The sequence below is a fragment of the Centroberyx affinis genome, unplaced genomic scaffold, assembly GCF_046629955.1.
Source record: "Centroberyx affinis isolate AG114_WGS23_722 - 3 ecotype Tasmania unplaced genomic scaffold, CSIRO-AGI_Caff_v1 ptg002854l_1, whole genome shotgun sequence".
Taxonomy (NCBI): Eukaryota; Metazoa; Chordata; class Actinopteri; order Beryciformes; family Berycidae; genus Centroberyx; species Centroberyx affinis.
The window spans coordinates 63,765-135,853 of NW_027280990.1; the positions used below are offsets into that span (position 1 = coordinate 63,765).

General features: G+C 39.1%; 1 protein-coding gene across 1 annotated transcript; it reads left to right on the forward strand.

The window, feature by feature from the left end:
* Nucleotides 1–27,367: 27,367 nt before the first annotated feature.
* On the forward strand, nt 27,368–31,935 carry s100b (S100 calcium binding protein, beta (neural)). The gene is made up of 3 exons (XM_071536317.1): nt 27,368–27,399; nt 28,309–28,464; nt 29,134–31,935. The coding sequence occupies exons 2-3, from the start codon at nt 28,321–28,323 to the stop codon at nt 29,278–29,280; spliced, it is 291 nt and encodes a 96-aa protein (XP_071392418.1). The 5' UTR covers nt 27,368–27,399; nt 28,309–28,320; the 3' UTR covers nt 29,281–31,935.
* The last annotated feature ends 40,154 nt before the right edge of the window (nt 31,936–72,089 follow it).

Sequence of the window (72,089 nt, forward strand, 5' to 3'; positions counted from 1 at the left end):
TTTCCATTTATTCCATATGTCGAAAAAGCAGCTGAACTTGAACAGATCGACTCTAAAGTCCTTGCCTTTGCTATCTTAGTCCATTTTCTGCACTTCAACATTGTTCATTCATGAGTCTTATAGGTTTTCTGTATATTCGGTGCAGCAGTTTCACAACATGTTGTTGGCCCACAGTATGTGAGGTAACTAATGTTAAGTAATGCATTTACTAACATGAATAAAACATGAATAACTACATTAACAAAGATTAGTTAATGTTAAATGCGAATGAACAACTGCATTAATTAATGTTGTTGTTCATGTTTCTTAATAATGTTAAGTAAGTGTTTACTAACAGAATTAAGCATGAACAGTGACGTTAACAAAGATGAGTTCATATACACAACAAACAACAAACAACTGCATTAAGTAATGTTCTTATACATGTTTGTTAATGCCAATTTCAGTCTAAATTGAAAGCCAAACTCTTCATGTATTACTTCAACATATCCTGGCATTAACTAAAGAGATTAAATCACAACAAGCATTACTTAACATGAATAACGTGTTATTCATGTAATTTCCAATAATTAAGCGTAAACTCTTGTGACGAAGAGTTTACACTTTACAGCAGGTACACCACATTACATGAATAACACACTATTCACATTAGGTAATGCTAGGTAATAATTCCAACAGTTATCAAAATTTCATTGGATGACATTTTTGGCTCCGCCCCCAAGTTCAGGATGAGTCAGCAACGGAAATGTGCTGTTTACTGGAAAGAGACGCTCTGTTAATTTTGATATATAATATCTAGAAATCAACATTTTAGTGGGTTTTTTTGGCCTGTATTGCTGAATAGGTCCAGCAACATGGGCAAAAAGATCATGGCGTCTTTAAAGGTTTCCCATGCGACTCTACTGTACTGTTATGTTAAAAAAATGTCTTTCTCAGTGAGGAGAACGGAGTAATTTGGCGTAAACAGGCAGGACGCAGCAGTGAATGAGGGAAATGTATTTTTGGCCGTTGCTGCCCCGTAGTTCAGCTCACATTAGAGGCCCAGTCTGGATTTGATGGGTCTATTCAGCTGGACTCAATGGGAACTGTGGGATCTGAAAAGACTCTTCTATACACTTCTTTATCCTCGGTATCAGTCTGGCTCGCTTTGCATTAGAATAACGGTGCGTTCGCCTGTCAAGCGGGTTGGTTATGGGCAGCAACACCAGGCGTTTTTGGCAGTTTGGATGCTGCATGAGGGCAAATTTATTAATTCCTGGCAATTAAGCGGCAGGAATTTGTTCTAAATACTTGAAATATGAAGAGCAAAAGCTGTAGATTATCAGCTGAGGAGGAGGATTTGGCTTGTTCCTAATGAAACAGCTATAGTAAACTTGTAATACATTTTGGAAGGATACTATACAAATATCAGTCCCTATATTAGTGACACTGTAGAATATTAAAAATACCATGAAGTAGCCTATAACATATATGTTAAAGTCACTATAAACTCATTACAGAGTACTACAGACACTCTATAAGTCCCTGTAGCAATACTACAGTGATTTTCCATTGGATTTTCTGGCCTGGATACTTAATGAATGCAAATTTAGAAACTCGTGGCAATTAAGCGTCAGGAATTTGTTCTAAATCCTGGAAATATGTCTGAGAAGGGGAAAGTCTGTAGATTATCAGGTGAAGAAAGGGATTTAGTTTGTTGCTACAGTGAAAGAGAACGATAGTAATTATGTAACACATTCAGACAGATACTATTGAAATATCACAGCACAAAATGAGAACACCTTATAGTAATATTATAGGAATATAATATTGATACCATCGGACATTAACAAAAAAAAAACATAAAGTCTGTAGTTGGTCACTATAGACTCACTGTTGTTTACCATAGACATATATGTAAGTTCCTATAGGAATACTTTAGGAATATTATAGTGATTTTTCCTTAGGGATTGTATGAATGCAAATTTATGAATTCCGGGCAAATACTGTTCCCATTTATTGTTTTAATTAAGCACTTTGAGTTGCATTCTATGTATAAATGGTGCTATAAAAATCAATGTATTATTATTATTATTATATTCGAATTGCCTTTTCCCTAATAAAAGGGAACTATAGTGCTGGACACAGTCAAACAGCAGTAACTACTTTTTCTGTGTTTTAGCTTCCATATCAACAAATATTATACCAATAAATTCTATTAAATAATACATAGTCCACTTGTTGGGGAAGGGGATAAACTTTAATGTAATTCTTCTTAGTTTATATATAATATCGTGAAGGAATATTATGGTGAAACTACAGGAGATAAAAAAAACAACAACATAAAGTGTGACGTCACTATAAACTCATTATTAAGCACCGCACACACACACACACACACACTTTAAGCCCATATACAAATGTTTTAGTGATACCAGGAGATAAAAACGCCATAAAGTACAACAAAGTCACTAAAAACTCACTACTGAGCACCACAGACACACTATAACACAATATAAGACACACTCTTTATAGGAATGTTGCAGTGATTTTCCATTTGGTGTTTGGCTGGTGTTTGGCTTAGTAACTGCACGAATGCACATTTGTGAATTCCTGGCAATTAAGCGTCAGGCATTAATAGTAAATCCTGAAAACGCTGCCCGGGGAGCGTAGAGGCGGCAGGTCTGCAGGTGAAGGGGGGGATTTGCCTCGTACAGCCGGCTTATCCCCGGCCTTTCCCTCCGCTGCAACTGCAAGGGGAAACGATGAATAAGTAATTTTCCTGTGAACAGGTTGTGCCGCCGCTGGTGTGAAGCGTTATTAAGCGGCCAGATGGAGGGGAGAGAGGGGAAACGGTCAGGGGAGAAGAGGAGAAGACGAGGAAGAGGAAGAAGAAGAAAACGCCTGCAGATGAAAGCACCTTGCAAATCTGCGTAACTCCTCATTCCATCATGACAGAGCCGAGAGAAGAGAGAGAGAAACCGACAAGTAATGAAACGGTTCATTAAAGGAGCGATCACAGCTTCAGTTTGTTTACTTTGGTCTGAACCAGAGAGGAAAAGTTGGCTTTGTTGTGTTTTTGTATTTGGTTTGTTTAGGTTCAAACTGTCCAATTACAAGCCAACCAGAGCTTGTAAACAAAAGTCACATGACTCACAAGCAGCTTGTTTATTGGACAGTTTGAACCTGTCACCCTGCAGGTTAGAGACTAGACTTGCTGTAACGTGTATCTCAGCATGATGGACTTGTCTCTCTCTTCTTCTGTGGTGTTCACACCAGTTAAGAACACATGAAGAAGAAATAGCTGAATATGAGCATCAGTCCAGACTTCATTTTGTTCTGCTAGGCTTTCCAAGCATGAGGAACTGCGTCCGTCTCCTTCTACCCAAAATCCCTTGTGTTTGGAATTATTATTATTACTAATATAAATTTACAGTCTTGTATATTTCAGTTTACATGCAAATGAAGGCATGACAGACTGTTTCCATGGTTTTTGCAGAGGGGAAAGCTTTAATTTTTTGCGATTTTCCTGAGTTGAAAGAGTACACAGTAAAGTCTCAGATAATGAAATTCTGTGAATAGACAGAAACTGTAGAGACAGACAGACAGACAGACAGACAGACAGACAGACAGATAGATAGATAGATAGATAGATAGATAGATAGATAGATGTAATTCTGGTGAATCCTCTCTCCTCCACAGTCTCCATCACCTGTCCTTGTTAAAATCATTAACTCTGAACTCTCACTGTCGCCCAGTGCAGTTCAACACCAATTACCCACAAGCCACCAGGTCCGCCGGTTTCCCATGGCAACCCGAGCCATCCAATCAAATCAGTTGTGTGAGTTTAAAAAGGTCAGGGGTGAAACACTCTGCTGCTGCTGTGAAGAGCTGATGAGCTTCTGGGGTTCACAGCTTTTTGCCATTCTGCCATTCTGTTTGTTTGTGATATTGTCAATTAACTTTAATGTGATATTGTCTATTAATCCAGTGGTTCTCAACATGCGGATCAGGACCCCCAAGGGGTCGCGAGATAATTTAAGGGGGGTCGTGAGATGATTTATGGGATAGGAAAAAAACATTTTCCTGCTATACAAATTTAATATGATGTCTATTTTTTCTTATTTTTCTCTCATTTTTGCTTCTTCTGAAATAAATTCTCTGACAATCATTCACAAGTAGACAACGCTGTTTTAAGGAGTCATGAGCTAAAAAGGCTGAGAACCACTGGTTGATTGAAAATTAATCGATTATAATTTTGATAAACCATTAATCATTTTAGTCATTTATCAAGTAAAAATAAACATTCGCTGGTTCCAGCTTCACAAATTCTAAGATTTGCTGCTTTTCTCTGTTTCTTCTCTTTATTAAATGAATCCTTTGTGTTTTTGGCTGCTGGTCAGACTGAGGAGGAAATCTGAAGAATCACTTTGGACTCTGGGAACTTGTCTTTGTATTTGAACTGCATACATTTGGATTTGAATGCGCCGTACAAATTCATTGTTTTGAATTAAATGGTTGAACATGACAAATTCACATTTATGCTATTCAGATACAATCTCTGCTGGGACTTATCTCTTCCCACAAGTTTACTTTAGTTTCATTTCATTTCACTGAAGTGATGAAATAAGATGATAAAAAAACAAAGGAGAAATGCAAATGATTAGATGAGATCAGATCTCCACCATTTAAAAGATTATTATTAATCTTGCTGCAGTGAATCAGCTCCCTGTGGCTGATAGTATTAGACTGTGGTTTTACTGGGAGCCTCCCAGTGTCCATGTGTGGAACTGGGACTGGCTCATTGGTTCATTCCTGTTGTGTTCAGGAAACCTTCACTTAAAGAAAAAGTATTTTCATTTCATTCGGTCTTTAAACAAAACAATGTAAAAAAAGTGGAAAGGTGGAAAACAACAAAGTTCTCCCAAATTGGCCAAAATGCGGAGCAAAACAAAAGGAGGGAAAACACGAGTTTATTCAAGATTAACATCGTGGAAAAAATCACACGGAAAGCTGTAGAACATTTATCACTGACTTACGCACGCTTGGCATCGTGTTTCTGAGGCAGAAATACAAGTTGTTAAGCTTGAATAAATGTTCTTACTTTCTGCATCACAAGTGGTTTCCCTCTTCCCGTTGTTTTGCTTAAACTAAACAGTAAAATACGAATATAAATGAGTGTGTGTTCACTCTGGAGGCTGGGTGAGATAAACCTCTGTGTTGCTGACAGCAGTGAGTAATGTGGTGGAGGAAGGAGAGGTCAAAGGTCAAACCAGCACAGGTACACCGCTGCGTCGGTAAACTGAGCTTAGGTTAGAGAGAGAGAGAGAGAGAGAGAGAGAGAGAGAGAAAGAGAAAGAGAGAGAGAGATAATTTTATCTTCTGTAACGTGTGTAGTTCTGTAGCGATTATAATTTATTTAGTCTCTTTTTTACATTGCAAATGTATGGACTGTGTCAGTGCCAATACAGCAGTTACTGAATTTTATATATATATATAGTATATATATTTATTTTTTTATTTTTAGAATTGTATTTTTATAATACTAAAGTTGCTTTTTCTATACTTTTCTGCACTATTCCTATACTAATACTAATTTTCATAATGGTTCCACTCTTTCATATTGTATATATTGATAATTTAATGTTATACATACTGGTTAGCACATTTCATATTTAGTAATCCATATTTAAAAGTGGTATGTATATCGTTCTTAAACATTAATATCTCATCAGTGCTACCTTGGTATAATTACTGTAAACAAATCTATCTCACTCCAGTAGTATTGTTAGTTCTAGTGTTTCTCCACATTAAGACTACATTTCCCATCAGCCCCGTTGCTTCCTGCCCCCCCTCCCCCTCCCTGAAGAGGATCAACATGTTGGAAGTGATTTCTCCATCTTCCTTTCCCTCCTTCCACCATCTGCTGCCTCTGGAAGAACAGAACCACTTCCTGTTTTGTGCCGTAAAGCGATCCAGCAGATTTCCCTCCAGATCCACCAGGTGAAGGAGAAACAATGGAGGATGCAGAGTAGAGGCTGAGAGAGGCTGACAGATTTCTCAGTGATGGTCTCATTTGTTTACGGTAATTATACTGATGTCTCAAAATTAATGTGCTAATGATTTACTGATGTTAAAACGCTTATCGCAGCACCTTTGCCCTCCCTCAGTCACTTTTATTGGCATTAATCTGACACCTCCTCACTGCGCTCAGCTAAATGTTTCTCGGCCTTCATTTCCCCGAACTCCTCCCCCATTAAAAATAATTATCATCCTTGATTGATGAAGATGGCAAGTACATCCACTTTAGGAGGCCGGTCACTTTCAATTTAACCACCGGAAGTCATCAAACCCCGCTAATTTTACTCTGAGCTCTACCAGGAACAGTGTGTGTGTGAGTGTGTGTGTGTGTGGAGTGTGGAGTGTGTGTGTGTGTGTGTGTGTGTGTGTGTGTGTGTGTGTGTGTGTGCGCTCGGCTGTTAAAACCTGCCTCAGAGTTTCGAGGGCCTCCTAAAGTCGCATAAATCTCATTTAACTGGGAGAGCTGGTGAAGCGTGGAAGCCTCTTGCAAGGCCAAGTGAAAATTAAAACTGTATAAAAAGGTTAAGCGGTGGTTTCACCCCGGTCCAAACGCTCCCCAGTGTGTATTCAGACTGATGAGCAGGGAGGGCGGTGACATGCTGCTGTTTGGACAGACAGGTAATATTAAATCAATGTCAGTGTGATCCTGTGTAGTTCAATGGGAAGAGCAAGGCACTAGCCAGGGTTGGGGGTTTGATTCCCACAGGAGCCACCCATCCTGGTCATATTCACAATCCTATGGTAAAATCCATGAGTTTTTCAAAATTTTCTAAATGTAGCCTACAACGTCTCAACAGAATTGAACAGATGGTTAATTTCTGTCTGTTTGTGACTGAACTGATCTCCATCTGATTGATTTAGTGTTTAGATAATGTCAGCTTGTTAGCTAGCTAACCATAGCATCTGGTCAGCTAACCATCACTGTCTTGTTGTTAACACATCTGATTAGCACACTAGCTAACGTATCTAGCAGCAGCTAGCGTTAGCATGTTCACATTAACATCAGTGCAATCTCTGAACCCATCGTCTATCGGTCTGACGATGATTAGACTCTGGGGGCGACGGCCAATATTTTGGGGTTTCCGGTGTAGCCAGCGGACATCCGGGCCAAGACTTCCTCTTCCGTGCGCCGGTCATTATGTTTACAGTCCGATTAACAACTTGAGACGCGAGAATGGAGTCGGAGTTGAGAGACGACGTCTCATATGCAGATATCTGTTTATAGAGATTAGCCGAAATGTCGTCTGGACCTAAAACACCTACAAGAAGTATCGATGTTTGTGTTTTGTGTGGAGAAACGTTCGACTCAAGTTGCTAGTAAACAGACTGTAAACAATGACCGCCGCACGGAAGAGGAAGTCTTGGCCCGGATGTCCGCTGGCTACACCGGAAACCCCCAAATATTGGCCGTCGCCCCCAGAGTCTAATCATCGTCAGACCGATAGACGATGGATTCAGAGATTAACATCAGTGTGTCTGCTGGCTAGTTAGCTAGCTAACAGTTTGTTCAGGTTAACTGAGCTGACTCTTCTCAAGCTCCAACTCTTCATGTTTTGGAGTAGAGACTAGAGCTAAAGACAAGACAGTTTACTGTGTCACAGTAACCTACATTTGGAAACAAATCCACCTTATCACACTATTCACTTTTACTGAGAACGTTACTGAATGGATCTACAGCCACACCACAACAAGCTGACTCAGCTGCTCTCTGCTTCTAGCTGCTTGGTTGTAGATTATATACAATAATGAAGCACAAAACACAGCAAAAGTGACTTAAATGTAGTATTGAGTCTTTAAATCTTGTTTTTCTCAGAACAACTGAAAAAAAAAACTGTTAATGCGATGAGATAATTTCACTTGTTTCTAATGCAAATGAACAAATCAAAGACAATTTTCCTGAATCTTCTTGATGGATCTGATTTATTCTGCCTGATTTCAAGATACTGACATTTGTTTCATTCTTAAACCAGGTGAAGCTGCATTGGCAGTATTTTTCCATTTGTTTTAAGAAAATAAGGATTTTGAAGACTGAATATGAGACGAAGCGACTTGTTAATTATTATTTGTTTTTTTTGCAGTGTAGATGTACAGCGTTTTGGAACAGATTTCTTCATCTAGTTCTTATCAGTGGACGTTGTTTTTGCAGCAGAGTGTAATTCTCATTTCGCTTTCAGGATTTCAAAGTAGCTTACGGCGGGCTGTGTGACTGACAGACGGGTTAATCAAGCTGTTTTTAATCTCGTTGAAAAGCTCCCCGGCCGATTCCTATTATCATAATGAGCCTCTCGTTTCTGTCTCCGATCCTCGCCGCAGTAGCTGGGCGAGCGCTCGCATCAGAGGTCGGTCCTGTCGCCGAAAGGTCACGGGTTCAATCCCCGGGACGGACGGCGCGTCCCTTCAGCATCCATGTGTCCTTGAGCAAGACGCTGAATCCCTCTCCCTGCTCACTCCAGTCGCTCAGGATGAGAGTTTCAGATAAATGATGTAAAATGTGAAATATATTTCATACAGTTCCCATCCACTGGCAACTAATTCAATTTTTATTTTTCCCCATTTTCTCTGAATCTGCCTCGCTACTCTGTAATTATTAAAGCTCCAATCAGCTCTGACAGTGTTTAAGGGTGATATGGAGTTAAGTTTGTAGACTGATATGTTTAGTATTTCTACACTTTCCTATTTCATGTTGAGTCCATGTTACTAGTCATGTCAGTATTTACTAATTACTACGCAAGTTTAGAAAAAGATCGAGGCTAGTATTCTAGTATTAAGTCCTTAAAATCAGATTTTTACCTCCGCCAGTGAAGTTGTTTTCACCTTCTGTTTGTTCGCAAGATTTCTCAAGAAGTTACAAGCTGATTTGACTGAAATCCGGTGGACAGATCGCTTTCGGCCCGAGGATCAGCTGATGGGATTTTGGTGGTGATGGAAACACACGTTTCACGGTCAAGCTCTGCTCAAACCCACACAACTTTATTTTAAATTCTAGTCCAGATCCCAAGGTTTCCAAAGATACCAAACATGAATTACAGGTAAACGTGTAGAAAATGAAGCACAACGCATCTAGATTTTGTTTCCCTTTTGATGTAATTGAGTTTAAATATTTCACTCAGTATCAGCAGCTGGAGCTTCAGTGAAGAGTTGCAACAGCAGATACAGAATATGAATGTGACGTTTATGTACAGGATGGAAAAACCAGTGGTGGAAAGTAACTAAGTACATTTACTCAAGTACTGTACTTCAGTACAATTGAGGTACTTGTACTTTACTTGAGTATTTCCATTTTATGCTACTTTGTACTTATACTCCACTACATTTTAGAGGGAAATATTTTAATTTTTACTCCATTACATTTATTTCACAGCTATAGTTACTAGTTACTTTTCAGATCAATATTTTATATTTAAAACATTTGATCATCTTTATAAAATAACTATAAAATAGCATTGTTATAGATTAGACTACCCAAAAGTAAAGCTAAATTGTTAAGATTAGCTTCAGGTTGACAACTTTAAAATGCTGCTTACATGTACATGTATGTCAATAAATCAGTATTAATATTCCAATAATTTATGAAAAATATAACTCTCTAAATGGGGACAGTTTGCATAATGAGTACGTTTACTTTGATACTCTAAGTACATTTTGCTGCCAATACTTATGTACTTTTACTTAAGTAAGATTTTGAATGCAGGACTTTTACTTGTAATGGAGTATCTTTACATTGTTGTATTGCTACTTTTACTGAAGTAAAAGATCTCAATACTTCTTCCACCACTGGGGAAAACAAAAATGTCTAACTTTAAAGCTACTTAAGGGGAATTTTAGCTCATTTTAAATTTTTACTCTGTCAAAGGGGAAGAGAGAATTTGACTTGTGTCCAACCCAGCTCAACTTGTTTTGTTGTATTTTTTAATCATGTGATGTTATCTTGGAACAAGTGGAGTGATTTATTGGACTTTGCTGAGGCCTTGGTCCCAACGCTCCAGCTCTGAGATGAATATTCAGTCAAAAGCATCAATCAAAAGCATGTTAAAGACACAGGGAAACAGAATTTGTCCCGTCACTTGTCAGCTCCGTGGCTTTTACCCTTGACCTCCATCATTTTGGTTGATTTGTAATGTTGTAGATACAGGAACTGAAGCTTTTTCTTTCATAACATCAGCGAAATACCTAAAACGCAAACTACTACTGTAAAATGCTCATTAAATTTGTTGGCAGTTCATTCTTACTGTAAAAGTTAAAAGTTGTTCTGAATGAAAATGTGTTTCTCTGACTGCAGAAAGTCAACATTCATCAGCTAAATGCCCCACATGGCAAAAACTGACAAACTTATTTTCTCTTGTCTCCAGACTCATCAAGCTGATTTCAGGATTTTTTTTAGTGAAATCATCTCACTGCACTGACAGATCATTTCACCGGTTTCAACAAATGTGACTTTTTTTCCCCCCAGGAGAATGTAACTTGTTTCAGGACATTTTCTTGGTAAAAGTGAAATTGTCTTGGAGAAAGTTTCTTGTTTCCAGATTTTCTTCATTGTTTTATGATGATTTCTTGATGGAAGAAGTCATATTGGCATGAATCAAGTGAAATTTACTGAAACCAGCAGATTATCTGCTCAGTGCAGTGAGAGAATTTGACTTAAAAATATCATGAAATAAGCTGATAGGTCTGGAGACAAGAGAAAATAACTGGACAGCTTGTCATTTTTTGCAGTGTACACCATTTTTGGACTTTGAAAAAAATCCAATCATCATTTGCCTCCAAAGCACTACATATATACATTTTGGAAAAACAATCATTACTTGAACTTCATCAGTCAATATCTATGAAATACAAAGTTTCCAGTCTGTAAAAGTAATAATTTTGCCAACCACAGACTATTTCTTTTAATTGTGTGCTGGCGAGCATTTTCCAAGAGTAGGTGTCAGTTGTTTTTTTCATGACACGTTGGACGAAGCCCTAAATATCCGCTCCTCGGTTAACCGGAGTCCGTCTCTCCTCGTCTCGTTCCTCGGCGGCTCGAGTGAAATAATCCCCTCTGCTGCCTTTCAGTGAAGTCAGAGCGCCGATCTGCCAACTTCTCTCAGAGTTTTAAGCTTTGCTGTTATGACCTGACGTGGGCTTAGCTTAGTGGAGTTCACCATATGGTGTTTTGGTTGTCTGGAGGTGTGTGTGTGTGTGTGTGTGTGTGTGTGTATGTGTGGAGGTGGGGGGTGCGGGGGCGTCTTCACCCAGAGAGCTGGCAGATCTCTAAGTCTCGGTGTGGAGATTAGTCCTGTATGATCTAATGGTCGATGTAGCGTATGTTCGAGTCTCTAAAGACTGTCAAACACCTAAAATCTCTGGTGCAAAGTGTTGATTCTTGCTCCTTCTTATAGAAAAAGTTAGAGATAAAAGTGCATTTTATAGGCGAACGTAATGTAAATGTTATGTAAAACGCGAATATAAAGAACGTGAACGTGGCGGCGCTTACATTGAAGTTTTTAAATGTAATCTGAAGTTTTCTGTGTTGGATGTGCAGATGTGACGACAATCACCGGTAAAAAAACAAAAATGGATGACGCCATAGCAACGCAGCTGGAGGAATGGGATGCGTTCAACCAATCAGAGCGCTCGACTCGGCGTAGACATTGATCGGGTCTCGGCGGCCCAGATCGGAATGAAAAAGATCCGATTCCAGGTGGGGTTTTTTTTGGTGTTCACTCTGCTCTGAAAACATCAGATCTGTCTCACATGTAGGCAAAAAAAAAAATCAGATTCGGGACACTTATAACATAGAGGAAGAGAGTAGAACCCACACACTAGAAACTCCATTCATACGTCTTTATTAGACAACGTTTAGCTGATCTACAGTGGGATTGAAATGGGATCTGAAGTCTAATTTGAAGGAGAAAATGGTTGAGGAGACGTTGCTGCTGCTTCTGTGTGTGTAACTATCACCTCTCTACCAATCAGTAATCCCTTAAAACAGCCTTACATTTACATGAATTCACCCCTTAATTCATGCAAAATCCCCTTAAAATGAGCTAAGGGAGTTATTAATGGAGGAGATCCCATCAAAAAAACTCCTTAAACTCCCCTTAATGTTTGACTCCTTACTCTCTCTAATTTAATGTAAAATTAAGGGAGAGAGGAACTTTCCATTAATAACTCATTAATAACCTGTAAACCTGCACAAAAGACATTAAAAAATCCCTTAATTACTAGTGTCTCCTCTGAATCAACCCATGAATAAATCCCTTACAAACCCATGATACTAACCTTACTTTTTTCATGTTTTTATGTTATTTTTAGTGGAGAATTAATGTTTATGTGATGTAGACATTTCAGGGACATTTTGGGGATGAAATTAAGGGGTTTGGTTTGGTTTTGAAGCGTCTGGACAGAGGAATTCTGCAGGTTTCTGTTCCAAGCAGCTGATTTCACTGATGAACACACTTTCAATCAGAGAGGAGGAACTAATTAGTGGAATCAGCTGCTGTCGTGTTTGGTTGGAGCAGAAACCTGCAGACTCTCTGAGGCCGAGTGCAGGCGGGGAAAACCTTCCCAAAACCAATCAGTTCTAAATATTAATTTCCACCTGGTTTCCTCTCTGGCTGCTGCTCAGTTCTCACACCTCGTCTTTAAATATCTCACAGCGTTGCTGACACTTATAGACTTGCTTATATGTGATGTCATCTTTATATCTTAATTTTATCCTATGAAGCTTATTTCATGATATTTTGAGTCAAATTCTCTCACTACACTGGCAGATAATCTGCTGGTTTCAGTAAATTTCACTTGATTCAGGCCAATATGACTTCTTCTTTCAAGAAATCATCATAAAACAATGAAGAAAATCTGGAAACAAGAAACTTTCTCCAAGACAATTTCACTTTTACCAAGAAAATGTCCTGAAAAAGTCTCATTTGTTGAAACCGGTGAAATTATCTGCCGGTGCAGTGAGATGATTTCACTAAAAAAATCCTAAAATAAGATTGATGAGTCTGGATAGTAAAAATATCCCTTTGTAAACTCTGTTTTTAAAAGGTGCTATATAAATAAAGTTGTTATTATCCTTCTATTTTTTTTTTTTAAATCTTCGGTAACACTTTACAATAAGGGTACATTAATTAAGGGTTAGTTAATGCTTAATAAGCATTAACTAACCTAACTAACTAATTAACAGTTAACTAATGTGTCTGGTAATCATTTACTAATGGTGTTCATGTTAACTAAAGTATTAATTTATACATTATTTAATAGTCATCTTTATAAATTATTAAATAATATATAAATGAATACCTTAGTTAACATGAACACCATTAGTAAATTATTACCAGACACATTAGTTAACTGTTAATTAAGGGTTAGTTAATGCTTATTAAGCATTAACTAACCCTTAACTTAGTGACCCTTATTGTAAAGTGTTACCAAATCTTCTCAAAGCCGTTGGTGACGGTCGAGCGCTGACTGGGAAGTCTGTCTCAGATCTCTTGTCTGGGTCAGGTAAATCAGGCTGGAGTCTTGTAGTGTGCAGCGGGCTTTAGTGAACTAGGTGATGCGGGGGAGGGATATTCAGACGCTGTTTTCCTCGTGCCAGGTCGACTGCAAACACGCCGCCTCCTTCCTCGGTGCCAACAAACGTCTGCTGCCTGCGATCCGATTCACTTAATTAATCGACTAATTAGTTAAAAATGGCTTTGATGACGCAGCCAGCGTTTGACGTGCGGCAACGGGAAGTGGAGAAGTTCATCATCAGTTGCCAAAGGACTTTCTCCCCTTGTGGCTTATGAAAAATAAAAGAAAATATGTCTTGATTGTAGAAGATTCATAGTGTGTTACTGATATGAAATCATGTCCATTTGATTAAAAAAGGGAAGAAATCTCTTGAAAAAAGTTTATTTTTCTTGGAAACAACTGAAATTTTCTCACCCCATTGCCAGATTCTTTCATTTGTTTTAAGAAAAATAATATTTTAAGACTAAATGACTTGCTGTGGACCCAACAACTGTTCATTTGTTAATTTACCATTAAAGCTTTATTCAGCACAACAGACAGCAAAACTCTGCAGGTGTTCAGCCTTCAAACCAGTTTGTTGTCTTGTTTGTTTTTCCATCAGTCCAATTAGTCCAAGCTGGAAGTAGGAAGTAGCTATGTAGGGCATCAAGTGTGTGTGTGTGTGTGTGTGTGTGTGTGTGTGTGTCGACGGTCACCAGAGTGTGTGTGCACTTGCATGTTTACGTTTATGTACTGTGTGTTTGAGCTTGCATTTGTGAGGGTTTGTGTGTGTGTGTGTGTGTGTGTGTGTGTGTGTGTGTGTGTGTGCATGCTTACCTGTGTGTGCATACACTGCAAAAAATGACATGCTTTGCAATTTTATCTTGTATCCAGTCTTATGAAGTATATCACCACACTGACTGATTCAGTTGTAATTTAAGATTTTAAAAACGTAATTTAATTTAATGTGACTTTTTTGAGGATAAAGTTGTTTAGATATTTACTTGCTGCAAGTGAAATTCTACCAGTGAAGATCTTTGTTTTGTGATGATTTCTTGCAAGGACTCGTACTGACATTTATATCATGAAAAAAATGGTAGAAAATGGTAGAAAAGCAGTAAAACCAGTGAGATCCCTCACTAAAGTCACATGCGAAGACCCATATGTGAATGTGATGTACTTTTTGGACACATGTTGGTTGTGAACAATTTCCCATTTCCCATTGTGAAACAAATATTGTCAAATGTAATGGCAGGTGAAAATGTGGAAAAACATGTCAGAAATACAACGTGAAAATTTTTTTTACATATGAAAACCAACATGTGTCCAAAAAGCAAATGTGTTTCGAGTTCACATGTAGGTTTTCACATGACTAAAAATGATTAAAAATATTATCCCTTAAAATAAATTTTATTTTCAGTCCTTTGAAGAAATCATCACCAAACTTGAAACTTGTCCTATGACAATTTCAGTTGCAGGAAGTAAATATTGTGAAACAAATTACATCACCCTTAAAAAAAAGTCAAATTTATTGAAACTAGTAAAATGATCTGCCAGTACAGCAAGATAATTTGACTAAAAACATCCTGAAATAACCTTGATAAGTCTGGATACAAGATAAAATCACATGTCAAGCTTGTCATTTTTTGCAGTGTGTGTGTGTGTGTGTGTGTGTGTGTGTGTGTGTGTGTGTGTGTGTGTGCTCTGATCCAGAAGCTTCTAATCCAATCAGGTGGGGGAGGAGGAGGGGTTCCGGGTGAGAGTAGAGGTAGAAGAGGATTATGGGATTACGGAGGGTGAAGATGCAACATGAGATGGCCACTCTGGCTGCAGCCACACCGCCGTCTAGCCCCGGCACGCTCAGGGTCGCCACGACGACGGAGGTTGCCGGTTCATATCCCGAGCAAAGGCTGATGAAACTGAACCGGTTTACTCAGTGTGAGTCGCTCAGGATGAGGACTAGTAAGTGGTTAGAGAGACTGTCCTGTTAAATGAAGGTTGGAGGTTCAAATCCCCTGCAACAGATATGTGTTCTGCTGAAGTGTCCTTGAGCAAGGCACTGAGAACCTACCTGTTCACTCATACGTTGCTCAGCTAAATGATTAAAATGTAAAGTGAATGTTATCCTTTGTTATTCCTTTTTAAAGCTGCAATAAGTGTAATTTTCTGATCACTAGAGGGCGACAGAAACAACAACACCATTGTAAATAACACACAGCAAAGCCAGTGCACTACGGAGGCCTACCAAGGACAAACATTGCAAAGCACCGTGCATAAAGGCTAACAGCTAAGCTAACCGTACCTACTGAGAAGTGTCACCGGTTACCAGTCTCACTTTGACAGATCTTTGTCCTGCTGAAGGTCACATGTCCCACAATGACAAGTGAAGAGGCAGGTAGCAAGTTTACTAGTTTAACACGTTTACTAGTTTAAGAAGTTTACTAGTTTAACATGTTTACTAGTTTAACACGTTTACTAGTTTAAGAAGTTTACTAGTTTAACATGTTTACTAGTTTAAGAAGTTTACTAGTTTAACACATTTACTAGTTTAACATGTTTACTAGTTTAACACGTTTACTAGTTTAAGAAGTTTACTAATTTAACATGTTTACTAGTTTAAGAAGTTTACTAGTTTAACACATTTACTAGTTTAACATGTTTACTAGTTTAAGTGAAGAGGCAGGTAGCAAGTTTACTAGTTTAACACGTTTACTAGTTTAAGAAGTTTACTAGTTTAACATGTTTACTAGTTTAAGAAGTTTACTAGTTTAACACATTTACTAGTTTAACATGTTTACTAGTTTAACACGTTTACTAGTTTAAGAAGTTTACTAGTTTAACAAGTTTATTAGTTTAACATGTTTACTAGTTTAAGAAGTTTACTAGTTTAACACATTTACTAGTTTAACAAGTTTACTAATTTAACATGTTTACTAGTTTAAGAAGTTTACTCGCTCTCTTCATCTGCCAGTATACGAGAATTTGTTTCAGGAATCGGAATAGGAGAGCAACACAGCTGGATATTGGTTTAGAGCATTATGACTTAATGAAATCTCCACATAGCACACATTAGCTTCAAGATTGGTTAGAAGGTCTGATATCACTTATTGCAGGTTTGAGTGAAAGTGAAAACATGAAAATTAGCAAAAATTTGAGTTACAAGGTTTTTACGGGACAACAGCGATAACTTTAAATTCCTAAATCACAAACTTTACAACCGACAGTAAGGACTGCAGTTTCCAGTTTCCTGACTCATGAAATTAACTTTATATCGTCCTAAAAAGTTTGAGTTATTTACATCAAATCTAACTCCAGTATATTTACATCTAATTTGGGGCAACAGAGGCCGATGTGTTGAAACGTGACACAGATGTGATGAATGATGCCTCCCTCCAAAGACTGTGTGTGTGAGAGAGAGAGAGAGAGAGAGAGAGAGAGAGAGAGAGAGAGAGAGAGAAGGGAAATGATCTCCGCTGAGCTCCGGGCGATTATCAGCCGACCTTCACAAATCACTTCAGTCACTTCACTGCAGCCATAACTCACTGGAATTCCCTCCGCAGCGATATTCACAACCGCTTCCTCCACTCTGTTCAGGAGCGGGAACAAGAAACACATTCTAAAATACAAGAAAAACAATAATTTTATAGTATTTGGTGCAAAAACTGACAGTTATTTTTTTGTCTCCAGACTTATCAAGCTTATTGTAGGATTTGTTTTTAGTGAAATCATCTCACTGCACTGGCAGATAATTTCACCGGTTTCAACAAATGTGACTTTTTCCAGGAGAATGTAACTTGTTTCAGGACATTTTCTTGGTAAAAGTGAAATTGTCTTGGTGAAAGTTTCTTGTTTCCAAATGTTCTTCATTGTTTTATGATGATTTCTTGAAAGAAGAAGTCATATTGGCATGAATCAAGTGAAATTTACTGAAAGCAGCAGATTATCTGCCAGTGCAGTGAGAGAATTTGACTGAAAATATCATGAAATAAGCTGATAGGTCTGGAGACAAGAGAAGATCACTGGACAGCTTGTCATTTTTTTGTGTTGTGAAATACAAATAAAAAGTCATCCACAGCACCATATATATACAGTATATATAAATTTTGGAAAAACGATCATTTCCTGAACTTCATCAGTCAATATCTATGAAATATAGAGGTTCCAGTTACAGATCATTTGACTAAAAATATCCTGAAATAATTTTGATAGGTCTTTTTTGCAGTGTCGTCCCAGGGGTTCGAGAACAGTAACAGTTTTATTTAGGCCGTTCATTCATGTCATGTTCAGCCTTGTTTTCAGAAAAGCAGCTTCTTAACTCCCCAGATGATCCCAGTTTTGGGGAATATAGACAGAGAAGTAGACGAGGCAGGCCGAGGGAAAGTGGCTTCACCAGAAAACAGTAAATTACAACACTTCATCTCATCCACACAACATCCCAGACTGATGATAGAGGATTTTCCCCTTTAAAGCAGGTTTCACGGCAGGTTTTACAGACTGTTGAGTAAATGAGGAGTCACAGTTTGGAACGAATTTCCTTATTTGGCAGATTTATTTCCCTCCTTAAATGCATTTAAAGGTCCCATCTGGTGTAAAGCAGGACTCCCCTTGCCTCTGTGATGATAAAGGAGTTGGATGGTCTATCTAAACATGGTGAAAGTATCAAAACTAAATCCACACAATCCATATTAGAAAAGCGAGCCTCTAAACGAGCCGTTTGGACTTCCGTAACTTTGTGACGTCACAAAGGTTCGCTCATTATCATTTATGTAAGAAATAATAGACTAACAAAGTGTTTTTTTCAAAGCGGTTGAGCGGTTGTCATTGTTTATTACCGGAGAGTTTTCCCTACCTGTAGCCGCCGGGCCGCGGTGTCTCACGTTTCACTCTCGAAACGGTCAGCCAATCAGAACAGAAGGGTCGTTAATATTAATGAGCCTTAAAGACACGGAGACAGAAACGGCCTGTTCTTGGTAAGGCTCAGAGAGATGCTGGAAAATGAATGTGGAGAAATGGATTGAGAGTGTTTTTGGTTCATGACACCACACACACAGCTTTGAATGGACAGAAAGACACAAAATAAAACTCTGGGAAGTGGAGAATATGGAACTTTAACAGAAAAATAAAAGAGGTTTTAATTTCAGACAGCAGCTAATGCTCTCAGTTATACATTTGATCGCTTACCATATATCATAGATATTTATATGATTTATCCATATTTGTTGTACCAGTTTACTAAATATTGTTATGTAACTATATTTCAGTCATTGTATTTTCATTATTGTAGCCACTTTAAATGAACTGTCAATGTTTGTTAATTAGTATAACACCTTTGTGAGGTTTTGATGGAAGCTCATCTTGGGCTTTTTACCTGCACATGTACATTTCTTTACCTTTCTTTCTTTGTTCATTCTCTTAATGTATTATTTAATATGTGCAAATAAACTAAACTAAAACTAAATTAGATCCTCTCCTCCATCATTTTACCAGCTGATATCTGATCTTTTTTTTTATTAAAAGGCCGGTATCGGCTCAATATATCAGTCCGACCCTAAATCTGACCCCAGATCTGTCATGATAACAGCATTCCCCCTGACCGGCTGCAGTCGCTTCACTAACGGCTGGTAACTGAACGGTCGTCGCTAACAGCTTGCACTGCAGTGTAAATGGGACTCTACAAGGAATCAATACAGGGAATTGATCGGCGCTGTACCAAAGATTGAACACCGACCCTTCTGACTCGCTACTTCAGTGTTTGTGAAATTCCCTTTTCTGCCGTCATGCGGTCCGGAGCGCTGCGAGGCGTCTGACCATCCAGCACATCCAATATCACACCCAGTTTAGCTTCTTTAGCTTCTTTACATCTTCCCATCAACTTTAGGATTCAATTTAAAGTTCTTGTAATCACATATTAGTCCTGCATGGTCAGGCTCAGGAGCACAGGAGCACAGGACCGGTCCCACCACGCGGCCCCGGCAGCCTCAGGGCTTCACAAAACACAAGAATAGAGCTATAATATAAACGTGTTTCTCATCGATTTAAAAGACATTCCCTTATTGAAAAAAACCCTCTTTTTGTCACAATAATAATGACAAACTGGAACGGTTTGTCAACAGCAGCTGAAGTCTCATCTGTTCAGACTGGCCTTCGTTCAGCGTCTGTGTCTGTAGTTCTGTTTTATGTGTTATTATTTTTATACCTTATTGTTTTTTTTTTTTACTGTTTTCTGGTCTTATTGTGTTTTTTTTTTACTGTTTTCTGGTCTTATTGTGTTTTTTTTTTACTGTTTTCTGGTCTTATTGTTTTTTTGGTTTTTCTGGGTTTTTTTACGGTTTCCTGGTCTTATTCTTATGTTTTTATGTCTTGTTTTTTTTTTGTTTTTTTTACTGTTTCCTGGTCTTATTCTTGTGTTTTTACGTATTTTTGTTTACTGTTTTACTGTTTGCTGGTCTTATTATTGTGTTTTTATGTCTTAATGTTTTTTTGTTTGTTTTTATTTTACTATTTTCTGGTCTTATTTTAACTCTTCAACTCTTGTGAAGCACTTTGTGACTTTGCTCTGTGAAAGGTGCTGCATGAATAAACTTTACTGACTGTGGGAGCAGTGCAGCTGCTGCCTCCTGGTGGTGGAAACACGGAACGACATCAACACTGACAGGAGACAGAAATGGAGGAATTATTAAAATGCCTGTGAGAAATGTAGATGGAAAACTGAGGTAAAAACTGAGGGTTGAGGGTTCAATTCCCTGTGGAGCTCAACTGTATGAGGAAAACTCAACTTGATCTGCATTTACAGGTCAGCATTTTAACAATGTCTTCAGTAAACATCTTTTGATCACATGTGTATATAAATATAATTGTAATTATTGAATTCATGCTGCCCTCTAATGGACAGTCAGCAGAATGACAGGCTGTGAATGGAAACACTGGCAGTGAATTGCAGGATTTTACATTTTAGGCGTTAAGCTGATGCTGTTTTCCAGACTGACAGTGAGATCAATAGTAGAAATGAACTATTAACACCCAAAAATGAGGAGGTCAAAGGTCACAACAATATTCCTGTGACCCTGAAATTATCATGGATGATAGAGAAACTCACAAAAACTAAGTAAAATCAATGGAAATAACCAAAAATAAAAATCACATAAAATGTGAAGACAAAGGCAAAATAGCTGCTGTGAGTACTCAAAAGCAGTGTGTGTGTGTGTGTGTGTGTGTGTGTGTGTGTGTGTGTGTGTGTGTGTGTACACTGTAAAAAATGGCTTGGCAATGTGTATGTGTGTGTGTTTCTTCACCCCTTTATCTCAGAGTAAAGTTCCAAGCCATGTTGTTCTGTGCCAGGTGAAAAGTGTGTGTGTGTGTGTGTGTGTGTGTGTGTGTGTGTGTGTGTGTGTGTGCATGTGTGCGTGTGTGTGTGTGTGCGTGTGCATGTGTGCGTGTGTGTGTGTGTGTCTTAAGCTCAGGATAACGCTGGATGCCAGGTGATGACTCAACGGTCTGGCAAACCTTTTGATCCCAGCAGGAGGCGCTGACCCGTTGCCACGGCGACGGCAAAGTACAAGGAGCTCCGCTGGCTCTGAGGACCCGTTTGAGGACACCCGTCTCCCAGGAGAAGAATGCTGGAGGAGACAAAAGAAGAAGAAGGAGGGGGGGAATCATCAAATGTTGTGCGTTTCATCCTCTGGACTTTAAAATATCCTTTTTATTGCAGGTACTGTTTTATTTTTAGAGGCCACAAGATAAAAATGTCCAAAAAAACAAAAAAACACTAAACTGTCCATTTCCTTTGTTTTTAAAGCTGCGGTATGCAAATTAACTTACTTTACTTACAAATCAGCTACGTTTCTGAGTATAAAACCATCTGTGATTTTGAAATATTCACTCAGCGGTTCTCAACGTGGGGTCTGGGGACCACCAGGGGTCCTTGAGGGGGTTCCAGGAGGTGAAGTGTTAAACTTCAGCATTATTTAATTTACAAGAAATTAACACAATTAGAGAATGTAGAAGAATGACTGTTCTGATCATAGTTTCTCTGTTATCTCTCTACCTACAATACAGACATTCATGGAGTTCTGGACAAAATCATATCTGACAATAAAAATATTCTCAGATTTGGGTTTGAGAGACAAAATCTCATCAAATGGGGGTTCTAATGTGGACTAAATTAGGAGTCCTAGATATGAAAAAGGTTGAGAATCACTGTATTAACAATACAATTTTGGAAGCAGATTTTTCCCAAAATGTATCTATAGCATTTTTTGGCCCATTATGTGCAATCTGCAGTCAATTGTTTCCTAACATTTTAGAACTGAAACCTTCATATAAAACGTTAATGAACTTAAAGCTGCACAGAGCAGCTTTGCACGTTGGCGGCCCCAAGTGGCAGCAAGAGGTACCAGTTTGAATTGTGAGGACTTCATTACCCAGAAACCCTCTGCAGTGAGGTCACTGAAGCGGTCTGTGATGCTTTCTACCAAAGGAACCAAAGGAAACAGACAAAACTTTTTTCCACAAAAAGTAGTAACAGTAGCAGTAATATTTCTATTTTAAAAATGCTCATAAAACTTTTTTTTTGTTTTGTTTTTTTGCATTTTCTGATTTCGATTTGTCACTTCCTGAAGCTCATATGGGAAAAACCAGGAAGTCTCATACATCACTGATTGGTTGATTTTCTCTTGTTCAGCCAAAACACACTACCAAGTTTAAAAATAAGATTTTTTTTTGTCTTAAATATGTTACACAATGGATATTCAATCTTTTTTTTTGTCAATAAAGCTACTTCACTGGTCAGTTTACACAGAACAGACACACACACACACACACACACACACACACACACACACACACACACACACACACACACACACACACACACACACACACCTCCTCACACATGCGTTTGGTCACAGGGGCATGTATGGAGGTAAAATATGAAATACTTGGGACTCGAACCAGCAGCCTCCCAGTCACTGGTCACCATCTCCACTACACTGTCACAGGCTGATGAACTTTGACCCCAAATTATGATTTTTAATTTTGCTTTCCAAGCTATTTTTACTCGATTAATTATTAGAAGAAGCCTCAAGGCTGCAAATATTGAATATTCACCAAGAAAGTCTTTTATCACACAGAGTAATGTACACTACATGCATATATGTATATTCTGTGTATGAATATGTATGTGTACATGCATATTCATGTATATGTGTGTATAAATAGACAGCTAGATAATTGCATTTATGAATATATGAATGCGTGTGTGTGTGTATATATACAAGGAGAAAAGGAGACAGAATGAACAGACTGACAGAGACAGAAAGAGAGAGAGAGAAAGAGAGAGAAAGAGAGAGAAAGAGAGACAGATGATGCTACGGTTTGCAGTATCGTTTGCTCTCTCTCTCTCTCTCTCTCTCTCTCTCTCTCTCTCTCTCTCTCTCTCTCTCTCTCTCTCGGTCCGTTTCACCGCACAGAGTTTCAGTGTTTGAAGCCAACAATGAAACTCTGTTTTCCTCCGCGTGAGAAGTGTATTTTGGATCGAACAAAGACACGTTCATCATGTAATAATCGGCTCTGTTCTCCAAACTCGCTTCCCGAACGGAATGCAAAGAAATAAAGAAAGTGGAGGGAGGTCGGAGGTCGGAGGTCGGAGGGGGCGCAGAGAGAAGTCAGCCGGGGGAATTCAGCGCCTTCTGGAGCTTACTGGCCGATAACATAATGTTGACAAGCTGCGGCTTTGTCATAATGTAAAGGTGATGATACACAGGCAACTTTTAGCTCAAATTTCAGAAATAGTTCTGAAAACAATGTTTCAGTTAGAAATCTAGCCGAGCTTCACTGGCAAGGTTTCAACATCAACCAATCGGAGACAAGAGAATTGGTCATGTGACCTGTCCACAGCCCAAAATATTTTCAAAATGGTTCAACTGCAACTAAATAGTAAACACAGCTAGGAAATACCAGCTGTGATTCTTTTTATATATCATTTAATCTAGCAAGCAGCTAGCTGTTGGATGTCAGAGCCAAACATAAGCCTATAATACACGTTATGAAATTCCAGTGGATAACTTTGATAAAATGATTCATTATTATTTTCAGTAGAAAAGATGAGGCAAAGAAACCAGTGGTGCAGCAGTTTATTTCATCCATTTTCACTCCACTGTCAGATTTATCAGTTTCCATTGCCCTATTTGCCCAGTTGCTCATACTCATTGCCCATTAGCAGCAAATTTTCCCCAAAATTTTCCCTAAAAATTTGCCTGTGTATCATCATCTTAAGATTACAAACCAGTGGATTTCAGCTGCAACCAGTGTTGGCTATGCTAATTTGGCTATCAATATCTTTTTTACAGTGCCAGCTCTTAATGCAGGGAGGATCAGATGTGTTAACAACAAGACAGTGATGGTTAGCTGACCAGATGCTATGGTTAGCTGACATTATCTAAACACTAAATCAATCAGATGGATCAGTGATGAAATGATCAGTTGCATTGATTTTTTTGTCCTTCATAATATAAGATGATGCAGTTATATAATGTGTTTTTTTTTGTATTTCACAGGCATCTACTGTATGATAATCTATCAGGTATCCAGCAGGTTGAGAAGCACTGATCCATTATTAAAATGTCTCAATATTATTTGCTTGAATACAGTCCAATGTCTGAGTGGACTTGAAGGCCTGTGGTCAATTATCTGTATAGTAACGATCATATTTCCAGTACATAATCCTGCTATTGTTGGCAGTGCAGTGGTTTGTTACTGATTGTTTGTTTGTTCCTTTTTTGGTTCCTTTAATTTTGCAGTTTTGTAACTTTTAAAAAGCTGTATGGTTTTTATAATATAGGCTAAACTAGGAATTCCAGATAGATAGCGGTCTCGTTTATACATATTGAGATTTCCATGTCAGCTTTAATTTTAAGTTGTTTTCAAGTTTTCACATTTTGAAGTGCTAGATATTTACATTTTTGAAATAAAACTGACCTTTTTCTCAGATCTTGAATGTATTGCTCAGTTTTACAAAAGGTTTTGTCAGTCAAAAATCACAACTCAAGAGTTTCATTCCAAAATTAGATTTCCACCATTTGAAAAAAGAGACGCCCACTCTTACAAAACGGTTGAAATCACAGAATTAAAACTAAAATGTTGATACTTTTCAAAAGATAGCAAGTACAAAATATGTACGTTGTCAGGGTTAGGGTCCCGTAACAAGAAGGTCTCAGGTTCGATCCCAGCATAAGTGAGTCCTGTTGAAGTGTCCTTGAGCAAGACACTGAACCCCAACCAGCTCACTTGGATGTTCATCAGCTAAATGACTAAAATGTAAAATGACAGCACTCTCACAGACCAGATCCTGTATATTCTAGAAGTCCTCACTGATGACACTGACTGAACTTCACAAAGGGATTTTTTTCAAAGTCCAAAAATGATGAACACTGCAAAAAATGACAAGCGGTCCAGTGATTTTCTCTTGTTTCCAGACCTATCAGCTTCTTTCATGATATTTTTAGTCAAATTCTCTCACTGCACTGGCAGGTAATCTGCTGCTTTCAGTAAATTTCTCTTGATTCATGCCAATATGACTTCTTCTTTCAAGAAATCATCATAAAACAATGAAGAAAATCTGGAAACAAGAAACTTTCTCCAAGACAATTTCACTTTTACCAAGAAAATGTCCTGAAACAAGTTGCATTCTCCTGGAAAAAAGTCACATTTGTTGAAACCGGTGAAATTATCTGTCAGTGCAGTGAGATGATTTCACTTTCTTTCTTTTTTTTCGGCACACACTTTTATGTAAAGTTCGATCTGTTTATAATTGTATCTGTTTGTGTGTTTTTAGTTGTAACTGTTTACCTCATATATTACCTTTTATTCCTATTTTCTATTATATATATCTTTAATTTAGTTTTCTATTTTTCTATCATTCATTGTGGTAGTTTCACATCACTGCTTAATGGGTTTTATTGTATGTAAAGCACTTTGTAAACTTTGTTTTTAGAAAAGTGCTATACAAATAAAGTTATTACTATTAAAGAAAATCCTAAAATAAGCTTGATGAGTCTGGAGACAAGAGAAAATAACTGAACTAGAACCCGTCATTCAGACATTTCAACTTATCCCTATTTGGCAGAGCCAGCTGTGGGCTTTCTGAGCGGTGTTGGGGTTGCGGAGGGAGGGCGCGCGTCTGGCCAACTCCGCCGCTGAAAAGACAGTCTTCATTAACATTCACGGCCATCCGCTTCCTCTGAAACGGGCCTTTGTTGCCCAGCAGATGCCCGAACACAACACCGTGCTGCTGGGAATGGTGGCGAGGCAGAGGGTCCGGACGGATCAAAGGCGAGACGCAGATAAATGGTATACGATCCACCACAGACCGGAGGATGGGAGGGCAGAGAGATGTACAGAGAGAGAGAGAGAGAGAGAGAGAGAGAGGGGCGTTTGACGTTTAAAGGTGTTTTTGTTTATCTCTACTAATGAGTTCAGAGGTCATGCAAATATATCTGAGCTGGACAAGACTATATATAATAGCTGTACCTCCTTTCATACCAAAACATCACTTTAAACGGTTTATTACATTATGTTAATAGAGAATGCAGTGCTTTATGGGTAGAGCAAGGCACTAACACTGCCAGGGTTATGGGGTTCAAGTCCCTTTGGGTGAAAGTGTCTCTTTACGCTCCACTAATCCCTTAAAATAACCTGACATTTTTATTAATTTACTTAAATTCACCCCTTAATTAAAACCTGTAAACCTGCACAAGAGGCATGAAAAATCCCTTAATTTTTAGCATCTCTGTGAATCAACCCATGAATAAATCCCTTATAAACCCATGATACTAACCTTACTTTTTTTAAAGCTGATATTTTTAATGGATAATTAATGTTTATGTAATGAGAAATTAAGGACATTTCAGGGATAAAATTAAGGGGTTTGGCTTCGTAGTGCTACTAAATGACTTGTATGTTATATTCTGGAAGAGTCTCATGAAATTTCCCCAAAAGAGCATGATATCTTCAGATGTAAATATCGAGCTCTGTGCAGGAAAAGTGTTAGAAGTGTGTTTCTCCAGCAGAAAGGAGGAGGTGGAGGAGACAGGACTGGGAACAGGAGGTAGACAGTCTGGTTGTGGAGGTCGAGACCTGAAGCAAACTGTTTTAGCTGCTGAACTGAAGCGCAAGCTAACCTTTTATTATGTGACCAACAGGTGAAAATGTCCAGTCCAATGAACTGATAATAGAATAGTTAGAATAGAATAATCTAATAACAGTCAAAATTCAATTAAGTGTCACCCACTCACACAGTCGGTTGTTATCTATGATGATGCTGCATCTGAAAAAAGGATGAAAATGTATGTAAGAGGTGTTTGGTAACCTTCATATTAATGTAATGAAATCCCATAAGGTTACAATTAATATGTTAGCAGGAAAAAGTTATATTAGTAGTAGGTAACTGTTATTACATTAATGGAAAATATATTCTCCTGTTTTTAAGTCAGTTTAGGATCTTTGCTTACTCTTTTTTTTTATGTTACTTTTATGTTGTTTTTGCCTTGTATTGTTTCATCCATCATTTAGTTTCTCTCTTTTAGTAGTTATTGTTGTCTTTGGACTGACTACATTATCATTAAAGTTTCATGTTAAAAAGTCAGACAGGACATCAGTGCTGGTGAGAGCAGGGCAGCAGTGGAGTGAGGGGAGGTGGACGGAGCCGATTGGTCAGGAATTTGATTGACAGGCTGACCGGCCACAGCGCCGACCCTCCACACCCTGTTCACCGAAACTCTGCTATAAAACCTGCTGTCCATCCTCTGCCTCCAAATACTCTGCAGCCAAAACACACAGCTGTCAGCCCAACTCTCTGCAACCAAGGTAAGACTGGGTTTAAAAGTCAAAAGAGAGATAGATAGACAGATAGATAGATAGATAGATAGACAGATAGATAGATAGATAGATAGATAGATAGATAGATCTTTAGGAAATTAGGTATGTCAAGGTAGGTAGGTAATAGGAGTCAATACAGAGGAGACAAGTAGAGTATTTAACATAAAAAGCAATTTAATAACCAATAAAACAGTTAAAGACTAAATAGAACAATGAGGCAATAAAATATATAAATCTGTATACTGAAATTAAATACAGAAGCTAACAGCTGCACTGTCACTTTTTGACACTTTTTGGCTGGTAAAATGTAGATTGGAAAAAAGATATATTTGTCTAAATCAGTTTTACAATTTAATAAAGCTGATTTGAATTGAGTACTGTATGATGTGGATTCCTTCTCTTAATTTACTTGTATTGTTTTTGTTAATTATACTTAATCCGATCAGTAAAATGACTGCTAGGATGAAGTTTAATCAGAAAGTTACAGTATAATGGAAGGGCTTTGTATGTCTGAAGCTGCTGTGTGAAACCAATACAGATACCAGTGCCGATACTTTGAATTGGACACCGCCTCTAAATCGCTTTTTCAACACCTTCCTTTGCACATTTCATCATGTAAGAGAGTAGACTGATTTCTGTTTAGCATCTGTACACCTGTGCAATCTACTGATTTCCCTGATTCTGTGTGAAATCAGATCACGCTGTATTGATTTCCTCAGCACAAACCGCCCATAGAGAGGAAACCTTGAGTTTGTTTTGTCAGGACAGAAAGTTTTGAAGCTCTTTCTGCATCTTGTAAATGTGTTTCAGTGACTTAAAGGGAACATTGATATTAAAAGTCGGTACAGTAGGAAGCATTACAGTGAGTGAATCCTGCTGCTTCTGCTTTATTTTTAGGTGAAAAAACAGATGACAATGACTGACCTGGAGACTTCGATGGCGACCATCATCGCTGTATTTCATAAGTATTCAGAGAGAGAAGGAGACAAACACAAACTGAAGAAGAACGAACTGAAGGATTTGCTTCATGATGAGCTGCCAGAGCTGATGGGGGTGAGAGAGAGAGAGAATGAGAAAAATCTGTGTGAAAATACATTTGGATTGAACTAAACTGAATTGAATTGAAATTAATCCAGTTGAATGAAACCAAACTGAATTTAACAGAACTGAACTGAACAGAATGAAGTAGAACTGAACTGAACTGGATTCAGTTGGACTGAACAGAAGTGAATTGAATTTAACAGATATGAAGTGAATTAAATTGAATTAAAGTTAACAGAATTACATTAAACTAAACTGAACTGACCTGAATTCAACTGAATTAAGTAAGTAAAACAGTTATACAGCGACTTTTCACAAATACACAGTTTACAAAGTGCTTCACAAAGAGAGAATAAAAAGAAAGAAAAGACATGGGATGACACATGGTAGCAAAACAACTTTAAGAACAGTCAAACCCTTAAAAAAGCCCAAACCCCAATATGATAAAGAGGCAAAACCTATAAAAATTAAGGAACAGAACTGAATTAAACTAAATTGAACTGAAGTGAAATGAACTGAAATCAATTTAAATCAAACTGAGCAGAACGGAAGTGAACCTCAGTGATTTAAATTGAATAAAACGGAGCATTTAACTGGATTACACCGACATGAACTGACCTGCACCAAATTAAACCCATCTATTCTGTCTGAACTGTGTTTCACCTGATCTGAACCCTGCAGCATGTGAAAGACCAGGCCACGCTGGACAGCCTGATGGAGAGCCTGGACACCGACGGCGACGCCGAGTGCGACTTCCAGGAGTTCATGACATTCGTCACCATGGTTACCGTCTGTTGCCACGAGTTCTTCGAGCACGAGGACGAGTAGGGAAGCGGCAGCCGTGGAGACAAAAGGGGGAGCGGTAGTAAATTATAAAGCAGAAGCATAGCAACGCACAACCTGTTGATGCCTTCCACGCTGAGCAGGGTGGGAAATTAAGTCACTGTGGCAGGAACCAACCATTTTTTAGAGGTCGAGCTCTATTCTAAACATCTAAAATACAGAAAGTGGCTGGTAAATGTTTTTTCTACACTACCACCCACTTTAGCGGGCAACCAACTATCATTTGGAGTCCTATTCTGTTCTAAAAACCTAGTTGGCTGGTAAAATTGTGAAAGTGGCTGGTAGATTTTAGGTGTCACGAGTACGTTTGTCTACTTTATTGTCCACTTTGGCACATAACAAGTGAGATTGTGTTCTTAAGTCTAGTGGGCGAGTAAAATTATGAAAGTGGCTGACAAGTCAGCAAATTTGGCAGGCAAACAATCATTTGGAGGTACTATTCTGTTTTAAAAGTATAGTTGACTGTTAAAGAGTGAAAGTGGCTAGTAAATTAATCTAGTCTAGAAGTCACTTTAAGGAACCAACCAGTTTTTAGAAGGTCCAATTCTATTCTAAACATTTAGTTGGCTGGTAAAATACATAAAGTGGCTGGTAAATGTTTTTTCTCCTCTACTAGCCAGGCAAGCAACCATCATTTGGAGTCCTATTCTAAAAATCTAGTTTGCTGGTGAAATCGTGAAAGTGGCTGGTAATTTTTTGGTGTGGCTAGTAAGTTTGTCTATTGACCACTTTGGCACATAACCAGACATTAATTTCATTTTCATTTAATTTAGGCCAGTAAAATTGAGGCTGACAAGTTAGACTACTCTATAAGCAAATGCGGCAGGCAAACAATCATTTGGGGGTACTATTCTGTTTTAAAAGTCTAACTGACTGTTAAATAGTGAAAGTGGCTGGTAAATAAATCTAGTCTAGAAGTCACTTTGGCAGGAACCACCCACTTTTTAGAGGTTCAACTCTATTCTAAACATCTAGTTGGCTGGTAAAATCATGAAAGTGGCTGGTGAATTGTGTGTGTGGCTAGCAAGTTTGTCTACACTACTAGCCACTTTGGCACATAAGCAATGATTAATTTGAGGTTCTTAAAAGTGTTGTAGGTGTTGTGTGAAAGTGGCTGGTAAGTTAATCTAGTCTGGTCAAAGTCACTTTGGCAGGAACCAACCACTTTTTAGAGATCCAATTCTATTCTAAACATCTAGTAGGCTGCTAAAATACAGAAAGTGGCTAGTAAATGTTTCCTACTCTACTAGCCACTTTGGCGGGCAACCAACCATCATTTGGAGTCTTGTACTATTCTAAAGATCAAGTTGGCTGGTAAAATCGTGAAATTGGCTGATACATTTTAGTTGTGGCTACTAAGTTTATCTACACTACTAGCCACTTTGGCTCGCAACCAGTTATTAATTTGAGATTCTAGTCTAAAAATATCAGTAGTCAAAGCGGTTAAGTCGCTGTACTGTGAGCAGTCATTAATTTGAGGTTCTATTCTTAAATGTAGGCCAGTAAAACAGTGAACATGGCTGGTAAGTTAGTCTACTCTACCAGCAAACTTGGCATGAAAACAATCATTTGGAGGTACAATTCTGTTTTAAAAATCTAGTTGACCCTTAAATAGTGAAAGTGGCTAGTAAGTTACTCAGTCTACTCTCTACTCTCTACTCTACATTCTAAACATATATTTGGCTAATAAAATTAAATAAAAAGTTTTTTCCTGCTCTACTCCTATTCTAAAAATCTAGTTTTCTAAAAATCTAGTTGTCTGGTAAAATAGGGAAAGTAGCTGTTAGTTTTTGGGTGTGGCTAGTAGGTTTGTACTCTACCAGCCACTTGAGCATGCAACCAGTCATTAATTTGAGGTTCTATTCTTAAAAGCCTAGTAGGCCGGTAAAATAATGAAAATGGCTGAAAACAATTAGTTAGTCTCTCTTGTTGGCTGCTAAAATACAGACAATGGCTGTTAAAATTTTAAAATAGTAAAAGTGGTGGATAAGTCGGTCTGCTAGCAACCACTTTGGCAGGAAACCAGTTTTTAGAGGTTTTCCTAACATCTAGTTGGCGATTAAGTTATGGGTGTGGCTACTAAATTTGTCTACTCTACCAGCCAGTTTGGCAAGTAGCCAGTCAGTAATTTGAGGTCCAGTTCTATTCTAAAAATCTAATTGGCTAGTAAATAAGTGGCTGATATGTTGGTCTACTCTACAGGTAACCAACCTTCATCTGGAGTCCTATTTTGTTCTAAACATCTAGTTGGCTGCTAAAACAGTGGAAGTGGCTAGTAAATTTTGTGATTTACCAGCCACTGTAGTTTCCTGCCCTGCTTCTGCAGTAGGTTTGATACTGTTGGTGTTCACATTCAGTATGGTAGGAACTGTCCTGCTGACTCTTAGCATACATTAGCATGTTGAGGCTTTCCTCCATGTTTGGCTCAAATAGAGCAACCTGAATGAACTGGATAGTAGAAATAAAATGTCTAGTTTCACACAGCGTATAACTCTTCTCTTTATGCTAAGCAAATCTTAAACGGTAGGTTAAACCATCTGAAATAGAACAGTGTGAATAAGTTTGTTTGCAATGATGTGACAATGTGTATTTCCAGATATGGAGTACTGAATTGTTTCGGATCCTGATGAAATGGTTGAATGACGAATTAAATTATCTATCTACGACATTTGGTTTGAGAATGTTTTGTGAGGTGAAATAATGTGATAATCAAATGCTCCAGAGTCTTGTTCCAAAAGAAGACGTCTGCCATGTGGAAAAAAGTCAACAACTACTGTTAAAAATGATTAAACATTATGGAACTTCCAGCTTTTAAACACAGTGGTACTTTTTAAAAGATGGTAGATAACTGGCTGTCTCCATTTAGTAGTTTGTTGTATTTTTCTTCTTCTTCTGGATAACTGGCCAGTCGTAGACCAGGTGACGTCACCTCCAGATATTTCCAGCAGCTACAATGGAGTTTAATATGAGAAAATGTTTCAGGATGTAAAACATCAGCGGTAAACGTCAGGTTTTGGTGTCAGTCCCTCAGAATCAAAGAGCGAGGGCTTCTTTCTAGAGCCGCCATTTTGCACCAAGAGATGTTCAACAATCACACAGGGAGAAATCCATCGTAGAAGAGGAGAGAGACCAATTTCTCCACCCACAGGAGCAGGAGAGAGACCAGAATGCAATGCAGCAGAGAGACAGGTTGGGAGTTTGAGGAAGAAGAGACTCTCACTTTTTCTTGACTGGAAAAAGTCTCACTCTACTGCTCTTACTATCACTATCTCTCTCTCCAACAAGACCCCCCCCCCCCCCCCCCCCCCTCCCTCTCTGGGGCTTGTTGAAAGGCATTCTGGGAAATGTAGGAAATCACTAACTGCAGTAGAAGTAGACGAGGCAGGTTGAGAGAAAGTGGATTCACCAAAAAAGTAAATTATGACACAAAATAACTCCTGGAATGTATTGAACATGATGATAATAACAGTGGAAGACAATCTGCCTTTACTAAAAAGCAGGCGGAAAGCAATAGGAATAAAAGTACACACATATAGAGAGATAGCTAGATAACCCCCCCCCCACACACACACACACACACAGAGTATATTAGCCTGTATATGAGTGTGTGTGTGTTAATGGATGATGTAAGAGCTGCTGTCAGGCTTCAGAGGGGCGGAGTCTGCTTCACGATTGGCGGGAGGGGGAAGAGATCCACTCTGGGGACCGGCACCACACCCATCACTGTGTGTGTGTGTGTGTGTGTGTGTGTGTGTGTGTGTGTACGTGTACGTGTATGTGTGTGTGTGTGTGTGTGTGTGTGTGTGTGTGTGTGTGTGTGTGTGTGTGTCAGCAGCAGGACTCTGGCAGCCTGTTGCTTCTCTGAGCTGGTAAGTACGTTTTGTTTTTCTTCTCATTTCAGATAAAGTTTTGGAGTTTTAGATTTTGTTTTTGCGATATTTCTGTCTTTGTTCTGCAAAACAAGCTGTTGAAAAAAAAACTGACAGTGAATTTAAAGCTATTGTCACATGAATTCACTCTATCATGTGCAACATTAGTTATAATCTCTAGGATGGTACTGATGAATTCATGTCATTACAAACCAAAGTCCTTAATTTTATCCCTGAAATGTCTTTAATTTCTCTGCTAATTCTCCATTAAAAAGCTTAATTTTTTATGCCTTTTGTGCATAGTTTACAAGTTATTAATGAGTTATTAAGGGAAATTTTCTGTCTCCCTAAATTTTTCATTATATTAGAAAGTAAGGAGTCAAATATTAAGGGGTGTTTATAGTGGTTTTGATGCAGCCTTGATAACTCCCTTAGTTAAATTTTTACGAGGACTTTGCATGAATTAAGGGGAGAATAAATGTAAATTAATGAAAATGTAAGGTTGTTTTAAGGAATTATGTAACTTTAATGTCTGTATTTGCTCCAATGCTGCTAAAACATGGTGTTTATACACATTTAAGTCACTTATTTTACAAGAAATGTTACTGCTAAGATTGAAAATTAAAGAATAAGACATGGTGAGAGCAGAGTGGCGTGTCTAAAGGAGGATAAACACTGAGATTAAAGTTAATACATATTTATAATCTGCAGACACAAGAGCCTGGAGGTGATAGGAAAGTTTAAGAGGAGCAGTTTAAACACATTTATTAGCATTTTAAAAGTGTTCGTTTCTCAGCAGCTCTGAGCCGGTGGCAACAAGCTTTTTTTATGACCTGTTTTATCTTGTTATGGAGACAAAATGAAGAGAGTTTATTTCCTCAACGCTATCAATCCATTTTGGAATTATATCCTTGAGTCCATCGTTCAATTTGTGTAAAAGTCTGTTGGATCCAGTCTGGAAAAGTGTCTCAGTTCTGCCATCGTTTGGTTTAATTTTGTGCTATCAGATTTGTGATAGTCAACTTTGCTTGAGTCCCAACTCAGTCTCAATTCTTGAGGCACAAGTCAAAGTCAAGTCAACTCAAGTCCCAAGTCTAAATGTAGATCACCAAATCAAGTCCCAGCCAAGTCCATGTCATTAATGTCAAGTCTCAAGTCTAAATGTAGAACAGCAAGTCAAGTCAGAACAAATCAAGAGTCCAGTATCAATTTAATATCTTAAAGAAAACTAAATATCTAGGACTTTTCAATGCAATATGGTTTTAAAAGGAGAAAAACTCGATAAGAGCATCATGAGTTTGATTTCTATAATCAGTTTCAACTTCAATAAATTCAATCATTCCATACAAATTCAGAAAACAGAATTTAAATTCAGTCGTCTGCTGGAACAAATCTCATCACTTTCAATCTAAGTCATTTACACAAACACAAGATCTCAAGTCAAGACTTAAGAAACCTTTTCAAGTCGTCAAAGTACAAGTCAAGTCTCAAGTAATTAAAATTGTGACTCGAGTCCAAGTCATGTGACTCGAGGCCCCACCTCTCATGTTGGAACAGAAGACGTCTCTTCACCTGCTGCGTGCGGCTCGGCTCAGTTCAGCCTGTTGTTTCCTCAGGTTGGAGTCAGGATGGCGACTCTCCCTGGCGTGACTGCGGCCGTGCAGAGAAACACCGGACCGCCGCCCACAGCCTCACCTGGTACAGTCTGAGCTTTACACACCTTGATAGAAAGAAACAGAGAGACTTTGACAGGGCGAGTTTGTGCCGATCCAAGGTATTATCGGAAACCAAGATGGAAACTAGGTGTTAAATGAATGAATGAATTTATTTGGTGATTAAAGAACACATATAACACTGCATTGCAGTCATTACATACATTAAAAATCGCTGAGGATGAAAACACAATAAAGCCTGAAGGCTTATTTCCATTGTGGTCCTCCAGTAAAAAAACAGTCGTAATCTGAGAAATAAAGAAAAACCGTATGAGACATTAGGAAAAAACTAAAACTGAACTAAAACTTCTTGTCTACTTGTAAAAAAAAAACTAAAACAAATCCTGTTTGGGTTTATTTTAAGCTAAACGGTCTTTGCTTTGATTGCTTTGGAGGCCCAAATTGCTCAAAATGAAATTATTATATCAATAAATAATTAAGTAAATCAATAAAAATGTATCATTCATCAAATGTACCATTTTATTTTGATTTAATTATTTATTGATATAATATTTTTATTGCTGTTGAGTCTGTTGCTACTTTTCATCTGTGCAGCATGAAGCCAAGAGACATCGACTTAAACACAGTTGAGGACGGATTGAAAAATGAATGTAAATTAATTTTAAAAAGATAATAGTTACTGTTTGTAATAACACATACACAAAGTAGCTGTTGTGAACTTCTATCATTCTACCTTTAAAAAATACCGAGCCTCACCAAAAACACTAAACTAGAACTGAATAAAAACTAAACTGAAACTACCAGAGCCACGAAAACACCCAAACTGGATATGAAGCGTTTTGTGATAAAACACTACAGTGATAACAAGTTCAACTAGTGTGGGTTTTTCAAGGCTGATACCAACACACACACACAATATTTTAAATGCTTTATCTCAATCCTCTAAATTAAATTCCAATTTACATGAGATTCAAATATTAGAGAGTTTCAACATTGCTTAAGGGTACTTAAGGATACAAAAGGCAACACACACACACACACACACAGGGAGTGTCTTATCAGCCCAACGGCGGAGAAGAGCATGGGAAGGAGGGAGCAACGCCTCAGGCCTGTCGCCACGGTGATAAGACCAGACACACACACACATGCTCACTGGCCTGGTTCCCACTGCAGGGCCAAACTGGGCCAGATACAGTTTGTTGCTATGACGTTGGTATAGCGACTACTATCAGCTGTTTTTGCTGCTCTTTGCTACCGCTAATCACTAGCTAGCTAATTAGACCTGTTATGATAGAGGAATTACACAAATTTTGTTCCATATTTTGATCCACAGGTAGTTAAATGCCAGTCATGTTGTCAAAGTTTTATTGAACCAAATGATCAGAAAGGCTGGCAGACGACCTTTTCACCAACATGGAAGACGTTTCCTCTTTGTCAGGGTAAAGATCAGACAACAAAATGCTAACTAGCTAACCAAGGCTAATGGTAATTTCTGGGCTGTTAGCATTTTGTGACCCTTGATCAAATCTCTTTTTATAGTGTTTCAGTCGTCTGACAACCTGACAACAGAAACAGAAAGATATGTCAGCTGTATTGTGTTATTCACTATGTTGAAAATACAAAACCAGTGAACGCAGACAGAAAGTTGCTTCTTAAAAGTTGCTTCTTAACATTGCTGCCAATGGACAGAACTGATCTATAACCTGCTAAGACGAAGAGGAATACGTCAGCCATGTTTGTGAAAAAGGTTTATTGGTTGTTCTGTAGACTGCTAACATGAGCAACTGGGCTACTGAAGCTACATTACACTTACATAAATGTTAGCTCAGGCTAACTAACGTAAGGCTAACGTTCCCTAAGTAACAGACCAAAACAAAGCTGGCTCATCATGCTACAGTTGCTAGCGCTAGCTTACCTGGCTGAATGATGTGTTGGTGATGCTACGTCCAAAACCCCTCCCCTCCCAACACTGCAGCCATGTTGTCACACCAGCCAGTTTTTATTCTGTTATTTTGACTTTCCTGCATCTCTGCTTTACCTTTTTAATCTTTTCCCAACAGCTTTACTGTCTTCTGTATCCCACCGCATCCAGTTTAGCTAGTTCGGTAAACCCTTTCATTTCTGACACTTGGTTCAGTTTGTGGATGGCAGCCTCGGTCCAAATTGGGCCAAACTGGACGGGATTGAGTTTGTAAATTTTCAAAGGATTAGGATTAAGAGCTGGGTTTAGGATTCAATTAGAACTAGGATTAGGTTTAGGTTAGTTTATGTTTAGGATTTGTTAAAATTAACTTATGACTAAATTTAGGTTAGGTTAGATTACGATTTAGGGTAAAGATTAGGTTTAGGTTAGGCAAGATAAGAGTTTTCCCCTTTTCCTCATACAGGTTTACCTTTCCTATAAACTTAACAGCAGGAGGGAAATATCCAAAAGGTAAAGTGAAGAAAATGGGTTAGGGTTAAGCTTTTCTGCTCTAGTAGTACTTACTAATACTAATTTATTGCTGCACTTCAGTATAAATATTATTACATTATCAGTACAGTGGGAACACGTCTTCGATCAGTTTGACTGCCCGGCTGGAACTACCTGACCTGTGATTTGTAAGGAAACAGTGTTTGACTGTAGATTTAAAACTAGGATTGGGCGATACGGTTGAAATCAATATCACGATAATCAAAAGGATTTTTTCAATATCGATATATATCATGATATGCAAACTTTTCAAATAACATTCCTTCAAATGTTTCATACCACATTTTGTCAGAGCTTTTAAATAAAATTAGCTTGTTATCAATTCAGGCAGCAGAATTGTGCATCACCATATCCCAAAATCACCATATCATCACAATATGATTCCACTGAAAGACCACCCCATACAGAGTATAGAGTATAAATGGATATATTTGGCCCAGTTGAGCCCAGTTTGGCCCTGCAGTGGAAAACCGGCCTCTGTCACCTTGCTCTGCACTTAACTGTCCCATCACCAAAATAGACCGGGTGTCTGAATACCAGGCATGGTTGGTTTCTCAGCAGGCAAAACAGTATCAGCTCCCATGTGTGACTCTGACTTAGGGAGATTTCTGCTTTTCTGATTTCCACATTTTCATAAATCTTTCAACCAATAGCTATCGTTCTGTGGTTACATTAGGCTCTGCCTCCTGTCAATCACAACCCAGTCAAGACAAAAGACAAACCCAAAGCCTGACTCTTCCTCCAGCGACAGACTGTAACATGAAACAGAAATTAAAGCTAGATTTGAACTGCTGCTCTCTTCTTTACTGGGAGGAACTCCTAATATTTAGACAAGAGTTTGTTTCAGAATATTTACTCTGTTACTCCTCCTTTTTACATTTTCTGTCCTGCAGCTCCTGTTTTGCCAATCGTTACTACAGCTCCGCCGTACATCAGGCAAACCACAGCAAAATACAATGGTAAGGACTGGACTCTATAGTAGTAGTAGTAGTAGTAGTATAGTAGTAGTAGCAGTAGCATTAGTAGTAGTAGCAGTGGGGACAGCCCATTGTTCCGAAACCCCAATAGTCTGAAAAATGTCCACCCATTGGACCGAAAGCCCATTTGTCCGACAGCCTGTTATCCCGGAGGTGGTTGGGTCGAGGCATGGGATCACTGAGGTTAGGGTCAGAGCAAGCTTACGGTCAAGGCTGTCAGAAGCCATGGTTGTGGATGGAGCCAGGCATGGAGTTTGACTATTGGGGTTTCCGAATAATGGGCCGTTGGAACAATGGCATGGCCCCGTAGCATTAGTAGTATAGTAGCATTAGTAGTAGCAGTGGAAAACCGGCTTCTGTCACCTCGCTCTGCACTTCACTGTCCCATCACCAAAACAGACCGGGTGTCTGAATACCATGGTTGCTTTCTCAGCAGGCAAAATAATATCAGCTCCATGTAATGTGTGACTCTGACTTGACTGGACTGGACTTGGGCTGGACTTGACTTAATGGATATCAGCACAGAAGGAGAAGCAGTCAGCAGGTCCCATTTCAAAGCATTTATTCTCTAACTTCAGAGTAAGGTGTTGAGTGGTTTCATTTCTACAATTGAAAGAAAGTATACGTACAAATGAAATTCAATCACATTATCTTGAACACAAATTAAATGAACAATTCTTAATCATACTCATACAGTACATCAAGAGATTTAGCTGTACAAGTTTACAATGACAAAGTGAACGTGACTTGGAATATCAAATAAAATGAAATAAACTAATCACTCAACGCACTCAGGAACAAAGAACAAAGGAAAAAGGGAACCTCCTCAACTGAAGTGCAGACAGAGAATGAACTGAACTCAGGACACTCAAATGCACCTGTGCCAGCTGCCCAATTAACACACCTGTGCCTGCTTCCAGGGAGCGCCCCTGTGCTTCCCAATCCAGCGGTCATGTGACCTCCACTTCCAACAGCTGTAGTGTTCCTGTTTCTGTCGGTTCTGCTTCTCTCTCTCTCTCTCTCTCTCTCTCTCTCTCTCTCTATTTCTGCTCTAACACAACAGTGATTCAACCTACTGTATCTGTGTCTGGTAGCTCTTCCCTGGGAAAAATCCACAGGAAGTGATGCGTTTTACGTTTCCGGTTTGTTTCGAATAAACAGAAGAAGAAGAACTGGGTAGTTAGCATGAGCAGCGATAGCCACCATGGCTGAACAGACAAAGAAAAGAGAAACTTAAAACTGCATCAACAAGAAATCCAAGCTCCGCCCACACTGTTTGATTGACAGGTGATCTGTGGGAAGAGCAGAGCAGAAACACCACAGCAGGAACTGGAGGATTACCACTTCTCTCAGCCTGCCAGTTAAAATCAAGTGACTGGAGCTGAAGACAAACACAAAAAAAATCCTTGAAAACTTAAAAAAACAGAGATGAATATGAATATTTGCTGCAGGTTTCCTTTCCCCTGTCTTTACATGCAGTTGCTGTTAATACTTTGCAGAGTTTCAGTTCAGATGGGAAAGGCTTGACACATAACGAGGCCAAAAGTGACGTCATGTTGAGAGGAAATGTACAGAAAGCCTCCACCCAAAACATCTGCTGTCTGGGTCAAATCATCAGGAGATGGGATGGAGGATAAAACACAAAACCTTTCAGAGATTTTGCTGGCGAAGACACAGCCTGCAAAAACAAAACAAAAAAAGGCTTGAGGAAGATTTGAAACTGGAGGTCTTTTGTTTTGAAATTCTCATCTGGGTTTCTGTAGGCGTAGAAATAAGCTTTGTAGCGTTCACTCCCAAAGTGCAGTGCTTCCCCAAACACAGAATCAACTCCAGGATTTCATATTTTCTATATTTTATGTATTTTTTATAGCTTTAAATTTTCAAGGATTTCAGGGTTTTTACTGGGTTTTTTTTTTATCCTATGTTTTTTTCTCCAGGGAAGTTCAGCTGAGCTTCCGTCTCTTTTCCAGCTCCAGCCTGCTTTATATTCATACTGGGAGTTAAAGGACAATTCTAGTGGAGTGATGGAGTGATTTTGTATATTTGCTCATTTCTTTTTAAATTTTCCATCCCTTTAATATTAATTCTGACAGTTTTTACATGCGGCATCACGATTAAAGCTATTTTTTAAATCAGTTTTGCCAAACCTCTCAGGCTCATTCACTTCCATTCAATTCCAAACAGCAGAAAAAACAACTAGAGACTCTGATTCAGTCGGTAAATTGTGAATGAGAAGCCAATAATTTTATTTATATATATATGTAAGGCGATAACCTTTTACATTTTGAAATAAGTTCATATTTATGTGTCACATTTGGGAGATTTCTGCTTTTCTGATTTACACATTTTCATAAATCTTTTCATAAACCCAGCCAAAAGACAAACCAAAGCAAGACTCCTCCTCCAGCTACAGTCTGCAACATGAGTCTGTAACATGAAACAGTATTCAGTATTCAGTATTTAATATTTAGATAGAATTTGTATCAGACTATTTACTCCTCCAGCTGGAAGTCCTCTCTAACTTTTTAATTTTCTGTCCTGCAGCTCCTGTTTTGCGACACATTTCTACAGCTCTGCCCTACATGAGCGAAAGCACCACAGCAGGACACACTGGTAAGGACTGGACTCCAGCAGTAGCCTAGGGATGTGTCCATGTCTACTTTATGAAATGTTTTTACTCTATTTTAAATTCTAATCACATCTGTGTTTTCAGTTGCTGAAGCAGACAATGGATATTATTTAGCCACTCTCGGAGGTGAGATTTGATCTTTATTCAACATATTCAGTCTTGAACAGCAAAACAAGAAAGACAGAGCGCAGAGAGCAGAAAACAAAATGATGAGGAAGAGAATATAGATTCCTTTCTGAACGAGCTTTACATCCCCATTTTTTCCTTCTTTTTTTTGGGTGGATTACTGATGTTGTGTCCTGTCTGACTTGTGACCCAGGAGTCTTGCTCGCGCTGATACTGGTCTGCGTGGGGCTGCTGGTGCTGGTCTACATGACCAGACAAAAAGGATCGTACCAGACCAACGAGGCGGACGACGAGGCGTCCGCCGGCTCTGAGACGGCGCTGCGGTCCGACGCCGCTCCGGACACTGTAGAAGAAGAGTAAGGAAAAAAAAATCACAAAAAAACCCTCTGAAACATGAGGAGGCCGATCAGGGACTAAAGAAAAACAATTATGTTGTTTGATTGTTATTCTCCAAAAAATAACATAGGATTGCATTTTCCTTAAAGTTGCACTTTTCCCGTTTTGCCGTAGTTTCCTCAAAAATCATGTGACTCTACAAGCCGTTTTGACTGGCAGGCCTTAGTGACATCACTCAGTCGCCACTCCCACTCACCCAGCCTCACTGTCTAGCTTTTTCTCATCAGAGCCGGAAGCCCAACCCTCCGATGAGGCGGGCCAATCAGAGCAAAGGCTCATTTACATAAAATGTACGCCCACAGAGAACAGCCTGTTCTTTACAATGAAGACACTGAGAAGCTGGAACATTACAACAGCTGGATTTAGGTGTTTTTGTTTTTGCTATACACTTCCCAAACATTTTTTAAAGACCAAAAGGAACTGTGTTAAATTACTAAAAAGAGTAAAATGTGAGACCTTTAAAATCTTGCCTACTGCAGCTTTAATACTGAGAACTTCTAACTCGTAAACCAGAAAAGCAATCTTGGGGAATTTTTGGAAAACATCTACTTTTGCAAAATAACAACAGTCAATTTCAAAGGCATTTCTCCTTTTAATATATTCATGTAGAGGGATGACCTCCTCCTCCTGTGTGAACTTCCCTGCTTTTAAAGTCATTATACAGACATAATGAATATATTTTCACCATTGCCATTAACAAATTACTCTGCAGACAGATGAGCTGAACCTCTGTCTCCTGTATCGCTTCATATCTGTTTATCAGGTCTCCCCTTACAAAAAAAGTCACATGTGAAAAGCACATCTGCTTTTTGGACACAAAAATTAATGGGTGAATTTTTTTTTTTTTCCACATATGAAACAAACATTTTTTTCACCTGCAAAGAGACAATTCACAGATAAAAATGTAATTTTGGGAATGACATTGGGAAATTTCACATGTTCAATAAGAGACCGATATGTGTCACTTGTGACTTTTTTGTAAGTCTGTCCACCATGCAGCCATGATGGGAAACTGATGTTTTCACCTGCTGAAACAGTAGCTGGTGGTTTCTAAAACTTTCCAGCTCTTTTCAGCAGCCAAATCTGATTTCTAGAGAAGAATAAAAAAATTAAAAAAAACACCTCCAAATGTTGGTTGGTGTTCTGCCAAAGGAAAACTAACTTACCAGATTCAGATAAACATTTACCAGCATGAGACTGCTGGCTGCTGATTTCCCACCCTGGTTGTGATATTTCTGGCTGCAGAAGGGATTCTGACTAATATACCACACTGTTATGAATCAGCTATGGGATATAATGAAGTGTGTGAGTCATGTAAACACTCAAACTGACCAAACACCAGCGGCTCTGCTCCGTTTCAGCTCCACCGACCGCTAAGAAAGCTTTTATATGGTGATTTCCCACCCGGGATAAAGCCCCGTCTCTGCATTTCTGTCCCTGTTTTACTGTCAAACTGCCTGTTTTCCTCAGGTAGTACTGCTTTGCTGTAAGGCTGTGTAACAGCAGTTTTGGTAACTAGTTGTTAAAACAACATTTTTTGTGAATAAATGGAGAGAAAGGAGAAAAAATACATGGAGAGGCTTTTCATCATCCATGTTACCAAAGAAAGAAAGAAAGAAAGAAAGAAAGAAAGAAAGAAAGAAAGAAAGACGAAGCGAATAAAGTTTCCTTTCTGAGATGTGCGAGCTTTACATTTTTTCCTTCTCTATGCAGAAAACTGTGATTTTGAGTGGATTACTTATATAATATGCTGTGTAACATGCATTCAATTCTCTAAATCTTTAGCCTTAATTTTACTTTTTACATTTATAACTTTTGTGAATTTTATACTCTTTAAGAATAAAGTTTACACTTTTTGACATTTCACAGCCTCTTGGTTTTTGTGGATCTGTTTGATGTTGCTGCCTCTTCATCATAGTGAATGTCAACTGCTCCATCTAGTGGCTCAGATGCAATACTACAGTCTAGTTTGGGGAAAACATACAGTATTTGGGTCACAAAATTTAAACACAAAATATGTTAATAACTACAAGGCATAAAACACAAATCATACTCCCAATAAACAGAATATACAAACATCAACATGAACAACAGAAAGAGCAGAAAATGGGATATTATTGTGTCAGATTCTCTTGTTACTAACCAGAGGTGGGATGTAGTGAAGTAAAAATACTTCATTACTGTACTTAAGTAAGATTTTCAAGTATCTGTGCTTTACTCAAGTTTTTCTTTCACTGAAGACTTTTTACTTTTACTCACTACATTTCAAAAGAAAAATCTACTTTCTACTCACTACATTTTCAAAACAGACTCGTTACTCTCTGGAAATCATCAACTGATTTTCTAAAAAAATAATATTTTCAGCATCAGACGGCTTCCATCCCAGAAGCAGCTGATCAAGAGCCAGATGTGATCGGCTGCTTGTTCAGCAAAGCGACACCAAAAATTAGGGAAAGGGAGAGAGAGAGAAGCAACAAGAGAGAGAATTAACGTTAGTGAATTCAGCTGCTAGGGTTCAGGTTCCTGATCTGAGCTGCAGACTCTTTCTCATCTGGGATTCAGAGGAACGCTCAACAGAAAACCAGTTTAGAACATTAGAAATGACTTTTTTAGAGAACGACTTTTACTTTTATACTTTAAATAAATTTAAGTTCACGTACTTTTATACTTTGACTTGAGTAAAGGATTTGAAACGGTACTTCAACTTCTACCAGAGTATATTTTTAAATGAGTATTTGCACTTTTACTTGAGTAGGGAATTTGTGTATTTCTACCACCTGTGTTACTAACATATTGTCCTCAAAAGCTACACATCCGTGTGTGTTGTTGCATACTAGACATGAGACATATTGAAAAATACAGTTAAAAAATTAAAGTTTTTACTTAAAAAATTAATAAAGAACAATACCAAGCCTGTGTATCCTGCAGAGTTCAGTTTATCCAGAATAAAGAGTAAAGTTTATCCATGAGATAAAATAAATCATACTATAGAAATGAATACTTAATAGAAAATCAACATCAGTAGAGTACTCGTATTTTTATCCTGATTTTGGAGCACAATTGTATGAAGAGTTTCTGTGGTTTTGGCTTGAATATCCGAATTCAAAGATACTCTGTTGATTAATTGTATGTGTGCCTAAATATAGCCTAGGTATTTATGTTTTTCTAATACAGCTGATTTAATGTGCGGTGCCATTAACACATTAACACTGAAATTAAGACTGATGATTTTGGTTCAACTCCTCTCTTTGTAATGCCACCTCTGTCCTGCAGGGAGCGCTGCTGAGCCAAGCTACAGTATTACTGCTCTGTCACATGACCAATACTGTGAATTTATGATCAATATGTTTCCTGATGGTCAAGATAATGATTTAAATACAGAGCAAAGGAAGTCATGAGAGAGAGACGTAAAGAAAGAAAGAAAGATGAGAGAGAAATAAAGAGGGTATGAAGGTGCAGTAATACGAGCTACTAACAGCTTATACAATATTTATTTCTGTTCATCATTATAAGAATCACAGTACACTCATTTACTTCATTATATATTTGAATACACACAAACACACACACACACACACACTCCCAGGCCAGCAAGGCAGAGTAAGTCTAACGTGTCTGTGTGTTTATCGGCTAATAAAACGGTCGAGTTAAAACAGCTAATTAAAACCTTGTGCCTACTGATTTTTCTTAATCCACTAAAACACTTAAGAAAGAGAAGAACGTGAGAACAGGCCCTGAAAAAACATTTAGAAAGTCTAGTGGCTCATGAACCACTTATTAATGGATAACATGCAAAAATACGAGAAACACAAACAAATGAAAATTAGCTTAGTGCTAATTCCATGCTAGCCAGCTGTTAGCATCCTTGTAAACAAGCCATCAGATTAAATCCAAGACGAACAATATGACCGGCTACAGGCGACGAACACAAGCACACAAAACAAGTCACAACTTGAAAATACAACAATGAAAAATAAAATGAAATCACCAGTATAGACGCTAGCTGTTGCGTCACAAATGTCTTACCAACTGCTGCCATCATGGAGGAACAGTGTAGAATTTTCTGTTAATTAATAAAGTCTAGAGGTTAGAAACAGAAAGCAGCTGAGTCAGCTTGTTGTGGTGTGGCTGTAGATCCATTCAGTAACGTTCTCAGTAAAAGTGAATAGTGTGATAAGGTGGATTTGTTTCCAAATGTAGGTTACTGTGACACAGTAAACTGTCTTGTCTTTAGCCCTAGTCTCTACTCCAAAACATGAAGAGTTGTAGCTTGAGAAGAGTCAGCTCAGTTAACCTGAACAAACTGTTAGCTAGCTAACTAGTCAGCAAACACACTGATGTTAATGTGAACATGCTAACGCTAGCTGCTACTAGATACGTTAGCTAGTGTGCTAACCAGATGTGTTAACAACAAGACAGTGATGGTTAGCTGACCAGATACTAGCTAACAAGCTGAGATTATCTGAACACTAAATCAATCAGATCAGTGGTAAGATAATCAGTTCCAAGTCAAAAAGTGAAATAAATAAATTAATAGGCAATGTCTATTAGGCCTAAATCAAATATGTCTATTTTTATTAAATACAAGTAAAAAAAACAAAACAAAACTATAAATTCATCATTGAGGCTACATTACATAGCATCAGAGTGATGCAAAGTAGACAGCATGAAAAAGGCTGTAGCTGTAAGGTAGGACACAAATTAATACTAAAATGAAAAGGTAATTTTGTTTTTTGTTTACATTGGTGTCCTTTTGGTGTCCCATTGGTGTTGACAGAGTTCAAAGTTTATTAAAGACTTAACAACATCACTGCTATCAGGAGTTGAGTATCAGGAGGAAAATTCTGGGGGAAAACACTGAATGCTTGAAACATTTTGGAATATTTTGGCATGAAAATAGTCAACTTTAAAGATATCAAACATCAGCACAAAATATTGGCTATATCTGCAACTTAAGTCCAAAAATATCAGTAGGCCTATCAGTATTGGCCTTCAAAATCCCATACTGGTCAAACTCCAGTGTGCAGTACCTTTGCCAACGCAGCCCAGTTTTCAGCCAAACACCACTCTGCCTCACCTAAACCTCCAGATTTCGTGGTTGGAAAACATCTGTCCGGTCCAAAACCGCTCTCTCACTCCTCTGCACCTTATCCCAGTTTGACAGAGAGGGATTTAGACTTTGAGGTCGCTCCGTGTGTTTCTGGCCAAACCAAACAGTAGCCTGACTGCACTTTGTCAGGTGTCAGTCTGCTGGACCCCAACTGCAAGCTAGCCACAGCAGGAGGTCTGCTGTGTCTGTTAGAGACGCACTACATATGAAATATAGACCATTTAAAACACTTACACTTACAAGATGGTTTACAGCAAAAAAAAAACACTAAACTAGCACAACACACTAACAAACACTAGCACTTTTTAAAGAATGGTAGGGAACAGAGGTCCTTGACTGACAACAAAAGTACCATCATGTGGTTTAATTGTTAATCCACATGATGGTAGAGAACTTCAGTCTTGAAGTTGACTAAATTAAACACTTTTATCAAATGCGCCTCCATCACATTGAAACGTATTGCATAATTTCTATAGACTTCAAACCAGCAAAAGTGTTTGTTTGTTTTTTTTGCAATATGAGTATATTTTTATCAAATTTTGCCATTTCCATCCCCTAATTTGATACATTATAATTTGCATAAAATACTTGAAAGAAGGAAAAAGAAAGGAAGAAGAAAAATACAACTAAACAACAAGTAATGCAAAGTTTATCACCAATAGCTGTTTTTTAAGTGTTGAAGAGTTTTGGACTTTTCCTTTAAAGCTTTACGAATTGTTCTCCAAGAGTCACTTAATTTTTTTTTTTTTTTTTTTTTTTCATTTCTATGGTTCTTTTGAGTTCATGCATCTTGGAGGAGCTGCAAGGTTGCAACAGAGAGTTTTGTTCTTTTTACCTTCAGTGTTTAGACTGAGGATTTAACTTTCAGCATCCAACCAGCTGCTGCAGCGCTGATGTTAGTCTGATCCAAACCCTGACCGACAGAGCTGAGTCATACTGAGAGAGACAGAGGGAGAAAGAGAGAGAGAGAGAGAGAGGGAGAGAGAGAGAGAGGTTCAGAGTGCACCTTTGAACTAAGCGATGTGATGGTTGATTAACTTTTACTGTGTGTGACAACATCCCCGTCCCATTAGCGGGAGTCGACTGGGAGCTGAGCAGGTGAGCGGAGCCGAGGACGTTAAAATGTTCAGAGGGAAAGAAAGTTTTGTCACGTTTCCAGGAAAAAATCCCTCCTCATCACGGCCGAAACGACGTCCATTAAAAGCCAAACGTGGAGGAACAAACGAGCGCAGAGCTCCGCCGAGGGGGAAATTCATCTCTGACTCACTCACCCGCCGTTTGTCAAATCAATTTTAACGCCAAGCCGAATAACGGTGCTTTCAATAACAAAAGCATCGCATGGGCCAAGGAAAGAATGAGCAAAAATTGTTTGAGGAATGAAATCAAAGAGATAAAATACACTGTAAATTTCCCTGGAGAACGCAGTAATTTCCCTACAGTGAGGCTCTCTATTCCAAGGAAAGGTTTGGCAGAGCTGAGTTCCCAAGGACAGCGGCTCTCAACCTGGCGGTCACACAGGATAAATTATTTGAATGTAAAAAAAGAAAAATCTGTTTCAAATCTATAAAATTATTGTGGTTTTAGACTGCAAAAGTCCAGTCATTTAATCTAGTATTGAGTCTTGAGCAAGAACCAAGTAGATCGTCCTCAACCAAATACAGTAGCAAATAATCTGACCTGCTAGCGCTGCTGCTAGTTTTAAATAAAAAAAGCTAGCAAGAGGCTAAAATGCTGCAGCTACCCAGCTGATGTGAGCATTTTTCCAGCATAAACAACAGAATCAAACAAAAACGAAGTAGAACAGTTAAAGCAACCTTTCTCGCTCTTGGACAAAGCCACGTTAACACATTGTTGATTCTAGCTGGCTAGCTTAAGCTCCAAAGCTAATGTTAGCCCACATGTCAGGCTCAGTTCAGAACATGCATGTCCTTTTCAAACCAAAGGACTAAACCAAATCATTGCCTGAAAGATAAACTCAGGTTGGGCTAAAGGAGCGGCCACATCTGAATTTGCCCACCAGTTTCTCTTTGCTCATCACAATGAAAAATAATATGATGTTACTTTGTGTCAAACTTGTAGCAGAGGAGATTGATAGTTCCTCACAACCTTGCATCAATCCGCATTCATTGTTTAGTAGCTGGTTAAGTAGCTAATTAGCGATGAATCGACTCTGATGCTCTGTGGTTAGCAAGCTAACAAGCTAACAGGAAAACAACAAATGTACCATCAATATAATATAATATTATGGATTTCTCCATGTTGGATTATTTTCAACATGGAGGATGGTCAACACAGCCAAACAAGTGTTTCTATTGGCCGGCTGCGCAAATTCTCAGGTCAAAGTTCACCAAATTTGAACTCGAAGGCGAAGTGCAAAATTGTTTCGCAACTGGAAGCATTTTTATTCGTCCTTTGGGTGATTTTCAAGTGACGTCAATGGAAGTGAAACAAATTTCTGTGTAGATTTGTGCCAATGTGACCAAACTGTAATTTTGGAGAAAGAGGAGATGGGTTTTCCTCCAGATCTGATTAACTGACCATGATAGGATTGAAAAAAACATCCACACCTAAGTTCTGATGGCCAAGGATAGTGCTGAGGAAACATCAAACTGTTTGAATCAACATGTAATGGCAAATTCACTGTGAAGAAAAATACAATGAAACTGCAACTTTAGGCAAACCGAGAACACCGACACTTTACCATCTATGACAGTCAGGCTTCTGGGAAAATGTAAATGCTCTTGATTCAGTTAAAATTGTCGTGGTCAGTTCAGCTGATATGGAGGAAAATCAATTTGGTGGTAATAATGGAAAGAAACATGGCTGTCAAAGCATATTTTTTGCTCCAATTGTGAAAACATGTAGATCTAGACCAATTCTGGTGCTTTTATGCAAATCTGAATCATTTAACTCTCGTCCCAGATGGGGTTCCTCGGGACAAAATCTTATGAAACAGGGTTCTGTGGTCGAATGCGGAACTATTTGGGGGTTCTTGACTGGAGAAAGTTCTTGAACCCTGGTCCTGGAAAAGTGTAGGACAGTAAACAAGGAGTTATATGAGGGAAGAAGAGGAAGAAGGAAGATGGAGTCCAACCCCCATATTTTAAGGGGTGACTGAGTTCATGGGAAGCTGTCGCATTGCTTGTATTTGTGTGTGTGTGTGTGTGTGTGTGTGTTGGGGGTGGGGGGCTCTGCGGGCCTATTCCTTATGTCAGCACACCACACACATGCACACACACAAATGTATACACACACACGCACACACAGACACACACACACACACACACACACAGACATTTACCCAGTCATACACCACAGCCCATGTCAGCATAGAGTGTGTGTGTGTGTGTGTGTGTGTCTGTGTGTGTGGGGAAGTGGTGATCTTAATCAACCCCAGATGAGTGAGGAGGCCAGACGAGTCAGCCCAGAGCCAAGGAGGGGTGTGTGTGTGTGTGTGTGTGTGTGTGTGTGTGTGTGTGTGTGTGTGTGTGTGTGTGTGTGTGTGTGTGTGTGTGTCTCCAATAACAGCAGTAATAACAGTCTGGGCTGGCGGGGTTCGTCCCGAGGGTCCCAACAGAGGCCGGCCCGCTTCGCCTGGCCCCCCAAAACCCTGGGCTCCGGGCCGACACACACACACACACACACACACACACACACACATACACACACACACACACACACACACACACACACACAGCCTCCCTGAAGTCACCACCTGAGAATGTTGGGACAAGGGGCCCAAGCGGCACCTTTGCGTGCGAATGGAGCTCGCCGAGGGTTGGGGTGTGTGTGTGTGTGTGTGTGTGTGTGTGTGTGTGTGTGTGTGTGTGTGTGTTGGGGAAAGGGGGTGGGAGTGTGTGTGTCTACCTTCACTGACAGGCCCGGTCTCTCCGACGCCTCGGCTGTGGGTCTGACTCCTCACCACAGCCGGCGTTCCCAAACATTTCAGCGTTTACACCGAATCCAAACCAGAGTAACCAGTGACTAATGCTGCGTTTAAGGTCAAATGGGAATAACTGGCGGGATGATTTGGCGGTTAAAAGCACCGACTTGGAAGTGGTAACATGTTCAAACTGGCTTCAAGCTGCCAAGGCGCCATGATTGTAGTTTTCTGTGGACTTCTGTTGCTCCTGAGCAGCTTTTTTACTCTTAACACGCATGAAATTACAGATGAAACATTTGACCAAACATCGTAATGTCGACCACAAACCAAAAATTCCGCCAGTAGTTAAGAGCTGTGATCACAATATAACTTCTGTGATGACATCCTTTATTTGAAATGGAACTATCATTCCTTACACTTCATTACAGTCACATTTCACTGAACCATTACCAAAGACTAATGTAGGAAAAAGTTATATCAATCCTGTTACATTTCCTACTGTTGATAGAAGTCATACGTTACTTAATGCACCTTTAACCGTAATGTTATGAACTCAAACGCTAATGTCTTTATTCCTGCCTCTAATGTCTTTATTCCTACCTCTAATGTCTTTGACCCTAACCCTAATGTCTTTAATCCTAACTCAATGAATTTAACCCTAACTCTAATGCCTTTAAACCTAACCCTAATGTCTTTAACCCTAACGTCTTTTTTTTTTTTTAAAGATTTATTTTTTGGCTTTATTTGAGAGATATAGTGAGAGAGAGACAGGAAGGTATGGGAGAGAAAGCGAGGGGAGGACATGCAGCAAAGGACCACGGGCCGGATTCGAACCCGGGTTGCTGCGGGAAGGACTGAGCCTTATGGTACGTGCCCTACTCCGTGAGCCACCAGGGCGCCCCAACTCTAACGACTTTAACCCTAACCCTAATGTCTTTAATCCTAACTCAATGAATTTAACCCTAACTCTAATGCCTTTAAACCTAACCCTAATGTCTTTAACCCTAACGTCTTTAATCCTAACTCTAACGACTTTAAGCCTAACCCTAATGTCTTTAATCCTAACTCAACAAATTTAACCCTAACTCGAATGTCTGTAATCCTAACTCTGTCTTTAATCCTAACTCTATCAATTTCCAAGTTCAAGTTCAAGAACTTTATTATCATTGTGCAAGCACAACAAAATTGCAATTACGTCAACCTCAAATGGTGCATTGAATTAAAACTTCACATACATACATAGACTTCCCATTTACAAAGAATAAATAAGAAATATAAAATATCAGCATAAAAAGTACAGAATCAAAGCACTATACAAGATATAAGCAATAAAATACAATTGGCGATAAAATACAACAACAACTAACGAGGGGGGCAAAAAACATCAGCAGCAAAAGTGCAGTAAAGGTACAGTAGACAGATATGGAGTGATGGTGTATTGGGGTGTATTGGGGTAGAAATACTGCACATACTGCCCATAATCAGTGGCTTAAAGTGACATGTGAGTAAATATTGCACATGCTCCAATGATGGCAGCACATTTTAACCCTAACTCTAATGTCTTTAATCCTAACCCAAATATTTTTAAACCTAACCCTAATGTCTTTAATCCAAACCCAAATGTCTTTAACCTTAAGTCTAACGACATTAACCCTAACCCTAAAGCTGGTTCATGCTTCATAAATGCACACAACGGAGTTCGCGCAATCAAAATGACGTAATTGCGACGAAAGCGACTGGGTGCATTGGAGTCGTGCGCCACAGCGCCTCTGTCCAGGATTGGCCGGACAACCAACGAGGAACCAGAACTCATGGCTATATTTCTGATGGGTTTTTTTTTGTCTTGTTGGGAGATTTGGAGAACTGACTTTACTGGAGTTTTCAGGACGCAGTCGCCATGAGAAGCGTGAGAAGCGTGAACACCAACCTGCCTCAATGTCCATTAACCCTAAACCCTATATCCTTGGTCTGAACTTTAGTTTTCCGTATCCACACAGCACATCCAGGCACTCACGGGATGCATCTAACTCACTGACGATGCTACCAGCCTTTCTTTACATCCAAAAATAGGCCTGCAGCATTAAATTGAGAGAACCTACATGTTGAATTCAGTTGTGAGACAGAGAAAAGAGACAAATTCAATTTTTGTAGTTTTGGTTGGATTTGAATTGGATTAAACCATGCCTTGTGCCTCGGGGCTTCGGCTGTGCCTCAGTATGTCTGTTTTTTCCTGGCAATATAAAAACACTTTCATTTCAAAACTTAACCAAAACACCAGTTGCATTTTCCAGACGGTTTTATGTTTGGCAGAATGAGTCATCACAACTTCAGGGTTGGGAGAGGACCGCCAGTTATTCATACAACGGGAAGCAAACATTTCCCAGCATGCCTGGTTACTCACACAACAGTGTGATGGATTGAAAGCCAAATAAATACATGAAAACAAATCTCCACTTCCCAGGTCGGTGAGGAGGTTTTTGTCCAACCCGTTATTTATCCGGGGAGGTTTGCTGTGCACGTTCGCTCTTTCTCAACAATGCCGTGATTCACTTTCATAAAGTTACACACATTATCATTTGAGCGCTGCCCAGTTCGACCACAGCCTTCCACTGCTGGCTACTGGGAGCTGCCCAGTTCGACCACAGCTTCCTACTGCCGGCCGCCGAGCTCCACTCAAGTAATTGGCGGTTAAATGTCTTGCTCGAGGGCACAAAGGTGGTTGGAGATCGCTTCTCCTGTCCAGATGTTCCTGGGAGTCAAACCAGCATCCTCCCAATCACAAGCCTGCTTCTCTGACCTTAACGCCTCTATTCCTGTATGTTACGGTGCGCCGGACGTCCATTCATTCCTATGGGAGACTGTTCTGACAGAGTGACAACGCAGCGCAGCGCCCCCTTGTGGACTTTTGCATCATCTCCAGTTCGTCTCGAATGCGCTAACTTCACCGGAAGTTGTATTCTTGACTGGATCCATGAGCTATTTTCAAATTTTAAAAACAATATAGTAGCTAAGATTGTTTTTGTGTGTGTTGTACTGTATGTTCTGATTACATATTTTTATTTTTATATTTATTGTTTGCTTGTTTACCTTTTTGTTCTCAGTTACGTGTGTTCCTTCCGTCCTTTCTTACTGTATTCATTTATTGTATTCAAACATTCACCATGTTTTTCACTTCTATTGACTCTCAATGTAACGACATGCTCCATTATGCTGCTCTTCTTTATAAAAATGCAATAAATAATTGATAAAAACAATATATAAAATGGAGGCTAAGATCATCACACACACAGAGAGACTCAGAAAAGGTGCTGGAAGAAAGACTAAGAAAAGAAAACACCTTCTGCACATCAAAAGCTATCAAAGCAATTTAAAAAAACAAATCATGAATTTTGAGAAATAAGAGTAAAACTTTGACATGTTTGAAGGTTAGTAGTCAAACCATTACCCATCTATCTATCTATCTATCTATCTATCTATCTATCTATCTATCTATCTATCTATCTCAATCAGAAAAAAAGTTTCCTGTATCAGTGTATTTAGATCAGAAAATGCAACATTGGACCTTTCTTTGTTCTCTTCCCCTGTCCAGATTGTGTTGAAGAAACCACCAGTCTCTTCTGTTTGACTTCCTTCACTCCTCACTTCACTCTCCTTTACACCCTTTATTTAGTGCACTTAGTATTTCCTTATCACTCCTTAGAAACACCTTGGTCTCTTCCACCAATCGTTTACTTGATTGTGTTCATACTGCTCTCTCCCTTTCTTATTTTTGTCACGGGACGGCAGTCAGTTCCAAAATCCAATATACGAAAAATACCCAAAATACTACCTTAGTTTCAAGTCTATCTAAAAGTATATCCTTCAGTGTGGACGTTTCATTTTAAGAGTGACTTGATTTTGATTTATTGTATTCATGTACATTGTTTTTTTTTTAATGTTTTGATCTCTTGTTTTCTTTGTCTTTGTCTGCTTTTCCAGATAACTACCACTCCAAATAATCTGTGTTCATCAGCCCATGTGTGTCTGTTTGTTTGTTGTTTTTCCTACATCTGTGTGTTAAATTAAACACCAGGACTTCATTGAGCCTCCTCATTCATACCGGCATTCTAGCCCATGCCCCATGATGACAGTCACCAGCCATTCCTGACTCCTATTTAATACAGATTTTCCCAGCCGGTCTGTGAATTCAAACCGCTATCCTTCCAATCACAAGCCTGCTTCTCTGACCTTAAGACTTCCACATTTGCCAAATTCTTCTGGCTCGGTGCGTCTCTGCATTTCTGAGTCAGATACAGAAGACGGAGATCTTGAGACATTCCAGAGAAACGCTCCACGCTGATACTGATGGGCAGTGAAGTGTGTGTGGGCGTTTGATATCCCAGGAATGAAGTGGGAGAAGAAAATATGAAACTTCTCCATCTTCTTTCCTCGTAAATTTTACTGAGTCTTTATTTTTCAAGACGGAGTTTGGCTGAGGAACAGAAGCTCGCAGGCAGAATGAAAACCAGTCTTTAAACAGACAGAGCTGCAGTACCTGCGTCCAAAATCTGAGTGAATTCAAAGTATTTTCATGGATTGCATACCCATCTACGGAAGCCAACTGAGGACATAATTCATACATTTTATTTACGCTGTTTTCCCATGATAACAAGTTAATTTTTGTTGTTTTCTCAAGATAGATTTGTTATTTATGTCATTATCTTGAGATAACGTTTTTTTTTTTCGAGATAACATAATTATCTCTATCTCAAGATAGGAAAATGCATAATGCCATAATGAGAAAATAATGTTATCTTGGGAAAACAACAATATTTTTCTCATTATCTCGAGAAAACAAAATGTGTTATCTCAAGATATCTCAAGAAAACCAATTAAATTAGCTTGTTATGAGTGGAAAACTTCGCAACACATCACAACACATCTCTGAACAAACAAATCTGCCAGATTTTTATTCCTCCTATAGGCTGATATGTTTTTGTAGTGTGGTGATGTTTCTGAGACACTGTTCAAAATTAGTGTAATTTTCCTGTTTAAATGGGTGCTAAAGGAAGAATATGTGGAGACAATGGAGACAAAGGGTATGGCTATCATGCCGTCTGACACCTTGGTCCTAAGAAAGGATCTTGAATAACCGCTCTTCCTTAAGGCTGCAAACAGGATCTTGGTTGACTCCATAAAGTCCTCAAAACGGGAACTAATCCTGTGAAACCTCAGAAGTTGGGTTTTCACAATCCCCCTAAAGATATGTTTCAGGTAGAAACTATCTTTAGACAAAAGCGTGTGTCTATCAGTGGTCTTAAAATAGACTTTCACATCTAGGTTGCCTGTATGTTTAAATTGGGGGCCCTTATAGATTACAGTGTCCAGAAAGTTCACCGAGTTCGCAGATTCATATTTTACCGTGATAGAAGGATGGTGTGGATTCAAAATGTTAATAAAGGCCATGAAATCCTCTCTGGAAGAAGTCCAGACTCCCCACATATCATCAAGAAACTTGTAATAGTATAAAGGTTTAAGGGAGCAGCTATCCAGAGCTGTCTCTTCCCAATGGGCCATAAAGGTATTAGCATATGAGGGTGTGAATTTCTTGCCCATGGCCGTTCCCTTAATTTGGAGATAAAATGTGAATCAAATTCAAAAACATTTTGTGTTAATTTGATTTCCAATAGTTCCAAAAATTGTTTATCAGGTATCTTAATATTAGGATATTTAGTGAACCATCTCCTTACCACTGCCAAACCAGATTGTGTATCAATATTTGTGTACAGGCTATCAATATCGATAGTGATTAAGAAAGGGTCCTGGGGGATTTTTGTCTCTCCAATAATATCAACAAAATGGTAAGTATCTTAAATAAAGTTTAGGTATTTATTGGAGATGGGGTTAAAAAATATTTAATATAAAAGGCCGCTAATTTAATTCTGCGGTGATAAACGTTTAAGTCTGATCTAAATAGGGTTTTCTGATTTTTATCCAATGCCCAGGTGGGGATAAAAGATAAAACTTTATTTAAAAGGGAGATTTGATCCGTTAAAAAATCTTTTAGATTTAAGATTTAAGATTTAAATAAATCACATGTTTATGTCCCTCCTTAATTGGACATACTGGGCTCAGAGGTTTAAGTGGTCGGTCCAATGGGTCAACATCGCCTTGGGGGTCTCCCTGGTCCAGTGGATCCCGTCCGGTTCCGTCTGGAAGTCCTTCGCCGGTAGGATCAGGATGTGGGTCATGTTGTGGCCGGTGTGTATGTTGAGGTCCCTCAGCATGGTCCGTTCATCCACTGGGAGGCCGTGGGAAAAGTTGATCAGGGGGATCCAAACGGTGGCACAGGGAAAAGTGTCTTTGGCTTTAAGGGCCTTTTGGGTTTGTTTGATCGCCGTAGGCTTACAGTTCTGGTTCCTGTTATTTAGTCCCAAGGCTAAAACAACCTTTTCCATATTTTCCATGATTTAATGGAGTTCTGGTTAACAGGGATTCTGCATGTCTTAAGTTCGCGCCCGGGAAGCTCTCAATTTGTAAGTCCGGGATCTGGTAGTCCGGAATATCCAATCACCGATGATGATCCACTTTTTGCACGGGGTGAGGGTCCAGTCTATCATCTTCCTCATCGTGTTCATGTCTCTCGTCGGCTTCGAGGTAAGTATCACCGTGGCAGGTGCAGGGGCCAGACTGGAGAGCGCGGACCGTGGCGTGGTGGTCTGCTCCCGTGCCACCGAAGTGGATGGTCTGGGGGCCAGCTCCGGTGACATCTGAATGGGGGGAATGAGCATGGATGACTTTGAATCATCCCCCGAGTCTGAGGCTGGAACCAATATGCCCAAAGTTGGGGGACATACAAAAAACCATCTGGGAAGCTGGAATTAAAGAATCGTCAATCATCATCTTCATGGAGGGGGAGCCCGGAATAGGTCCGCGAGTCCGTCCGGGGAGGTCCGGTTGGCGTACCGATGCCACCAGGGGGATAACCGTTCTCGGTCCGACTCCCGAATGTGGGGAGCCTGTGTTAATTCCAAGCGTCGGATCATCAGCTGCTATGATGCATGGGTTCTGTTGGGCCTGGGCTGTGGCCGGTGCCATGTCTCTGGCTGGGCTGCGTTGGGGGGAATCCCTCTGCAGGAGGGGAGTCATCGGTGAGATGGATGCCTCCGCAGTTTTTAATGGTGGAAAGTTAATCTCCCCAGGGATGCTGTGGGGGGCCGTCACCTGTGCGTCTGCAGGTGTAGTCTGCGTAATCATGTCCTTTTTATTAGGATGAATGGGCCGGGAGGGGGGTCCAGACCCCAGATTGGCCACCAGCATCGTTTCTACGCCATCAACCGTGTCCTGTAATAGTCTCTGTTTTAGGTTCCGTCTGGCCCATGGAGCCGAACCAACCCACTACTAATGCTCATTGAGCCCCTTAGGGAACATGGTCCCCAATTTCTTAATCCAATGTTGTTCTGTGATTTAGGCTCCTCAGATGAATTCAGTTCACACTGGATTATAGTAGGATTTATGAAAATTGAGCAAAATCTGCTGCAGTTCGTTTATGGACTGGTGCACAGTTCAGGATGTTTCCTTGCACATCCACATTCACCCAATGCATACTGGGATAGACTCCAGCGCCCCCTCCACCCCCTTACCCTGAATAGGAATAAGCGGTTATGGAAAATGAATAAACGATTTTGGATTTGGTGTTCCTACAAGTTAAACACATGAACGCAGCATGAGGTTCCGTTTTACACTTGATCTGTTTGCAGTTTGTGTCATGGTCTGTGGATGAATTTCTTTCTTTATTCAACCAAGTTAAACAAAAAAACAAACGGCCTGCTTGCATGTAAAGAAAGATTTGTCAATTGATAACATGGAAAAAAGTCCTGGACCGGTTTCCTCGGCGGTCCCTGGCGGTCCGGCCCGCGGCGGCGATGACAGGCGTCAAGCACAAGATGGCCAGAAAACCACAGTCATTATGTAGAGACATACAGTAAATTCTCAGTAAACGCATCTTCTACAAACAATAGAAACGTCTCCCAGCAGGAAACAGATGGGATACATGAACCAGGGGAAGGATTCCAGCAATCTGTCTTCAATTCCACCCATAAAGATCAATGCATTCTGGGTATTTTTAATGCTAAGTGGCAATTTATTCAACTTTGAAACCCCAGTGTTTTAACTTCATCATATGTTGTGGACAGACAGAGTGTTTGTTCATGTGAGTCCAAGCTGAAGTCTTCATGTTTCTGCCCAGAGATGCTGTAGAAAATAAAATGGAGGTAAAATCTGACCTCCAATCAGACGATCTGCTTCTGTCACGATCCGTTTCGATACGCGATCTGAGGTTCAGGATTCAGTACAACCAGGATACGATGTGATCAATAAAAGTTCAGTGACAACAAAGTCTGACTGAGCAGAATTCTGTTTATTTCTGAGACTCAAATCTTTCCAGCGATGCCATTGGCTGCTAGAATGTAAACAACAACGTAAAAATGTCATTACAAAGCAACAATAATATAATTTGGACGGAGGGCTTGTGAAACTGTGATGGTCAAGAGTCTCATTACACACACACACACACACACACACACCATCTTCCTCCCTTCTCTTCTTCTTCTTCTTCTTCTTCTTCTTCTTCTTCTTCTTCTTCTCCTTCTTCTTCTTCTTTAATAAATAACTCCTGATGCTCTCTGGCCCAGCTCCAGATTTATTTCTCCTCATCCTCTCAGCAGCGGCGGTTTGATTTGTGATCCGTCTGCATGTTGCTGTTGGAAGATTTTTCCACTTCAAAAGCTTTCGGCCGGTAAATCTTCTCTAAAGCGCTTTGACCTTTAAATGTAAAGCATCTGATTCTGGACAAATGAGGAGCTTCCTTCCAAAATGAGACGTCTGCCGTTTGAGAAATGTCAGAACAGTTCAACCACAGAAGGATTTTCCCTTTTCAGGTTGTTTTTTCATTATCAGAGGGGGCAGAGAGGCTGAAGACTGTTCAGTATTTCACAAGAAAAACAAAACAAAAATGAGAGACATGTCCAAAAAAAAAAAAAAAAACTAGAAACCAAATCCACTGGACTTATACTGAAGAGTTGAAGATGTGTCACCACTGATGTGAGAGGCTTCACTCTTCATTTCAAAGGAATAGTTCACCCAAAAATGAAAATTCAGTCATTATATTCATTAGTAGATGATGACTGAATTTTCATTTTTGGGTGAACTATTCCTTTAAGTCCAGTGAATTTTGTTTCGATTTCATTTTTTTTTTTTTACATCTTACTACCTGGCTGACTGAATGAATCTACACAGACAATGACAGACATACTAACTTTGTATAATCGACCCCCCCTAGATTAACATGTGACCCCCCTGGGGGTCCTGGCCCCCAGGTTGAGAACCCCTGACTTAAAGCATAACTCTATTTTCCCATCTTTTTCCTTCATACTGATCAATTCTGACCAAAATCTGACCAAAATTGCTTCACTATACACTTCAAAAAACTCAATTTTAACAAGTCATTTCATCCTATAATCCTAATTTTCTTAAAATAAGTAAAAAAAAAAAAAAGTGCCAGTCAGAATAAGGCAGATCACTGCACTGCTGTCAAGAAATGATACTTGATTCTACTAAATTCTTCAAACAATTTGAAATTATTAAACCTCACTGGCAGATTTCGTCACTTATTTTAAGAAAAATAGGATTTTAGGACTCAATAAGATGGAAATTTTTTGCAGTGTGCATCTTGTGTGCCGGTGTTCGACTCTCCGGCCCATGGACTCGTCAAAAATCAATCATAAAAAGCAGCCAACACTTTGACACTTTGACATGACTCATGACAGAGTGAGCGTCAATATTCTGCAAAAGACATGATTCATTATAATGATAAAAACTACAAGATCAAATTTAAACTCAATGAGGTTAAGATATGGATTAGAGTAACATTAGACCAATGTATTGGCAAAAAAACTTGACTGTTTGATTTTCTGAACGCATTTTATTTATTTATGTAATTGTTCAATACTGTTTTTTGTAAATTAGTTCTTCATTTAAAGGCAGTCATTTTCAGTGGAGAGGCTTTTCCACCCGGATGAGAAGAAAATTGTGGAGGGAAAACACTGAATACCTGGAATTTTTAGAATATTTTGGCATGAAATTTGTCAAATTTTAAGATATTAAAGATCCACACAAAATATCAGCTACCAGCAACTTATCGGCCTTCAAGAAGCCTTATCAGTCTATCAGCCCAGATGGAAACAGACACACTTCTGGACCCAATTCACACTCATGGATATTTGGTAGCTTAATTTATTGATTGACAAAATTGACGCTTTTCAGCCCATATCCTTTCCATTTTGATGATATTGAATAGTGATTTGAAACCTCACAGGGCTTTCTTTACTTCTGATTACAGGTACAACGCTAATAAATTTGAATTGTTCTTCCAAATTCATCTTTGCTGCCTTAAAAAGTGTTTTCTCCAAAGCTGTGCACATACAAAAAGAACAGAAAAACCCCCAAAACAAAACAGGAGAAAACAAGAAATGTCACTAACAAGCTGCCTGGACGCCACAAGAGTCGGCCTAACCGGCGGTAAGGCACGGCTGAGTGAGGCTGAGGTATAAATAGAGTTCTGGAGCGGAGGATCTGGGGAGGAGAGGTCAGTCTGGACCCAACAGACAGTTTCATGAGAAGGAAACCGACTGGCAGGACTACAGACGGACTGGCGGCTTCGTGGGAGGCCGACCGAACACTGCAACAAGTCAAATCTACATCTTCAAAAGCATCTGAGTGCGAGTCCGTCTTGACATGTAGACGATAGGCAATTTATTAAAGGGATAGTTTGCCCAAAAATTAAGATTCAGTCATTCTCTCCTCCCCCTCATGCCAGTTGAAACACAGGTGAAGTACCTGTTATTACTCTACTGAACGACTTGACTCTATTGGATGATTTCACTCTACTGGAAGACTTGACATTACTGGACGACTTAATTACTGGACGATTTGACTGTATTGAACAACTTGACTCTACTGGACGACTTGACTGTATTGGACAACTTGACTCTACTGGAAGACTTAACTACTGGACAACTTGACTCTACTGGAAGACTTGACATTACTGGATGACTTGACTACTGGACCATTTGACACGATTGGATGACTTGACTCTATTGGACGACTTGGCTCTACTGGACGACTTGGCTCTACTGGACGACTTGACTCTACTGGACGACTTGACTCTACTGGACGACTTGACTCTACTTGATGACTTGACTCTATTGGATGAGTTGAGTGGCATTTGGCCGTTAAAAGCAATTGGTGTGTTTAAAATGCACACGTCTGACACTTCTACATTTCTGGTTCTACCCACTGAGGCTGCACCCCTGGGTCCAAAACCTCTTTATAACTGGAGCGTTCTTGATCTGATCTGCGTCCTCAAAACCACGACTCCCTCAAAATGAAGACACAACATTCAACCCGAGCTTTTAAATGGTATAGTTAGGAAGAAGGAGACAGGAGAGGAGAGAAGATAGGAAGGAAGGAAACACACAGGGGAGCGAATAACCCCCTCGTCTGTTTGACGGTCATGTCTGCTTCATGTGTGAATGCTGCAAAAAATGTTGTCCAGTGATTTTCTCTTGTTTCCAGATCTATCATCTTATTTATGATATTTTTAGTCAAATTCTCTCACTGCACTGGCAGATAATCTGCTGCTTTCAGTAAATTTAATTTGATTCATGCCAATATGACTTCTTTCAAGAAATGATCATAAATCAATGAAGAAAATCTGGAAACTTTCTCCAAGACAATTTCACTTTTACCATGAAAATGTCCTGAAACAAGTTACATTCTCCTGGAAAAAAGTCACATTTGTTGAAACCGGTAAAATTACCTGCCAGTGCAGTGAGATGATTTCACTAAAACACAGTCATTTAGTCCTAAAATCATAATTTTCTCAAAATAAGTGAAAAAACCTGCCAATGCGGTTTGATAGTTTCACTGGAGGCTGAATATGAGACTAAATGACTTGTTAAGATGTGAAAGAGGAACAAATACAGAGAGAAACCCTCTGAATGTCAGTGACAGCAGCTGTAATGTGTTGCTTCCTCTCTCTGATTCAAACCGCTCTCTCTCCCCGCTGAAAGCCCCGTTTGCAGCGGAACTCGCCAACATCTGCCACCAATTTCCCAGAACCCTCCTGGCCCGGGTTCGGCTCGGCTATTAACCGAGGCTGCAGCTCGCCGCGTCTCCCGCTCCCGCTCCCGCTCCACGCCGCGAGCCGAGCCGAGCCGAGCCGCGGCTCCAGACCGGTCTGACACGGAAAACAACACGACTGCACCGGGCCTGTAATTTTGAGTGGCTGCGGCCTTTAATCACGATCTCCATCTACATCCTCGCTCCCCGCGCCCGCCGGCCGCCCCGGCGCTAATTTGAGACCCGGAGCGCCCGAGTTTCGACCTGATCTCCGGCCCGCGTTTGAAGCCGGCTCACATGGGAGTGCGGTGACGAGGTTTTTCTGGTTTCTGAGTGTCGAGCGCCTATCGGACAGAAACGGGCGCTCGTAAAACCAGACAGAAGTCAAACCTGCGGGCTAAATCCTGTTTTTTATACCAAGAGTTTGGAATTAGAAGGCTGTTTCTGGGTGGAGCAGATCAGATACTGAGCATCAAAGATCTGACATCTGACAGCTGGAAAAACTGTTACAGCCTTTCTATCTTTTTAAATATTCAACCTCAAAAGTGTCTTTTTTTGTATGAAATGCCACCGCACAAGCATGGAGGAACATTCAAAGCCCATGAAGATGTGGAAAACTCAATTTTGATTAAAAAGAAGTCAGATTGAACCTTATAATTCCAAGCTCACAATATAAGTTTGACGTTATCCACCCAAATGCAGCACTGTCTACTCTGTTGCTTTGTTTTTGTTTTGTTTTATGTTTTTTTTTTCCAGACTTAGACTGTGCTTTGGTACTTGAGTCCGTCTCAAACCTTGACATCCTGGTCCTGGACGTTGACTCGACCTTTTCCTTCCTATCTAAAAAATATTAAAAAAAACAGGTAATTTAATGGACGTTTGGTTAATTTTCTCCCCAGCACACAGCTGCAGGGATTCCACCTGTAGCAATATTGATTATTTGGATGCTGAAGCTCCTGCGGTCAGATCCACGTCTCTGTTCATCCTTACGCATTATTTCTACATCAGGAAAGACATGCACACTGTTTACTGCCTAATTTGATCTTGAATAGGACTCGGTTTGCTCTGGTCTTAGTCTTGACTCTGTCTCAATCCTCTTTGGACCCGGTCTGGACTCGACTAAGGCGGTCTTGACTATGGACCTGATTTTAGGCATTTGGTGGACACTATCCAGAGTGACTTACAGTTTCGAAAGAGAAAGAGAGAGAGAGTGATGCTCCTTTTGTTGTTTAGCAGCAGTCAGCACAGCTCAATTTCTGCTTCTGCTTTCTCTATCCATTTATTGGAACATGTAAACGCCTTCGTCAGGTTTCTTTTGTTTTGTATTTTTTCAAACAGCACAGGTCAAAGGTCACCAGATGTTGTATTTACAAAGCAAACAACATGGATTCAGTGCATGAATCCACGTAAACCGGTTTATTAGAGAAATACTTTATTTACAACCATGGAAGCATTGTAATCAAAATATCACCTTTAGCTGAGTCCTCCAATAAGTTAACATAATTTTTTGCAAATCTAACAGTATTTTCCTTACTGAGGCTTTTCAGTAACTGATTACACAGTGACTGTAATCCCATTACACTGTGCTGTGTTGCTCTGCAGCCTGCAGGAGGCTGACTCTACTGCTGTCTTCACTGGTTACTGTGATAAAGAGCTTCCATCTCTACTGTACATCAGAACCATAATCACTTTAATTTCCAACTAGAGAGACGTATTGATGAATGACACAGCAGTACAGTTCATACTGACACTCTGCATGTCACTACATATGAAGGGTTTCCATCAAAAAACACTATATATCCATTTTGGAAAATATTTTGCCACCTGAAATCAGGCAGAATTTGAAAAAATGAATGAAATAAATGATTCTGCCAAACAATAATTTTTATAACCAAATGTCCTCAGATGACTGGATCGACGTAAGCTGACACACTGTGGATCCATTCACAGTGAGAAGAGGAATCTGACTTTACTTTGTTTCTGCACTTTATTTTGTCGTTTCTAATGTTTCCAGTGAAAAGAATCCAGTCTGAACTCTGTCCTCTCTCCTTTTAGAACCACATGGACACACTTTCTACTTTTACTGCAGTAGATTTTCTCACCAGTACTTTTACTTCTACTTCACTACAAAACCAAATCCCTTAATTGTATCCCTGAAATGTCCTTAATTTCTCATTACATAAACATTAATTATCCATTAAAAATAACAGATTTAAAAAAGTAAGGTTAGTGTCATGGGTTTTTAAGGGATTTATTAATGGATAGGTTCAGAGAAACACTAGAAATTAAGGGATTTTTCATGCAGGTTATGCAGGTTTACAGGTTATTAATGAGTTATTAATGGATTCCTGCCTCCCTAAATTTTACATTAAACTAGAAAGTAAGCAGTCAAAGATTAAAGGGAGTTTAAGGAGGTTTTGATGGGATCTCCTCCATTAGTAACTCCCTTTACTTATTTTAAGGGGATTTTGCATGAATTAAGGGGTGAATTCATGTAAATGTAAGGGTATTTTAAGGGATTACTGGTTTGTAGAGTAAGTCAAATATCGGCAAAGTAACTTCTACTTGATTCAGATGCTTCTTTCCGCCTCTGGTTTGTTGTAATGTTGTTGATGAGCTGAAGCTGCAGAGTAAGTTTTGTTCTCCTCGGTGCCGTTGAGCAAGGCACTCCCCTGTGCTGCAGTGTGGACAGGAGGCCGAAGCTTGGTCACAAAAAAGGCTCAGAACATGACAGAGGAGAAAGCTGACAAGCTGCAGTCAGAGCCGGAGTGTATTTACTGCTGTGTAAATGCCACCTCTGCATGTCGCAATAAAACACTGCAGCAGTCTGCGGTGACAGAGTGGAAAGTTACCGCAGCGCTTCAGCCAAACACATAAACCGGTCCAGTTTAGTCTCCCAACATGCACTTTAACTTACTAATGACTGGGAACGAGCGGCGCTGCTCCCTCACCCCGCTGCTCCCTGTACACTCCGTCCAAAACAACAAACAGCTTGTCATTTTGATAAATATAACGACTGCACTCCTGCTCCAAAATGTTTCATATGCCGTTCGAGAAGAGAAAACATTAGCTGATGATTCAGCATCTTTACAGTCTATACGCTCCGCTGTAATAGTGTTATCATGTTGTCAAACAATGACTTACTAAGTTACTTATTACCCTTTAAAAAGTACTATCATTTGTTTTAATTATGCGTTATAAATCACTGAGTGAGAGCCGGCGTCTCATTCAAGTGGTGGATGCCTCAATTAGGAACATGGCTGCTGAGTTACAGGAGAGTTTCTGCATCAGGAAACCATTTCATTCAAGCTTAGTGGACACAAATCAAACTGTCATTCTCCACAAATGATAAAAAAAAAAAAAAAAAAAAAGACAGAAAACCTGTGGCTGTTAAAAGCGTCTCATAAAGAAATGTGAGTGAGCTGCGCTGCCAGCCAAAGCTCATTTAAAAAGGGTGGATTTTAAAACAAAGGTTGTATTTTAACGGAGCCAGAGGGCGGCATATCATACATGGCTGTTGACTTGTAACGGCCTTGTTTAGCATTAAACAAAAAGTTCTGCTATGGCAACACGCACGTCAAGAGTTCCCCTCACTCTGCCGGCTGCTGGGAACTCTTTAATATGCAAAACACACACAAATGAGAGGTGAAGTTTAATGAGAGGGGAAAAACAACCGTACACCAGTTAGTTTACATTACTGGAGCAGGACTGTTGGAAATATGGAGTCTGCACAGGCATCATCATCATCATCATCATCATCATCATCATCACAGGCTAAACATTAAATGAGCCTGTGATCACACCTGGGTCTAATAGTTTTTGTAAACACTTCTTGTTCTGCAGCGTTCGTTTTGCCCACCTTAAAGCGCCAGATGGGTGGAGTTTGTGACAGAATAGCTACTTAAAAGCTACTTCAGGGGGAAATCAGAGTGCGAGGGGTTAAGTTACATTTCTGACGGAGCAGTTACTGTCAGGCCAACTGTCGATTTACTGCAGACTTCCCTTCAGTCTTCATCCAATCACAGCACTGAGGGTCATTTCAGGTTCCCCCAAGATACCCCTTAAAATCCCCCTTAGTTTCTAGAAATCAAACAACCATGCAAATCAGTAACATACATTAATATACATCCAAGCATTTTCATGTACAGCTATGTGTGGTGGTGTCACATGAGCTAAAAATGTGAGGAAGGGGAAAAGGGGAAAAGGGGGGGGGGGGGGGGGGATACATCGCTGCCTTCAGGTGCCGTCGGAAATACCGTAATTATGAGTTGAGCGCACATGATCGAGCCAACAAAGTGATAAATACGACTGGAAAAGTCTGAATTTTCAATAAGATCCTTGTTGCTAAAATGTGATGTTTAGGAGCGTAGAAGAAGAGCATGTAAACATGTCAGTAACCGCTGGTAACAATGATGTCATTTATTAGTATCTGTCATTGTTTGGCCTCTCATGTAAATAACTAGAATTGCTGTCTGTTTCTATTTTTGCTCTTGGTTTAACTTTGTTGTTTAAAATTTTTGTTTCTAACAAATTAATTAAGGCATCAATCAATTACCAGCCTGACATGGATTTTCTCTTTGTTCAGCCTCCGCAGCACAAAGCAGCGCTGTGATCCCATTGAATCCTAAATTAAAACCATAAAGCCATAAAAAAAATGCTTCTATCATGTGGTCTATTTTGTTATTATTTCCAACCAAAGCGTTTTAATGCACGACGATTTATATTTGACTACTTCAGATCTCAGAAATAAGAGGTCAGGAGGAGAACTTGAAGGCAGCAGATTGCACAACCTGAATCATCATGACTAAACAAAAACAACAAAAAAAAGTCCCTGTTTGTGATGTTAGATGACAAATATCCTGAAATGAGGTGGCACTCGACAGGGTTTTTCTATCTTCTGCATGAAATTGGATTGGATTCAAATTGTGTGTAAGAACATTTTTTCTTCCACAGGTGTCTCGTGGCATGCCGGAGCAAGGCTTCAACACACAGAAACACCAGAATATAAGATGTTGACATTAGCTGCCCTGCTTACAATGAACAATACATGAATCCTTCAGAAGCGTACGTGACCCTGTGAAACCTCCACTCCCCCGCTCACTCAGACAATGATGAGCGCCAAATGACCAAAAGATTGAATAAATATGTACATGTACCTTGGCCATTTTGTGTTGAAACCACAAACTTCTGCCAAGTACAGGCAGAGTTAAAGGATAAGGCCGGTGTTTTTTAATACATTGCTCACCATCAACAAATCCTATGAAAATAACCGGGCCGGCCGGGGAACGAAACAGGAGAAACGAAACAGGAGAAAACACGCTAACAGGGTGTGAACTCAACCCGCATTATTATCCCATTTATATGATAAAATTAAACTTTAAGGATCTCTTTGGGGGAAAATGGGCCCCCAAATCATCTACTTTTATGTTGTGAACCAAATCTAAACATCTATTTTGTATTTTTTCCAGCCTGACCGATGTTAGCTGTGTTGACTTGTACATAATCTGTCTGTCTCTTCTGTTTCAGGTGTAAAGAGAGTATGTGTTAGCTTCAACATGTCATCAAAATCATCTTTTTTTTTTTTTTTTTTACATTGTGAACTAAATATTAGCCATGTGTCTTACATATTTCTCTGTGTCTGCTGTCAACAAGCTGTAACATAGGTAGGATTTTGTCTTGGTAAAAAGAGACTGGTAGCTTTGTAGCCAGTTAGCTGAACACTAAAATAATCCTAACAGGTAAAAAAGTAGTTTAGCATCCAAATAACCTGTTTTATATCATGAACCAAATGTCAGTCATGTCTTTTACATATTTTCTGTCTGTCAACAGACAGTGAAATGATAATGTATAGTCTTGTAGCATGGATACCTAATTAACTGGAGTCTGTTGTAATGCTAACAGTTGGAAAAAATAACAAAAAAAACATGCTAATAGGTTACAAACTCAACTCCTGTTTATCATCTATTTCTATATTCTGAACCAAATGTTAGTCATGTCTTTGACATATTTTTTTGTCTATTTTCCACAAAATTAGACCTTTGTGATGCTAACAGGGATACAGAAAGAACGGTAGAAAACATGCTAACAGGCTATAAACTCAAACCTATTTTGTATTCTGAACTAAATGTTAGCCATGTTTTTTTTGGTTGTTTGTTTATTTTGTTTTTTTTAACATATTTACATATTTCTCTGTGTAAGAAGTCAGAACTTTGTGATGCTAACAGGGACACAGAGCCTGGTAGCATGGATAGCCAGTTAGCAGGACTCTGGTGTAGCCTGATGCTAACAGGAAGAAACATAACATTTGTCCTTTTGGTGGATGTTTTTTTTATCTAAAGCTCATTACAGGACCATGAGTGTATAGCCTACATTTTTAGCATGTGTGGGAGTTTAACCCCCAACCCTGACAGTGTTAGTGCCAGGCTCAATGAGATCTGAGTGTTGTTTGCCTAAAAAGCTCCTGCACACTGTCTCTAATCTGCAATATTACAATAAGAGGAAATATAACATAATACCTGAAGAAGATGATGACACTGAGATGTTGAATTTATGAGTAACATGTTGAAAATGCAAACAAGAGACTTGTTCTAACACGTAATGAATGGTTTTAAAGGACAAATACCTGCAAATAAATAGGCTCAACAGTTAACAGTAACAGCTAGGTTTAATATGATTCTTAAGGTTGAAATGTGGTTTTAACTTTGATAGCATGAGCCAGCTGATTCATATGGACTATATCCTTAGACTCAATCCTGCACAGTCCATTTATTGCACAGACATTTTGCACTATCATTTATAGTTTTTGTATATTATTTATATTACCTTATTAACTCTCCTGCATCATATTTCCTGTATTATTTTTATTACCTATGTACTTCTTCCTTGGCACTGTTCTGCCAATTGCTGCTGTGGCGCCTGGATTTCTCCCAGGGGATCAATAAAGTGCTATCTTATCTTATCTGAAAAAACAAAACAAAAAAACAACACACACACATGGGCCTATTGTTAATATTCCACATATACCAGAATATATTTACTACATGCATGTGTTTTGGACACTTCTTGTTAGCAGCACAGAGGTATATATATATATATATATATATATACCTCTGTGCTACAAGAAGTGTATATCTTATATATTATATATAATATCATATATCTTTTGGGCCACTTTTGGGCCACTTTTATGCATATTTTGAAACATAATATTTAAATATGTGCTCGAGAATATGACAGAGTTTTTCTTTATTTAGTTAGTTATTTATTGATATATATTTTATGTATTTTATGTATTTATGTATTTAGTTATTTATGTGGAATAGGAATGTAACTAAGGAAAAAAAAAATATTACAATGTAATAAAAGAAAATATTGTTATTAAGATATAATATTCATTCAACGTTATATTAAATGTTATTAATATATATTGGTGAAAACTGTAGGCTATTACTATTAAAGTCTCTGTCTTAAGGTCTTCCGTTTTAGAATGGGCTTTTGAATTATTCCACAGCTGCGGTGTGTGAGGCTCCATTGGCCCACATTTGGTCCACCTTAAATATTTCTCCACTCGCGGTCCGGTCACACACACATACGCACGCGCCCACACACAAACTCGGTAAAAGACACACACACACACACACACACACACACGCACACACACACACACACACACACACACACACACACACACATACCTTCCGACGGGAGCGCGCGCGAGCAGCAACCAGCAGCCCTGTCAAATCACAACTGGGTGACGCGCAGGAGAGGACTTACATAAAACCGTCGGAGGAGTTTTGAAGCTCTTTTTTACGCAGAAAACTCACGATATTTGTTATAATCTGCTGTGGAAATATGAAAACTTCACAATTATGAAACTTTGTGAAACTTTGTTAACGTCTTGAAGGCGTTTTGGATTAAAAAAAATATACAGTCTTTTATCTAAGAGGCGCACGAGAAGCAAACCGACCGAGGACTACGGGGATTTTACTGTTTTATTTTCAATATTATTTGCGTTTTTTTCGGGGGGAGTGAGCCGTTAAAACACGTCTGGACCTGTTCATACTGAGACGAAAGCTGGGATAAAGTCTGTTTTTTTTAAGGCTTTATTTGCTCTAAAGTCACCATGCTGGGGAACGCGGCGCTTTACGCAGCGAAGAAACGGAAGAAGCCGGTCCAGAAAATGTAAGTTAACATCATAAATAATTTAAATCAATAAACATTTCCCCACAATCTTCTTACAGGATCTTATAGTGTGTGTGTGGAGCCGAATAAGCGAGTTTCCAGTGACTTTCTTTGACTTTATGCTCTTTTTTATCTCCTATGGTATCTCTATAATATTCCATACAGCGTGTCTGTGTTCCTCGGTAATGAATAGTGACTTTACTGTACTTTATTTATGTTTATCTCTTATGGTATTGTTATAATATTCATATAACACTTCTATTATATTACTATAGAAGCATGAAGTGCATCTGCGGTGCTCAGTAATGAGTTTAAATAACCTTATGGTGCTTTATGGTATGTTTATATCCTATAGTATCTCTATAATACTCTTATAATATTCCTATAGGGACTCTGTAATGAGCGTATAGGGACTTCATTGCAGTATATGGTGTATTTATCCCCTATGGTATCACTATAATATTCCTATAGTATTCTTATAATAGGGACTTATTGTTTTGCTGTGGCATTTGAAAGGTTTACCATAGGATTACTATAGGTGTTTTTAAGGCGAATACAACAGTACAAATATCTCCCAAATGGCCAAAAAGCCTAATTCATAGTTACATCTAATTACATCAATAGCTTAATGTAACTTATATTGAAGTATTTGTAGTATACCATTGTCTGCAGTCTTTTCCCTGCTGTGGTTATGTAATGTGAAGGTAATGTGAAGAGCTGCAGGCCAACAACACTCCAGTATGGAAAATAAAAACTGCTACTTCAATATTTATTAAGTCTAACTCATTATATCACCTAAGACCGGGCTTCCCAAACTATTTCATGTAAATAATGTCTATATAGAGCCATGCTTTAAGCTATAGAACCTCGTTATATACAGGTTTTGTCCCAAGAAACCCCGTCTGAGAAGATTTATTTAGCTGGAAATTCAATTCTGCAGAGTTTCCGTCTGATGTTCTGTAGGTGGAGAGGAAACAGAGACAGAGTGGAACATCTCATCAGAACAGTCATCATACCTTTTTTTTTTTTGTGTGTGTGATTTAAGCCAAAGTGCAATTAAACTCTCCTTCATTTTACTGACGATCCACTGGAACCTCCTCATGGACCCCTGGAGGGCCCCGGACCCCAGTTTGGGAACCACTTCTGCATACCACAGCACCAGAAAATGGTTCTGTAGGTGGTTTAGTCTTTTTAGAACCATGCTCAACTGGTTCTACACAGGACCTTCATGGTGCTGTAAAGAACCCTGTACAAAGGTTCTCCAAAGCACCATAAACCAGAAGAGGTTCTTTAATGGCTTTTAGTATTGCAGAACCCT

Coding starts and splice junctions, on each gene's coding strand:
- s100b (XM_071536317.1), top strand. CDS start 28,321: ATGACAATGACTGACCTGGAGACTTCGATGGCGACCATCATCGCTGTA. Junction 28,465..29,133: donor AGCTGCCAGAGCTGATGGGG/GTGAGAGAGAGA, acceptor TGAACCCTGCAG/CATGTGAAAGACCAGGCCAC.